Below are 72,089 nucleotides of genomic sequence, written 5' to 3'. Positions count from 1 at the left end.
TAGCCCCTCTCTCCCCTAAAACCCTAATTCGTTTTTGGTGAGTTTTGGGGGATTTTCGGAGAATTTTAGCAAGTTTCAACGAAGTGTAGCGAAGGGGATCATCCTCTCTCGGATTCAGTAGTTGTTCTAGCATACCAGAGGCGAGTAACATCTCGCCCAGTTCTTACCCACTGTTTGTATAGTTTTCTTCGAGTTTTATTTCATTTTCTTGAGCCTAAAACGTATTTTGTGCATAAATATAGATACTTTATATTATGAGCAGTAAGATCTACATTTTCAGTTTAATAAAAACTCACCAACAATTTTGTAAATTAGATCCAGATTTGGAATTTGTTTAAACTTGGGTTTCATATGATTTATTGATTTCAATGCGTTTTAAATATGGAAAAATATATTTAGGGTTTTTTGTAAGTAATCACATGCAAATTTTCGTTTTAGTTTGGTACATATATATGTAGGAATCATGTTTACAATTGCTGGAAATAATGAAGAGAAACTTTAGATTTAAATTTTTGTAGAAAAATTAACGAAAACATAAAACTGGGAAATTTCTGCTCAGTCGACCAATGAGTCCACTTATCAGCCGACTTATGAGTCGACTGATGGGAAATTTCCAGCCTTCTTTATTTTCTTCTATTCTGTCTGGTCGACCAATGAGTCGACCAATCCCAGTTGACTTATGAGTCGACTGACGAGGAATTTTTCCTGTTTTCCTTGAGTTGGATCTGTTTGGGTTGTTTCAGTTTAATTGAGATTGTTTATGCATGTTTATTGTAGTTGCGTACTTTAATATGAACGAGGAGTCACCTCGAATACCTGATATTCGATATTTAGGTTTATTTTGTATCGCTACACGTGAGATGATTTGCAGACACGAGTTTAGGGTTGCATACCGAGACACGTGAGGCATTAGGGTATATGCATCTTTCATATATTTCATCTAGTCCATGTGTTGGGCTATTATGATGTGCAGTCCATGTATTGGACATTTGTCACATTTAGTCCATGTGTTGGACAACTTTCATATGCAGTCCATGTGTTGGGTGTTCATTACATCTAGTTTTGGTCCATTTGTTGGACATCAGTTTAGACCTTAAAATTGACACCTATACTTGCAAAGGCTGGACATGACACTTATATGAGGTCTGACATGACCTTGTATTTAAGTACTGAGATGAGTTTGTCTTCTTTTATTATTATTCATGTATTAGATTTTGGGTTTGGTATTTAGGGATTTACAATTTGAGATACAAGGTATATACATGAGGGTTTCCTTGTTTGGATTATTTCGCTCGACGTACCTATGCTCGTGTTGTAATTTCCTAAATACTAAAATCCTCTTATACATAGGTATTTACAAATTTGAGCTACATGGTATATATATGAGGGTTTCCTTGTTTGGATTATTTCGCTCGATGTACTTATGCTCATGTTGTAATTACCTAAATAGGATCAGTGATTTTATATATACATTATAACTGTATTTTCTGTATACAACGAGCCCTTTCCCTTGGGGTTGGTTGTGATGTTGCTCGCTAGCGCTTTGACGCTTGTTGTCCCTCCCCCTTCAGGTAACGAGTCAGGAGCCCGGAGAGTCGCAGGTTGATGGCGACGCACTTTAGCTTCAGCCGTTTATTATAGTTATATTTTTCTTTTGAACTCCACTGTAGACTTTTGTTTGACATTTGAGAGTTTATTCTAGAAGTTGTAAAGGCTGTGTGCCTTATTTCCTTTTATTCACACATGTATTTGAGACTTGTTGAGAAGTTCCAGTTTATTCATTTCAAATATTGACTTGTACTTCAGTATGTTAGATGATGAAATATTAATTTGATCTCTATTATTTCATCAGTTGACTCTTGTATTATCGTTTACTTGCTTTTGTACCTATACCTGCTATTGACTCTACTAGAGAGATAGTAATTTTGATGGTGAAACATGTTATTACACGGTGTGGTGCATGACAGGTTTGACATTTCTGGTTTCACCTCGGACTGCAGCTTTGTGTGAACCCAGGGGCGTCACAGCAATACAATGGATGATAAATACAATAAATAGTTGTAGTAATAATCAATAATTTTTAAGAACATATAGCATTAAATAATTATCATACAAGGCACAATACTAAGTCTAGTATTAAGTAATAATATGGTAAATAAAATTATCATATATAATATCCATTAAAAATAAAAGCGCATACATAATAATAAGCATACAAAAGTCTGAATATTCATAGTATTAATCATGCTAACAAGATAAATTATGATGAAAACAGTCACAAAATATTATATGATAAAATAGGCATAAGGGCAAACAAGTGATTCAAAATAAACATATTATATAAAACATAATAAGAAGGACATAATTATATACATTCGAGAAACAATATGATAAATTAGAAATATTAGTAATATTCATAAGGTATAATAATAAATATAAATAAGATACAATAATAATAATTATTATTATATAATATTAATTCAGATGTAGCAATATATGGCATAGTAGTTAAAATCACATAAATACAATCAGTATAAATATACATAAATAAAGATGTATAATACATAAAACGTGAACTATGAAAGATAAAATAGATATATAAACAAATAAAAACATAAGAAGGGCATAAATTTGTATAATAAAAATACCGATATATTGTAGATAAACATACCATGAATGATTGATGAACATGTGAACATAAATACTGATAATACATGAAACAGAACACGATTAAACACAGTTGATACTAGAAATAATGAATGACTATAAATCAATAAAAAGTATACATCGTAAATATAATAATCTACGTGAATACACTATAATGAAAAAGAGAATAGTAAGTATAAAAGAATAAAAAAGTAAAACACAACACGAGTAAACGAAAATAATGAATAGAGAATGAACAACAGACAATGACATAATAAAAGTACATAAATTTTTTTAAAAACACCGTAAAATAATTACTGAAAAACAACATGTGTATATGATGTATATTGCCAATGTATTATTTTGTCATTTGTGGCAACATACATGTCGATAATGAAGCAAACAAATAACAAATATACAAATGCACTATAAATAACCCATGAGTAAATATCATGCATACCCACAAACGTTATTTAAAATTATCTTTTATTTTAGTTATAAAAGAATAATAACTAATGATACGGGATAATGTAACAAAAATATATATGATTAGTAACTCAACTCCAAACCTAACAATATGAATAAATGCTTGAATATCAAAATAGAAATACTTTGCTCTTAGAAATAACAAAACCAATGTGAACATACTAAAACAACCTAACAAGATAAAACTGACTGATAAGAAACTATGTACTAAAAATGTTGTGAGTTGAATAATTTAAAGAATAAGAATGTAATCCATGTATAGAATATTAAAATCATGAACTTATTAATGTATATCACTAAAAATATGAACAATATACAATAATCTAAAACATAAGTAAATAATAGATGGTATGATAAAAAAATCGTATACATACACAATTTAGATTTGTAAAAAAATATATTTAAACACAATAAAGTAATCTGAATATTAGATATGTTATGTGATGTATATGTGAAGTCTAGAGTAATGCGAAACACTTAATGAACATGATTTGGACAATTAAAAATATATAAGTAATAATTTTCATTAGACTATGTTACTTGTACATTTTTAATGAAAAATATGTAATATAACACTGTGTGTGATGCATAAAATAATATAATAAATAATACAAAAATCAATACAATTAAACGATACATGAGTCAAATCAAAGAAAACATAGTGTAAAAATAATAACACATAAAATAATGACCGGTACAAGGAAAGAAAAGTTATAGGAAAAGAGTGTGGTCAGGAAGTGACGAGACAAGAAATAGTTGGAAGTTTCAGAGTTAAAAAGTGATAAGATAGGGACTAAGACATAATTCGTCGAGATGATAGGATAAGGGCTAACTATAGTCTTACGGATGAAATGTGATATGCGTCTAAATTATCCATTATATTCTCATTGGTGGAAACTCGGGACCGTGACCTGCATGGGCCACCAAAAAAACCTATTACGTACCGCTTCCTAAAATACCAGGAAATCGGAACAGAACAAGCCCGTGACATATTAAACTGAGGAGAAATAAGTACTAGACCTACTCAATCTAATACGCTAAGCGTCAAGCAATATAAAGCAAAGGCACAGGTCCCCGATCATAGTAGCAAGAATATAATAAATGACTCTGAACAAAATGATATATATCATAACTGAAATATCATCCCAGACATAATATTCGGGTCAACATGCCCTTATACAAAACTATCCAACTGAATACTGGAGAGATATAAAAATACATCTATCAAACAGAAATAGAAAGGTGCTACAAAGATAAACAAGGACCGTCGAACAACTAAAGGAAATAACTAAGCTTCGGCTTCTTCTTCTGATCTGTTTGCAAAGCAATCCTACAGAGAATACTCTAGCTCCTACTAAACATATCCGTCCTCTAAATCTGACGTACAACCCAAGAGAACAGGGAGTACGTCAGCATGCATGATACACGGCAAGATCCCAAAAGGAAGAATAGAAACGGTCGAACGACCAATGCAATAACAATAAATAAATAGAAACATGCAGTTGGAATACTAACAAGCTAGGTGCAATCCACCACTATAGTATAACAATCAGAAGAATCCATAAACATCCGAGTAACAAGATCATACAACTAGATAAAGTTAATACTTAAAAATCTACAACACGAGACGTAGTACGTCGAACGAAATAATCCAAATAAGGAAACCCTCATGTATATACCATATGTCTCAAATTGTAGGTAATTACATATTAATCCTGATCTATGTATAAAAAGAAATATAACTAGTCCATATCTCACAAGAATTCATAATCATCTAAGGTGATAACCTATATAAGGTGATAATAAAGGAAATTTCTAATTGTAGATATCAAACAAAGCCTACCATAGGACACACAGCATATTATTGTTATTTATATGTTATTTGAATTGGAGAAGAATATTTTTATATATATAATCGGGTCCCCGTAAATCTGTCCGGGGGCCACGCCTTCAAGTCAAATATTGGCCCTTTGGCCCATGTATATATATAACTCGCGATATCAGGAAAGCGCATGTGCCCGTTTATATATATGTTATATTCCCCGTCCAATTCCCCTTTATAAACCCTATATTTGTCAGTTTAATTTAAGTGACCGTGTATAAAATACTATGCACTAGCTACGGAGTTACCGTGGAACGACTTCTATAAAACTATAAAAATAATCATGTCCTATAACACATCCGATCAAGAGTGCATTGTCTAGTCGATGCTATAATAGTAATAGTCAAGGAAACCTCATATCGGAATATTGATATCAAGGGGACTCGGAACTCCATACATCGGGATATCGATGTCGAGGTGAGTATAACCATACTTTGAAGCACGCTTATAAATCATATTTTTAACAGGATTCGTATTCATGTACAGTCTCTCCTATTAGATAACAACTAGGTGATAAAGTAACAATTTCTATACAGTCATTCATCAAACAAATCCCACGCATGTAATAACATATCACAGTCTAATCTATGCATGTAATTCATAACAGATCTAAAGTTCTAATAAATAACAATTAAAAATGTAAATTTGCTCGTACTTATTTCACGACAAATATAAGAATTTAATAAAAACTAATCGAGAATCGAAATCTTATGCATAATTAATTTACGATAGATCTAAAATTGTATTGAATGATAAATGAGAACAGGGATCTTGCCTCGTGTTTCTATCGAACATATCAACATTAACGTGTGAGACTACGGTGAGCGACGGTGTTGGGGCGCTGGCGTGGGCTGTCAGAGGCTGAGGGAGCGGCGACAAGCGGAGGAGGGACTGCTGGAGGGTTGTCGAGCTACGCTCGGGCATGGGGGAGGCTAGCTGTGGCTGGGGGTTGCGGGTAGGAGGAGGGTGAGTGGCTGAGGGGTTGAGGCAGTGATGAGGAAGCTTGCAGGGGATGGTGTGGTGATGAGCAGTTGTTGCAAGGGTCTAACAAGGGTGAGGCGTCGGTGACGGCGTTGGGACGGGGAGAGGAAGAGAGGGGTAGGTGGAGAGGCAGGTTTGTGGGGCAGAGGGTTAAGGTAGAATGCGGGGAGTTGTCGGCGGTAAGGAGGAAGGCCGCTGGCGGGAGGAGGCTATTGGAGCGGAGTGCGGCGGCCTGGGTAGCGCGTGAGCGGGAACAGACGGGGAAGAGGGGGTCAGGGTGAGAACTACAATGGGAGAGAGGAAGAGGCAGGAAAAGAGAGAGAATCAGAGGAAGAACGAGACGAGACAGAAGAAGAGAGAGAGAGAGAGAGAGAGGGAGAAGAGAGGGTATTTATAGGTTAGGGTTAGGGTTAGGGCTTATAATTAAGACATAATTAAGAAAAATAATTAAGGAAAAATATAATAATTAGTAAAAATATTTACAATTAATACAATACTTATAATAACATTAACAATAATATAAAAAAATATTAATTTAAAGTTTTCACCACGTATAAGTCAATTTATAATTGTCAAAATTATTTAAATAAATATAAAATCAAATTTTTAAATCATAGAAAATTCTAGAAAATCAAGAAAATACAAATACTCTTTTAAAAATAATTATTGAATATTTTAAAATACTAAAAAATTTATTTTAATTAGTATCAAAATTCATGGTTATTACACATCGACATGCTTTTCTGGTATTATTAATCTCTAAGATATGATTGCGGAATTTCGGAGACAAAATTCTTTTAAGGGGGGAGAATGTAAAACCCCGTGAATTTGAAAATATGTTGATAAATAATAATAAATATGTTCGAGTATGGTAGAAATTAATTTGAGATCAATTCAATGTATATATGTGAATATAGGAGTGAAATCATGCACTATATACACAAGCCTGAAATCAGGAAAAAATGACCAGTTAAGAAAATACGTGTTTTACACACTGATGCGGCTCGAATATGGAAAAACTCAAAAGACAAGAGTTGTAGGTATCTTCAACAAATTTCCAAAAAATATTAGATAACCTTATTCTGAGGTCGGATGTGAAAGTTATAGCCAAAATACTAAAGGTGGTTTTCCCAGTCAGACTAGGTTTCCTGGTTCAGGTCAAACGGGTTTGTTTCGGGGTTGCCTCTATAAATACCTATATTTTTCATAAAAGTTCTTCTCTTTGATGATATCTCTAAACCCTAGCAGCTATCCTGTCCCCTCAAAAACCCTAGATCAATTTCTTGTGAGTTTTTTGAGCTTTGTGAAGCAAAAAATACTAACATGAGGGCGAGATCATCGATGTGTGGCAAGGGAGAACGGATTGTTTGCACATTTGGATCACTTGCTATTCATTTCAGAGGCTTGAACATGAGATTAAGACAAGATCACCTCTGTTTAAACCTTTCCCTTGAATAAAAATCATGTTTTTAAGAGATTTATATGTTTAATTTTATGTTTAGGGTTTAAATCTAATGTTAAACATGTTACATGTGATGTTTATGATTAAATCTTATGTCAAGAACAGTAGAACGAACCTGAAACTGAGATATTGACATGATCATGGTCATTATGGTTTATTTTAAAAGAGTTAATTATAGTTTAATATAGTTTATATGCTTTAGATTGTCGAAATAAACAAGAATTAGGTTGATTTGCATGTTAAACCCTAGATCTATGTGTTCATGTGATTCATCTTATTTAAACAAACTCCGAGTTAAGTATACATGACAATGGAATCAAGTTTTATTCATATAATCTGATAAAAACCTGAGTTTTTGAAGAAAATACGAGAGAAGAACAAACTGTGCATTTTTGGCCTGTTCAGTCGACTGAAGTTGCCATCAGTCGACTGACAGGCTTGTGTTTGCCCTGTTGTTTTGTGAATAACCCTATCAGTTGACAAATGAGGTTGTCGGTTGACTGATCTGGTCGGTTTTTTGTGAGATTGAACATTTTGCTTGTGTGTTCGTTTAGTGATCATTTTTGTGCAAGACGTGAGCTGATATTCATGCATAGTTCGAGGAGTACATGTACGGGGATTGAGTACGCATGATTACATTGTTTGGGGTATCCAAATAGGTTACAATTGTTAAGAGTAATAGCTATTATTATATATATTATAATTATGATCGATTGGATGGGGTTAGTCAGGTTACACAATGAGACCGCGAATGGACTATACTCTGAGTTCTTTAGTCGGGTCCTACAATGAGACCACAGATAGAGTATACTTCTTTATTAGTCCGCATAGAGATGAGCAGAGGTTGGTATACCTATCTATCAGTCTGCATGGAGATGTGCAGAGGTTGATATACCTATCTATCGGTCCGCATGGAGATGCGTAAAGGTTGAAATACCTATTTATCAGTCCACACGAAGATACACAGAGGTTGATATACCTAACTATCAGTCTACATGGTTATGCGATGAGTTATTATACTTAGTTACCGGTTCACACGTGAGTGCGATGAATTGACATACCTAGTTATTGGTCCACACGGGGGTGCAATTAACAAACATATCTTTTTACCGGTCTGCACGGGGGTGCGATGAGTTGAAGTATTCCAGAGAAAGATGATTCGATAAATAACCTAAGTGTAGGTGAATATTGACATTATCGATATGATCCATTATGAAAGTATTTCACAACTTAGATACACGAGTGTGTCGATATCTGTTTTACCCACTAAGTGTAGTATGAGGAGTTGATATGACATTTTTGGAAATGTATGATGTTGTATTTCCTAATTGTCGAAATAAATAAAAATTAGGTTGATTTGCATGTTAAACCCTAGATCTATGTGTTCATGTGATTCATCTTGTTTAAACAAGTTAAACCCTAGATCTATGTGTTCATGTGATTCATCTTGTTTAAACAAACTCCTGGTTAAGTATACATGATAATGGAATCATGTTTTATTGTTCATGTGATTCATCTTGTTTAAACAAACTCCTGGTTAAGTATACATGATAATGGAATCATGTTTTATTTATATAATCTGATAAAAACCCGAGTTTTTGAAGAAAACACGAGAGAAGAACAAACTATGCATTTCCGGCCTGTTCAGTTGACTAAAGTTGTCATCAGTCGACTAACGAGAGGTCTGTAGGCGTATAAAATTGCTTATAGATCCCTTAACACAGCTCATCACAAACCGACGAACCAACGAGGCGACGAGGTTAACGAATCGCACGCAAACAACGGAATAAATCCACTCGCGTGCGGAATCAAACCAAGGGTTCGAAGAGTCAACGAGTCATCCAACCAAGGGCAGACTCGGACGAATCACGATCGAATCAAGATCAGTTTCGGACTCGAACTCAGAAGTGGATTTACTGCAAAATTAGGAATCGGATTTACTGCCAAATCGGATCAACAAATCAACCACGAGACCGGAAAAAATGGAAAACCCAAACACCAAAGGGGACTCGGCCAAAGCCGAGCCACCCATAGGTGGCTCGGTGGCTCGGCCAAGGCCGAGCCACCTATAGGTGGCTCGGCCCAGAGCCGGCCACCTATAGGTGGCCGGCCCAGATCTATGCACGGGCACAGTGAAGGTAGCCTATAAATAGGCCCCCCTTGGTTCATTTTCAATGGTTGGAAATTTTGGAGGAGAATCCCTGCTGGATTGAAGACTCAGATCTAAAAAGATCCAAGCTTTGGGACTTCGAGGACTTGTTCTTCCAGATCTGGTGCTCGGCAATCGTCAACGCCAAATAAGGCAGGAGTTCGAGAGGACCGGATCTCAGATCTACGCAGGCGTACTCCGGATCAAAGCTTGGTCTTTGATCCCGAGAATTAAAGGCTATTATTTCCTTGGCGAAATAGTACCCTCGGCTATTATTTCCTTGATGAAATAATACCCGTCATACTGCGTAGATCCGACCGGATCTAGATCTCGCGGTGGTCCACGGATAAACCCCGGCGCAGGCAAACAACTTACGCAAGCGAGCGACCACAAAACAGGAGCTCGCGATTTGTTCGACAAACAAGGAGAAAGTTGTAATCTTTTTCTATTTTCTTTGATTTTTATTGTAACCGGATCTTATAAAAAGACCGGATCTTTGTAACTCAAAAAACTGTTATTTAAGATGACGATGGAATCAATAATGAAGAAAGATACGATTTTCACCATGAACAATCTGGCGACCACAGTGGGAGCCGCCGATCTTGCTGTCGAGATCGGAGCGTCGCAGCCGCGGATCTCGATCCCGGTCGTGGAGGAGGTCGAATACGAGTTCGACCAGCAGAAGTTCGAAGAGTACTTGTCGTCCTCGTCCGGATCAACCTCCCCCCGCAAGTCCAAGAAACTCTCCTCCAGGAGAAAAACTCGTTGGTTTGAAGACGTTGAAAACACCAACGAAGATCTCACCCCGCTGGATGCCAAAGCCGCATCGGGTGAGATTCCTCCAATTCCCAACCAGGTCGGATCTGCTCTGGCCAACCCTTCTGCCGCAGAGGGCGTGGTGACTCTCTCGAAGAGAGCCCGCCAAAGGCAACGTCAACGCCTTGCGAAACAATTCGCAAAGGCCATGGAGTCTGTTGACGGGATCCGCTACAACGTGGATCTGAAGAACAGAGGAGGCAAACATCCTCAACAACTGAAGAATGGCAGCTCCTCCAAGCCGCCAACGAACGAATGGATCCGGGTCAAACGGAACCGTTCGACACTTGAAGAGCGGATTCACAAACGCCGCGCGTTACTCGCACAAGCAAAAATTCTTGTGTAGGAGGCCAAGAAGTTGGAGGAGGGAAGAGTGGCCAAAATGTCATCACCAACCCGCCAAGTATGGAGGCCGAAGCAACCTCCAACAAAAGTTCAACCACCGGCGAATCAACCCAAGTCGCCAATAATTCCATAGCTTCTCCGGGAGATCATGCAGAATCATCCTGAAAGAAGAAGCCAGTTTTGGAGCGCCTTGGTCCAATTCACGATGAAAGAGTCAAAGCTCCAGTCCAAGAACATTTGGGCCCGATGAAGAAGCCCCGGACGACTCAACACGTTGGGAGTCGCCGCAACCCTCAACATGACAAAGAAATCGTGGCACCCAAGCGCACTACTTTGCGCATCGAAGTTCAGGAGCCCGTCGAGAATTCACGCCCACAAAGGCGCGTTTCGAGACGCGTGACTCTCGAAAGTACGAAGAAGGTAATTCGCTCTCAGAAGGAAACATTATCGTCTGATGATGATTGCGTTATACCTGAGAAATCGTGCCAACACACGATAGGTTGCTCTGACTTTCAAACGAAAGAGCTATACTATCGTGCTGGGGGTACAAGCAAAGCCAGAAAGAGAAGTTCTCGAAGACTAGAAACTCAGTGCCCTTGTTCAAAGCTCATTCGGACGGTACTGTCTGAGTGCAACTGCATCAAGGCAGTCCCCGAGAGAATTTCAGTGTTCAAAAGGCTTAGTACCGAAACGCCAAAACCAAGGCATAGGCGTTTCCGGCAAAGAAGAACGGTGGTTAAAGATGGAGAATTTCCGAGGGTCACCGCCAATATGACCAACAGGGGAACATCAGCACGGGATAATCTTGAGTCGATCCTGAAAGCATCCCGGCCTAGAACCCGTCTGCAGTCCAGAACCATCAAGCGAGCAACTTATGGTAGAGTTCGGACAAGACTCCCTTCAGAAGATGAAGAATCTGATGTCGGTTCCGCGGTTGCATCAGATAATACGGTATCCAGCGAGGGACAACCCCGCGAGGCACTTATGATAAGTGCGGAACAGGTGGCCAAGATGCTTGAAGACGCCTTAGCTAAGCAACAGGAGACCTTCAGGTTTGAAATGCAGATGGCCATGCAGAATATGAGAGAGATGCATGACCAACAAATCCAAGCATTGACGAACCAGCAAGGCGAGCCAAGTCATCATAACCTGGTTAATCTGGAAGAGGAGCACACGGACACAAATGCAAATGAGACTCATAATGCAAATAATCCTCCCGTCAATGCAGGGGGTGGTAACGAGGATGCTAGTCGTAATGCCACACTTCCGCCTCAGAATCGTGCTAACGAAAACACAGGCGAAAGTCTGAAGATCAAGAACCTCGAGAGCAAAATCAACACATTGATCTCCGCTCAAGAGATGAAGAAAACAGACATTCCTTGTCCATACCCAAGAGAGTGGGAATCAATCCCATATCCGGCGAAGTTCAACCTAATTAACTTCACGCCGTTTAATGGGATGGGTTCGCCCACTCAACATTTGATTTACTTCAAATCACACTTGGGGGTAATCTCCGGCAATGAGCCTCTGATGGTGCGGTCATTCGTCGGCACTCTTCGTGGAGCCGCCTTCGATTGGTACCGCCGCCTCAAGCCAAGTAGCGTGAACAGCTGGGACGATATGGAGACTATGTTCCTCACCAATTTCTTCGACGACAACACCGAGATATCTATCGGATCATTGCTCGATGAGAAGCAGAAGGATGGGGAGTTAGTCGACACCTTCGTCAAAAGGTTCCGGAACAAGGCGATGAACTGCCGGGACCCGATCACCGAGGAATTCATTCTCCAGACCTGCCATAATAATCTTTCCTTGGACGTGTTGGAAGCAATGGGGACAGCACCGTCCAAGACATGGAAGGATCTGAAGGTCCGAGGGGAGCAGGCTGATCGATTCCTTAGGAGAAAGAAGGCGGAGAGAGGCCAACAGGCGACAAATGCTCCAGCACAGAATTTCAACCCAAGGGGGAAAGGGAAGGCACATGCTAATGTAGTTGATGCTAATCAAACTTTCCAATTGCAACCTCAGCAACAGCAGCAGCAAAGAGCGCCACAACAATCACAGCCGCAATGGCAACAACGGTCTCAGAAGCAAAGAGCGGAGCCAAGATTTCCTAAGGTGTACTCCTTCAAAGATGACGAGGTTCCCGGCATCTTCAAGTACCTGCTGGAGAACAACAAAATCCAGCTGCCGGCGATCGTGGATCAAGAGGGGGCTAGCAAAGTGACGGATCCGAAGTATTGCGCATACCATAGAGCGGTCCATCACCCTACCAAGTCGTGCTACCACCTCAGGGACAAGATCCAGGCGCTAATTGATGTAGGTGTCATAACCCCGAAGCCGTCCAAGAATGTGGGAGCAAATGCGGTGTCAATCAGCTTTGGATCAGTGCCCACAACATGGTTCGAGCCGAAACGGGTCACCAAAGTGGGAATGAAGACGGTGAATGATGACCCACATGGACAGCGCCAAAAAGGACTTGTGCCACACACAGCCCCGAACGGCGAAATCCTCTGGGTTCATCCGGATCTCATTAAAGATGAACAGTGGGCGACTTCCTCGAGAAGAAAGGGTAAAGGCAAGTCCTGCAATGCTACATCCGCAATTTTCGAGGAGGATGGCGAGGAAGCTCCTACCTTCCCGCTCTCTGAAGAAGAACAAGAAGTATTTGCCACTAGAACCGGAAATGAGTATCACTACAATTATCCACCACCTAGTGAGCAGGGGGTGAATAAACGGAGACCAGCCAAAACTCTCACGGAGATAGGGGTGATTACGAGTCCTACACCGGGCAAAGATGTTCGATGACAGCCAGCGGATAAACAAAAACCCCAGGAAGTACAGAATCCGAAGCAGTCTCGTTTCAGTCATCCGATTGGAAGGGATAAACCGGAGAGTTTGAAAACTCCGCGTGTTTTCGATATCATTGCTCAATTAGCCAATATTCCAGCGTGAATAACGTTATATGAGTTGCTGCGGTTATCTAAGGAGACTAGGGAAGCCTTATGAGAAGTTTTGGCTGATTCTGAAGCATTCCTCACTCGGGTCAAACCGGCACCTGAAGAGCTAGGACTACCAATTCAACACTGTAACATAGCGGCCAAGAACCTTCCCTGCATCACCTTCACGAAAGAGGATATGCAGACGAAGAATTCAAACCATGATCGGCCCCTATATTTCATCGGATACATCGGCTCCAGCGAAGTCAACCGGATCCAAGTGGATCCGGGTTCCGCTGTGAGCATTATGCCGCTTCACCTTATGCATAGCCTTGGTGTTCCAGTTAGCAAATTGGCGTCTACAGGCACAGTCATTTACGGATTCAACACCAGCGGGTCAAGGCCTTTGGGAAAGATTCGGATAAAGTGCCAAATGGGTGATCTGAAGACGGAGGTCACGTGTTATGTGATTGATGCTGAGACATCATATAACTTACTACTGGGTCGGCCTTGGATCCATAGTAATGTTATAGTTCCCTCCACCCTACATCAGTGTCTGAAATATGTCGACACCGATGGAAGGGTCAGGATGGTGGTTGCGGATAAACAACCATTTAAAGGGTTTGAGAATTATTTCACTGATTCTCTCCTTTATGGTAACGAATCCGATACGGAACCATCGGTCCAGGGCATGGACAGCGGGGAAGAAGCTGATTCCGAAGCCGGATTCGATTACAATGGTGGTTTTGTTTTAAATGACATTGTGCCCTTTGTAATCAATCTTGACGATGATCAATCGTCAGACGGCAGCTGTAACTGGCAACTTGCCAATAATGAAATAAATGACGATTTAGAGTACTCTCTGTCTCTTGATGATGTGATAAAAGAGTTGTATGATAATCCTGATTTGTATATGCCGCTTCGATCGTCCTATGTAACAAGGGAACGCCTCCAGCATTCTTTCGAAACAACCATGGTCATCCCGAACAAGATAGGAGGTGCAAAAGAAGTAATTTACGGTAAAGGAAAAAGCTCTCCGTTACCAGATCATTTCCTAAGTGAAGATGAAGATGATGATAAACCTGGTCGACATCTATCTAAGTATAGTCCGGAAGCGCGCAAACTTATGGAAAAACAGGGATATGATTTCACACTCGGAGAAGGCTTGTACTTTGATCGAGGTTCCCGTATCCCAGCTAAAGCAGCATATGTGCCAAAAGGGAAACCGGATGATTATTACCGTCACAAAAGAGGCTTAGGCTATGTTTCCTCGTCTGATGATGAATGTGGTTGGCAAATTATCGATCAAATTGCTAACAAAACTAAGAACAGATACTCTTCTGATTCTTCAGCTGGGGATTCTGACGCAAGTTTGGGGGAGATGTTCAAGAAACTGATGTCGCATATGACTACAGTCGATCCTGTGACGATAGAAGACGACGATCAAATACCAACGTGGGAAGATCCATGGGTTCATCACCTAAACATGTAGTACGGCGATAGGTTCGAACAAAAAGAACCGCCTACTGAAGATAAAATAGTCCAAGTTAACATGGGTGACGAGGCCAACCCAAAGCCCATATTCATCAGTGACAGCCTTCCCCCAAATGAGAAGGAGGAGTTAATTGCTCTCATCAGGGAGTACATTGACGTCTTCGCTTGGAACTATGAAGATATGCCAGTGCTCGACCCCAATGTGGCAATGCACCGCCTCGATATCAAACCGGATGCCAAACCTGTCAAACAACAGCAAAGATGGTTTCGTCCTCAGATCATGGAAGCCATTGAGGCAGAGGTTAAGAAATTGATCGAATCAGGATTTATCCGAGAGGAGCAACATCCAGATTGGCTAGCCAATATCGTTCCAGTCATGAAGAAGAACGGTAAAATCAGGATTTGCATCGACTTCAGAGATCTGAATACGGCATGTCCAAAAGACGACTTTCCTCTCCCAATCACGGATGTCATTATCGACAATACATGCGGATTTGAGAGAATGTCTTTTATGGATGGCTTTTCAGGATATAACCAAATCAAGATGCACCCAGATGACGAGAAGCATACAGCGTTCAGAACGCCCCTCGGTGTCTTTTGCTACACCGTGATGCCCTTCGGTCTAAAGAACGCAGGCGCCACATACCAACGAGCAATGACTAAGATTTTCCAAGAACATCTCAGGAAAACAGTTGAGTGCTACGTTGATGATTTGGTTGTAAAAAGCCGCAACAAAGAAGATCACATCAAGGACTTGAAGACGATGTTCGATCTCATGCGAAGTCATCAATTGAAGATGAACCCTACTAAATCCTTCCTTGGAATGTCTAGCGGAAAATTCCTTGGATTCGTCGTCACCACTAAAGGTATACATATCGATCCCGATAAGGTGAAGGCAATACATGAACTGCAACCTCCTAGAAATCTAAGAGAGCTCAGAGGATTGCAAGGGCGATTAGCTTACATCCGGCGGTTCATCTCAAATCTTTCTGGAAAGTGCCAACCATTCTCTAAGCTAAACAAGAAAGGGGTGTCATTCATCTGGGATGATGCCTGCCAAAAAGCATTCGAAGATATCAAAATGTATCTGGCGAATCCTCCTGTTCTCGTTGTACCGAAATCGGGTAAACCGTTCTTGATTTACATCAAGGCGATGAACCACCCGATAAGTGCTTTACTAGCACAAGACGACGATAACGGTCACGAACAGGCAGTTTATTACCTAAGTCGGACCTTGATAGGCGCCGAGTCTCGATATCCGATGATTGAGAAAGAATGCCTCGCATTGGTATTCGCAATGCAAAAGATGCGACATTACTTGGTTGGACAGACGATTTACGTCATTTCCAATGTTAATCCAGTAAGGGTGTTTATGACGCAACCGGCCTCTATGAATTGGCGGTTAGCGAAATGGGCCCTTCTCTTGTCCCAATATGATTTGCACTTCAAACAACAGAAGTCGATCAAAGGACAAGCGATTTGCGATCTTTTGGCGGCAAACCCGACCACAGATACGACAGAAGTATATGATGATTTGTCGGATGAAACCCACGAGGTTAACACTACGTCGCACCAACAAGTATGGCAGTTATATTTCGATGGTGCCTCAAGGTCAGTTAATAGGGTAATAACCCCGGGAGGTTCTACAGTTTCCTCCGGGGTTGGAGTTGTCTTAATCTCCCCGGGAAAGCATGTGATGCCTCGAGCTTATTCGTTGACTAGTCCGTGCTCCAATAACGTAGCCGAGTACAACGCGCTTCTCATTGGACTCAGTTTCGCCAAGGAGCTGGGGGTCGAATATCTCGAAGCTTTTGGGGATTCTCAATTGATAGTCAACCAAGTCCGTGGAGAGTATGAAGTCAGGAACCAAGACCTGATCCCGTACCACCAGGAGGCCATCAAAATGGCAGAATCTTTTGAAGAATTCTTCATTGAATATATCCCTCGTCTCCAGAACGCTTATGCGGATGCACTGGCAGCACTAGCGGTATCACTTGCGCAGCCTCCCGAAACTGAACTATTAGTCACAGTAAGGACACATCAACTCTGCAAACCCATATACGATATGGATATTGAAGAGGAAGACGATGGAAACATAAATGCCAAGGAGGTGAATTCAACTCAAATTGGGTCTGAGTCCCGAGATTGGCGCTTTCCCATCATTGACTACGTCCAGTATGGTATTTTGCCAGAGGATGTAAAAGAAAGAGAATCAATCCGCCGAAGAGCACCAAGATTCTTCTATAATACCGAGACCCATACGTTATACTGTAGAGGGTACGATGGTTTGTTACTCCGATGCCTTTCGAACAAAGAAGCAGAAGAAGTTCTTAAGGAAGCACACGAAGGAGAATGTGGTGCGCATCAGCCTGGTCCTAAACTGTATGATCGCATCAGGAGAATGGGATATTTTTGGCCAACAATGGTTCGTGACGCAATCGAATACGCTCGAGAGTGTCATGCTTGTCAAATACATGCAAATTATATGCATCAACCGCCAGAACAGTTGCACACGTCAACCACGTCTTGGCCGTTCGAGACATGGGGTATGGACATTGTTGGTCCTATTTTTCCCCCTTCAGTCAAAGGTGATCGATTCATTCTTGCAATCACGGATTACTTTTCAAAATGGGCTAAAGCAATTCTGCTTAGAGAAGTGAAGACGAACAATGTCATTAATTTTATCAAGCATCATGTCATATACCGACACGGCATGCCAAGACGGATCATTCATGACAACGGTCCACAGTTCATAAGCAACGCCTTCGTCAGGTTTTGTGACAAGTTCAAAATTGAAGATATTTCATCAACAGCTTACTATCCCGCTACGAATGGATTAGCTGAGGCGTTCAACAAGACGATCATTAAGATCCTGTCAAAGCTCGTGAAGACCAATAAACGAGACTGGAATGATAAACTCGGTAAAGCACTCTGGACTTATCGCACCACCATACGCACACCTACGGGAGCTACCCCATATTCGTTTGTATACGGATGTGAAGTTGTGCTACCATTGGAGATTCAAATCCCATCCCTTCGGATCACTCTCGCAACTGAGATGACGACAGAGGAACAACATCAAAAACGTCTCGAAGAACTCGAGAGGTTGGATGAAAAGCGCTTGGAGGCTCAACAACACATCGAGTTCTATCAAGCCAGAATATCTCGGGCTTTTAACAAAAGAGTCCGACAAAGAAGCTTCAAGGAAGGAGATCCGGTCCTTGCTGCACGTCGACCAATAATCCTCAACTCCAAGAAGAAAGGTAAATTTGAACCCAAATGGGAAGGACCGTTTGTGATAGACACAGTCTACTCAAACGGCGCATATCGCCTAATTACTCAAGAGGGCGACAGGCAATTAATGCCAATAAATGGGAAGTTCCTGAAAAAGTACTATCCCTAGTACATTCAGGATAACCCATTTACCGGGAAGTTCCTTGAAGAATATTGCACTTAATATTCTAGAGGATAACCCGGAATCATTTTTCACCACCAAAATCCCTCACTGATCAATTTCAATTGACAGTGGGTCCACCAAAAATGTCTTTCTCGCCCTCTTGACTCTCTCCATGAACAAGAGGTCCACTTTCATTTAGGAGTCCCCTTTCGATAAACGAAAGAACTCCCTTCTTCTTCTCTTTGGTTAAGCCCTTTCATGGCTATAACCGAAGTTGAAGTTTCACTTCGATAAACGAAGAACTCATTTTTCAGTTTAGATAACCAATCCTATAAAAGGCAAGTTTATCTAGATTTTCCAGATTCTCGGAGTGGAGATCCCACTTCTAGTTTCTTTTGCGCTGGAAATAGAATATAAAATTCTTCATTTCCAGAATCAGGGAATAGAATATAAAATTCTTCCTTCCTTGTTTTCCGGGTTCGCCTTCACCCTAAAAGAAGACCGGGAAATAGAATATAAAATTCTTCCTTTCCCGCAACGATCTTTTCCAAAATTTATCAATCTAGGATTCATCCTAGGAAGTTTATCCCGAATCCTAAGCAGGGATAAGTCTGCGCCTAACACGCGCTGCCGGTTTAGTCTTTTTCCGTAGAAAAAGACACCAGAGTTCGATTCTGGGGTATTTTATCCCGAAGCCTAAGTAGGGATAAGTCAGCGTCTAATACACGTTGCTGGGTAGCCTATTCCCATAACGATGGCGAAGTCTATGTATTCAAAGTCATAGCAACAAGTCTCAGAGGATTCAATCTCTGAGCGCAACGTCACATGCGGAACGGACTTAAAACAATCCGCATGTAAACCCGAGTCAAACGGTAATCGATAAGAGCACGTCAAATCCGTTGAAGGCTGGGGGTTAGCCAAAAACCCTAAAGTCAATGCCTAACACGCGTCGCCGGGTAGTCTATTCCCGTGAGAAAGATGAAGTCTACGTATTCAATATCGTAGCACTAAGAGCGTTAACTCTCTTAGCACAACGTTACATGCGAAACGGATTTATACAATTCGCATGCTAGCCCGACTCAAACGGTAGTCGGTAAAGGCTTATCAAAACCGTTGAGGGCTGAGGGTTTGCCAAAAATCCTTTAAGTATTACGACCGTTGGGATCACAATCAACAGAGAAACATAAAGATAAAAAGGGGAGTGCACTAAAGGAAAGACTTTGTTTTATTAATAAAATCAGACCAAGTTGAGATACAAGAAGACGTCTCAAATCAGATCTAACAAACTGAAGGAAGCAATTTTAGCCTTAACATTGGCAAGTTCCTCTGCGTGCTCCGCTCGAACCTTCTCCTCTTCTTCCTTCTGAAGCTTGGCATAAGCAAGAACGGCGGCAGCGTCGGCATTTACGTCTTCTCGGCGCAACGCGTGAAGAACCTCGAGCTCTCCTCTATAAACATTTTGAACTCTGATGCTCTCGAGCTCAAAATCTTTTAGAGTCCTCTCCCCTTGGACGGTCCTAATCCCTGTCCTATCAGCAATGCTGTTATAAGCATCTATCTTAGTCCTCAGACGATGTTGCCGTTCGTACAAGTTCGCAACGATGATTTCTTGATCTGATATGCGTCTCGCTCGGGCCTTACGCTCGTGCATCCTCTGAATCTGAGCATCGATCATGATCGGTGTGACCTCATCATGTGAGTTGAAGTGTACTAGCTCTTCCAAACGATACATGAGTTCCTCTAAGCAAGTCAACCTTAACTCACATCGTCCAGCTAGCCGGAGGCCACCTACACGCTGAATGTCTTTAAGACTATCTGTCATGAAAGGGAGCAAATCATAAAATCTTCCCCGTCCAGAAATAATGACGGTGGTCGTGTGTTGCATAACCTTCTCTACTTTTTGGAGGATGCCCTGCATGGATTCGGAGACCGGGAGGACAGATTCTTGGTCAGACATAATTGCAGCAATGGGATCCTCTTCCCCTTCATCGTCGGATATGAGGATGATTTCAGGTCTCACCATCCTCCTATCATCCCCACGACGTCCGCTCACCGCATGAGATGAAAATGCTCCGGAAGGATACTCAGCTGAAAACAAGCAATTAAACGTTTGTTAATTCCAGTTATAAAAGAAAAGTGAACTCATCTTACAAATGGGTAAGATAGAGTCATTGCCTTATAAAGGGTGAGACGATTTGGCCACGTTGTGCATTCATAAGATAGGGTATATCGACAATATATTCCTGCCTTATATAGGGTAAGATAGAGTCATTGCCTTATAAAACGTCCCCTTTATTTTGAGATATGGTTTTGACCAAGCAAAACATATCTTTAAAGCGTCGATCCTCACCAAGAAGAACAACGTGGGGTAAAAAGGACTAATTTACAAATTTCCAAGAAAAAATGGACTAATTTGTAAATTTCCAAAAAAAATTGCTCACCAGCATATGAGGGAGGCACGTCATCAGTCGACGCAAAAGGGGAGCGACCTCTCGGGACACGCGACATGATGATCTGCGAAATAAATTAGGGATCAGATCCAAAAAAGAAGTTTTTTTTTTATTTGTAATTAAATCCCTCAGAGCTCCAAATTTTACCCCCTGAAAGAGGAGCTCGAGGCGCCAAATCATAAACCCTAATTCTCACATGCGACCCCACAAATTCATAAATTGAATTAAGCATGAAATATGCTAAAATTGTGGAGGATTTACCTGAGGGAAAGGTCGAAGACTCGAAAAAAATCAAATCTTGAAAGAGGCTCAGTCCACGTGCTTGAGGGGCCTGAGAGGAATTTATGTATGAAGATTTTTGAGGGATTTTCCAGCCTAAGATCCAAAGGAAGGATGGATCTAGGGTATTTATGAAGAATTGAGGGGGGAGAACGGATGCAAGAGAGAAAAGAAAAATCCAAAAGAGGAGAAGGTATGGCCGGCCCTAGAGGAGGAAAAGAGGAGGAAAAAAGAACCCCTTTTATAATGTGAACCAGCCTTGAACCAGACCGGACCAGGTTGAACCAGACCAGACCAGTCCAAATCAGTTCAAAAGAGGCGGAACCAGGCCAAACCAGTCTGAACCAGGCCAAACCAGACTGAACCAGACCAGACCAGTCTGAACCAGTCCTGAACCAGCTTTGAACCAGGTTGAACCAGTCCTGAACCAGGTTGAACCAGTTTGAACCAGATTCGAACCAGAATTCAAATTGAAGCTGAATCGAGCATCGAAACAACTTCAAATCGACCGAGGGTTCAATCATTTGTTTATGCTTGCCTCTCCCACACATTCGGAAGGGTCAGAAGATTTTTTGAGCCGAATTACTACCTTTTTTGGCTCATTATCAGACCGGTTCAGCTCATTCGGGCACAGAAAATACTCCAATAAGGTATATGAGTATAAACTGTTCCCTATTTTTGGTTGAGAAGTTCCTGGAGAATATTTTTCTAAATATTCTTAAGGATAACTCAACAACACTACGCCGGACAACGCATCGCAAATAAAGACTCAACGTCAACATTCGAGATTCAGTTCTATGTTGAACCAACAAACATGAGCTAAAGATAATAAAATCAGGAGTCGACTTCAAATTCGAAATTCCGACAACGGTCAGACAATAAATGCAGCACCAAAAACCTTACAGACATTCGACAAAGCACCGAATAGCCTGAAGGATTGAAGGAATCAAGAACAGAAGCCATTCTGAAGTCCCGTTATACCGACTGAAGGTTAGGACAATCATATCCAAAGTATTCCAGACTCTTCTATAGATCAGTTTCGGACTCGAACTTAGAAGTGGATTTACTGCCAAATCAGGAATCGGATTTACTGCCAAATCGGATCAACAAATCAACCACGAGACCGAAAAAAACGGCAAAACCCAAACACCAAAGGGGACTCGGCCAAAACCGAGCATCCAAGCTTTGGGATTTCGAGGACTTGCTCATCCAGATTTGGTGCTCGGCGATCGTCAACGCCAAATAAGGCAAGAGTTCGAGAGGATCGGATCTCAGATCTACGCAGGCATACTCCGGATCAAAGCTTGGTCTTTGATCCCGAGAATTAAAGGCTACTATTTCCTTGGCGAAATAGTACCCTCGGCTATTATTTCCTTGGCGAAATAATACCCGTCGTACTACGTAGATCCGACCGGATCTAGATCTCGCGGTGGTCCACGGATAAACCCCGGCGCAGGCAAACAACCCACGCAAGCGAGCGACCGCAAAACAGGAGCTCGCGATTTGTTCGACAAACAAGGAGAAAGTTGTAATCTTTTTCTATTTTCTTTGATTTTCATTGTAACCGGATCTTATAAAAAGACCGGATCTTTGTAACTCAAAAAACTGTTATTTAAGATGACGATGGAATCAATAATGAAGAAAGACACGATTTTCACCGCGAACAAGGTCATCAGTCGACTGATGGCAAGCATCAGTCGACTGACGGGCTCGTGTTTGCCCTATTGTTTTGCGAACGACCCTATTAGTCGATCGATGAGGTTGTCAGTCAACTGATCAGGTCGGTTTTTGTGAGATTGAACCTTTTGCTTGTGTGATCGTTTAGTGAGCATTTTTGTGCAAGATGTGAGCTGATATTCACGCATAGTTCGAGAAGTACACTTATGGGGATTGAGTATGCATGATTACATTGTTTGGGGTATCCAACTAGGGTACAATCGTTAAGAGTAACGGCTATTATTATATATTATAATTATGATCGGTTGGGTGGGGTTAGTCAGGTCCCGCAATGAGATCGCAGATGGACTATACTCCGAGTGCTTTAGTCGGGTCCTGCAATGAGACCACAGATAGACTATACTTTTTTATCGGTCTGCATGGAGATGCGCAAAGGTTGATATACCTATCTATCGGTCGGTATGGAGATACGCATAGGTTGATATACCTATCTATCAATCCATATGGAGATGCGCAGAGGTTGATATACCTATCTATCAGTTTGCATGGAGATGCGCAGAGGTTAAAATACCTATCTATCGGTCCGTTCGAAGATTTGCAGAGGTTGATATACCTAACTATCGGTCCGCATGATTATGTGATGAGTTATATACTTAGTGGCGTCGGTTGATGAACCTAGAGAGAGGTTGTATCCAAGCACTTGAGGGAGACACGTCTAGTTCCGACACTTGAGAGGGTGTAGAGTGGGATTGCAAGAGTGTTGATTGTAGAATTTTTGGTAAATTAGAAAACCGTAGTGTGAGGTGTAAACGTTATTCGGGTGAACGTAGAACACCCGGTTGTGATAGTGGATTTCTCCCCGGGAGTGGGGAGCGGAGACGTAGGATGGAAGGTCCGAACTCTGTGATCATATTGTCTGTTTGCATTGTTTATTTGCACACTATCACTCTTGTTTTGTTTATTTCTCCCTTGTGTTAATTTGTATATCCTTGCATATATCTCATAGTATATCTCTTGCTAAGATATATCTCTTTGTTCATATTGCTTATCCTAGCTCATATATCTTGTTGTATTTCATACTTGCTAGGATAACTTGTTATTAGTTTTAATTGGCATAAAATCGGATTAGATTAGCATAAGACCCTAATCACCCCTCCCCCCCCCATCCCCCCCCCCCCCCTCTAGGGTCTAACAGGACTTTCAGTATAGTCACTGTTATTTTATTTATTAGTTACTTTTGCTCTACCGATGTTTAGTCTTGTATTTAGTGGATTATTAGATTTGTATTTCATTTTGAGAGTTGAGAGCCTATGTATTTTCATTTGGCTCAGTGTATTGAGACGTTTATCTTTTTGTATCAGATTGTTGAACAACTTTACTCAGTTGAGACTTGATCATTTATGAGACTTATCATTTACATCTATGCCTGAATTCCTATGTTCATCTCTTTTATATCTGCTTGTACCTAAACTGTTTTATTTGATTCCACTAGAGAGATATTTCTGTGATAGTGAAACATGTCGTTGCACAGTATGGGTGCATGGCAGGTTTGACATCATTGGATTCACCTTGGATTGTAGCCTTGTGTGAACCCAGAGACATCACAATCTTACATCCATAATCACAATCTTACCTCCATAACTATAACAAAAGACTTTTGAGCTATTGACAAACAAAAGACGTTTGAGCTCCTAAAGAAGAACCAAAATAAAACAAAAGAAGAAGCTCGAGATTGCAGCTCTATCATACAAAAACATTGTGGGGTCACCCAAAATAATAAGCAATCCAACCTGGGTATCATAGTCGTGATATACATGCACCTCTGCTGTAGAGATAAATCAAGCCCCTTATACCCTTTTCTAGCATAACTGAGTCCACCATCTAAATACCCAGCAGTAACTTCTCCCGAGAAAGCAAGCAAAAATTCCAACATTACGTCAGACTGTGTATGCTTCACTACTGCAGGAAAAAACTAAAACAAAACACCCAGCACCAAAAAATGTTCCAAAGATGCACCTGCACCTTTGTTGCCTATATGTACTAAAATCCATGTACCCACTGCTAGTACAAGCCGAGAAGAATTGAGCATGCACAATAGAAACAAGACCAAAAACCAGCCCATTAATGCCATGACAACCAACCAGCACACATCATCGGACTCTGCAGAAATGGTGGCCCATCTTATCGAGCCATAGGAGCTTTTGAATTGGAATATGTAGCTCTTTTGGTATAAAGAAATACTGAGTATGGGGGAGGGAGTGACTCAACTTAGAGAGGGCGTCCGCTACAACATTAGACTCTCTAACACAATGAAGAACAGCGATATCCCTAAGACGATGATTTATGGATTGCCATAGACGAGTGAGTTGCCAAAGTGGGCATTTTTTTCCTATGTTCATGGCTATTCAAAAAAGATTTCATTAATAATGAATGACACTTTGTACAAAATTATTGAAAATATCTTCTCAAGTACTCAACATTCTAGGGATGTTGTAGGATTCTCCCGTCCGGGGTGGTTAGTCTATAGGTGTCTACTCGCTGCTCTTCAAGGACTGTGTACGAGCCTTTCCAGTTAGGAGCTAGCTTGATTCTTCGGGTGTCTCTATCAAAAGAAGCTTTGTAGAGGACGAGGTCACCAGCGTTGAATCTCCTGGGTCGGATCTTGCTATTGTAGTACCAAGCGATTTATTGCTGATTGGTGACATGGGTTTGAAGCGTCTTCTCTTGAGTCTTATTTAGGAGATCGAGCCCTACCCGAAGTCCTATTAAATTCAAGTCCTCATCAAAGTTTTGTAGTCTGATGGTCAGCATGCCTACTTCGACTGGAGTAACTGCCTCAGCGCCATAAGCTAGCTTGAACGGAGTCTCCCCGGTTGAGTTCTTGTGAGTTATGTGGTATGACCAGAGGATACTAGGTAACTCTTCAACCCAGTTCCTTACCGTGGTGTCTGCCTTCTTCTTCAATGCTTTGAGGATGCATTTGTTGGCAACCTTCGCAAGTCCGTTGGATTGTGGTAGGTGACTGAGGAGAATTTAAGGTGAATGTTGTACTCCTCACAAGAGCTTCGGAAGCCTCTGCTGTCGAACTGGGTGTCGTTGTCAGTCACGAAGGACTGGGGCACACCAAAATGATAGACGATGGACTTCCATACAAAATATATGACATTACTTTTACCAATCTTTGCTTGTGGTTTGGTTTTAATCCATTTAGTGAAGTAGCCAATCGCCACAATGAGAAACTTCCTTTGTCCCAAAGCTAGGTAGAGGACCCAACAAATATAGCCCCCATTAAGCAAATGGTATAGGACTCAGGATGAAAGTTAGTTCGGTGTCTGCTGCTTGCAAAATGGTCGAGAAGAATTGGCACTTCTTGCACTGAGAGACGAGTCACTTTGACTCAGCCAATATGGTCAACTAGTAGTACCTTTGATGGATGAATTTTTATACGAGGGTTCGGGCCCTAAGGTGGTTCCCACATGTGCCCTCATGAATTTCTCTGAGAACATAGTTGGCCTCTGGTGGCCGAAGGCACCGGAGATAGGGTCCTACACGGCTGCTTGAGTATGACATCCGATAGCGCTATCCATCAATAATGAGATAACGATAGGAATTTCTCTGAATACGCCTGGCTTCAGTAGAATCTTCAGGTAATGTGTCCAGTGTTAGGTAAAGGGCAATGGGATCTAGCTAGCAGAGCACCACAGGCACTTTCGTCTGCATAACGTTCTCCGACGACTTAGAAATGCTAGGTCGCTCGAGAGTGTCAGTATAAACAGGCCCTGAGCTGATCTTTGATCTTGTCGACCCGAGCTTGAAGAGGGCATCTGCCTCGGCGTCGAGAGTGAGGAGCACTTGGGCTATCTTGAAGTCTGTAAAGCCGGCCAATAGCTCCTTAGCAACTTTGAGGTATAAGGCCAGCCTCGGGTTTTTAGCCGCATATCGCCTATTCACTTGATGGACGACCAACTATGAGTCGGCCAATATGTAAAGGCGTTCTGCCTTCAGCGCTTGTGCCACTTGAAAGCTAGCAAGAAAAGCCTCATATTCGGCTTCATTGTTTGAATATTTTGATTTTAAATTAGGAAAATTATTTAAAAATAATAAAAATATCTAGATAATTTAAGAAATTTTTAGAAAATATTTTTATTATTTATTAAAGATTTTGGATATTTTTTTATGTGGGGGCCACTAGATTTCATAATAAAGTTATTTTTGGGATTTTTATAAAAATAGTTTTTAAACTTTGGGAGTCTAGAAAATTTATTTTAATCACAAGAAAATCTAATTTATAAAATCCTAATAAGATCTCGAAGATTTTGATAGGTTGCTATTCTAGTGGGAGTGCTTGGGGCATCATACCAATTTCACAAGAATGAAATACACTAATAAAATTAACAAGATTAGAATCGGGTAGTTGAATAAAATTTGTGAAAATTTTCATTTGTGTTTGTCATGCCCCATGTTCAAACCTATACTGATACATAAACAAATCATTTGTGAAAATTTTCATTTATGCTTGTTATGCCATTAATTTTCAAACCTATAATTTAACTACCTAGTCTAGTCTATCTATAAGAAATCTAATATTTTAGTTTAAAAAATTTATAATGATTTTTAAAATTATATCTTTAAACTCTGTGGTAGGGGCCTTAGGCCTTTTTCTCTCTGTTTAGAAAGTAATTTTATTATGGGTGTAAAAAACTTGATGAGATAGAATGTTCTTCTGGAATGAATGCTACTCCATGTAAATGTCGACAATCTTAATATGTCCGTAAATTAAGTATCATAGTACTTCTTTTATAGGGGTTCCATTACAGTTTGGGACTAATGAGTCTGTTGGTGGGTAAAATGGTTCTCCAAAGATTTGTATTGATAAGAATGGATTATAACAAATCAAGAATCAAATTACAACAGAAGCGAAGAGAATGCTCTTCTTGTTTATTCTGGATTCTTCATTAGCGATAGGATGCCTCCCTCGAATACTTGCGTCGAGTTTGCTTCCCTTGGACGATCCGAACGAAGTTACGGTTGAGCTTCAGTGCACAGTAGAAGCTCGATGGGATGAGCTTCCTCGCGTGGTAGAAGCTCTTGGTTGAGTTTGATCAACCGAGGCCAAACAAAGGCTTGTGCTTGTAGGCCGAAAATGTCAAGCTCTCTAGGTTCGATCTTCTTCTCCTGAGGAGTCAAACGAGACCACCAATGAGCTTCATCACGTGGTAGAAGCTTGATCGGAGTTGAGTACCTGAGCCAAGAATCAATGACCAACTGCCCAAGAAGTGCTTGGGTTTGGTTCTCTTGAATCTCCCTCAAGATTTACAAAAATGTCAAGATGGAGGGGTAGAAAATGTCTAGCCAAAGTCAGGTTGCCCCTGGTGTTATCTCTTCTTCGTGCAGGACCAAAGAAGAGCCTCTAGTAGCCATACCAAGAGAGAGCCAGCCACAAGAGATTGAATATGTTAAACTCTTCTCAAAAGAAGAAGGCTGGCTTCTGGTCCAAAAAGACCTCTCTCATGTAGCCCAAAGTGGCTTATAAATAGCCCAGGAGAGTCATGGACACTCCCTTCAATCATAGGGGAGTGGGTGTACCCATCCATTAAATTGTGGGAAGTGACTATTCTCATGCTGGGTATGGTCATGAGGATAACCAATCCCTTAAATCAAGGAAAGCGACCATTCTCATACTGGGTAATGGTCATGAGTAGAATCATAGCCATTCCCTTAAATCGTGGGAAGTGACCTCTCACATGCCTCAAGTGGCTGGGTTTGGCAAGCTTGCAGGCGAGCTTGCCTTGTGCAAGCGAGATTCAAGCATGCAAGTGAGCTTCAAGCGTGCAGGCGAGCTTGGGTCATGCTAGCAAGCTTCCAGCTGTCAGGCGAGCTTAACCTTTAGGCGAGCCTGGATCATGCAGGCGAGATTCAAGCTGTCGGGCGAGCTTGGCCTTCAGGCGAGCTTGTCTTGTGTAGGCGAGCTTGGCCTTCAGGCAAGCTTAGCTCATGCTGGCGAGCTTCATGCTGTCAAGCAAGCTTGGCTTATGCAGGTGAGATTCCAGTTGTCAGGCGAACTTGGCCTTCAGGTGAGCTTGGTAGACAAGGCTGTGCAGGCGAGCTAGCCTCATTCAGGCAAGCTTAAAGCTTCAAGCCGTCAAGCGAGCTTGCTCTTCAGGTAAGCTAAACTCCTTTGTAGGCGAGCTTGCTCTTCAGGCGAGCTTCAGAATATGCTTTGAAGAACAGGTCATAACTTTCAAACCGTAAGTCAAAATTAGACGAATTATATATAAAAATCGACTATCTCGACAAGACAGAACCGACCAAACCAACTAAAGTTTGGTTCACCATTATCCTTTTTGCTAAATTCCCTCCATTTTGAGAGATGTTAGCGTTTTTGTCTGTTTTTTGAAGTCGCATTCAGGTGAACTTGACGTTCAGGTGGGTCTGACTTCGCTCAGGTGGGCCTGACTTCACTTAGATGGACCGTTCAGCTCTTTTGCTTGTTCCAAGTTATTGTGTAGGGATAAAGGTAATTTTTATTACCTACAATGAGTTATAGATATTGTTGTCAAAAGATCTAATTTCTCATGAGAGCAGAAGATTTTAATAAGTATTGAGGCTGTGATGTCCGAGCAAGAACAGGGATCATGAGATAGCTGGAATTGTGTTGTGGTAGGAGAGATAGGTCTTAGTGATCATCAGGCTTTACAAAACTCTAGAAAAAACATTTACTATTTTCTATTGCACATCATAGATGGGAAAACATCCGGGGATGTGCAAATGAAAGTAAAGTTAGAGACCAAACACTAGGTGTTTTAACCGCTAACATGTCTACTTTGCCTTTGGTAGCTGCATACCTGATGCGCAAGGATAGGACCCTAGTTGTAGAGGTATGCCGTGATGTTTTTAGAATGAGTTCTAAACTAAAAGAAGCTAGGGGAAAAGGTGAAGAAACCAACAAATAAGAATAAGGTTGATTATTTTGATTGCAAACAACTCGATCATTTCGTGCATGAGGGCATCCAACCAAGAAAATTTAGCACTTGTTAACTACATCTGCAAGGCATAGACTAGTGTGTAGAGTTTCAAAAGATTTCGTACGAGAGTAGAAAGATCTACATGGAGACTATGTAATGATGCTGGGCACTGATTCTACAAGAGTAGAAAGATCTAGATGGAGAATATGTAATGATGTTGGGCACTGATTCATATGGGTTTTCTCCGACTTCATGGAACAAATAGAGATTGTACTACTCCCACTATAGTTAAGAAATCTCTTGGTAGTTAGGCTTGTGAGATTCACGTTAGTTTCTCATATGTGGGTGACTTTATAGATTTACTTCCTAGGCTCTCTGCTTTGCATAGTTTGCAAAGCTGATCTCTTAGTTGATTTTAGAATGTGACCGATTATAAGATAATTGGGTTCATATTCTTCTTTGTGTTGTATCGTGAATTATGATTGGATCTAATTTATAGTAAGACTAGGTCACATAAGAGGATACATGCAAGCTTGCCAGGAGTGATCTCATCGGTGGATGTATCTATCCACCTATAAGTATAGTCTCATAGATAAAATCACTAGGAAAACTTTTGGCAAAGCTAATAACAAATCCGTTATAATTGGTACATTGTTATACATGTGAACTGTTATTTATGAATGTATAAAGTGTAGCACTTTATTTCCTCACCTTAATATGCTATTACTCTATATACGGTAATGTGTATTTAATTTTGCACCAAGTTGAATGAATTGGTATCAAGCACTAAATCAGCAAGGTGGATAATTAATTAAGCAAAAAATATTAGAGCTTTGCACACTAGTTGCGAGACAAAGTAGCTAGCTGGCCAGTTTAGAGAATTGTGTCAAGAAAAAGAAAAAAATCAAATAACTAAGAAATAACCTATATCCTGTAATAAAATTATATTGTGGAAGTGAGGAATACAACTATGCTAGACGTGGTTTGGGTATCTACCCATTTGGTCTTGGGGAGCTGCGCTATTAATAGCGGCATATATTTTGAACTATATACCTTCTAGATCAGTATAGTCTACACCCTATGAGTTTGAATAGTCAAGGCCAGTGTTGGATCACTACATCCATGTAGATGCATTGCTCACATACATATTGTTTCTTGTTGATATGAGAAGTTGGATCTCAGAGGGAAGATGTGTATGTCTATACATTTTGGATGCTATATGGAATGTGCTTACATGTGAGAACTACCATGAGACTCTGACTGAGAGAGTTGTAGGATATTAAGTTCCTCTGGAGGGACTTTTCACATAAAAAAATTAAAATTTGGGTTCATACAAAATTGAGGAGATTATTACAAAGCTAGCAATGGAAGAAGATGGTTTCTCTACCAGCTAGGGACAGTGGAAGCAAGATACCTTTAGATGACTTGGAGCCATATCAGGAATTTCAATAGCTTTGTTGATCGTCCAGTGGACTAGTACCCATATGATATTTTGATGTTGATGGAAAATATTCTTGACATTTTGTTATTATAAAACCCAAATCATATGAGGATGTTATTTGTTTGTCTGCAACGTAAGAGTAGAAAACAGCAACAGAAGGATAGCTTGAGTTCACGAGGAAGAATCAAATCAAGGACTTGGTGAATCTTCTAACTGAATGCGAGACCATTGAGAATAAATAATTTTTCAAGGTCAAGCAAGATGGGACAATCAAGCAATGCAAGGAAAGCTTGATGGTGAAGGGATACACCTGAACTACCACAGTGGACTATGAGGATACATTCCTTCTGAGAGAGAATTGACGTTCGCCAAAAATTGACTCTAATAGCAAACTGATCTTGAGCTAGTCCAATGGACTTACAGAAAACTTTTCTCTAGGAGAATTAGAATCAGATATCTATATAGATCGATGTATATGTTTCAAAGTCAAGGGACTTGAACATAAGGTGCCAAAGTTAAAGAGATCTACCGATAGCTTGAAACAGTGTTCCAGTGTGTTATATTAGATAATACTCGGTTATGATTTTATGATGATTGATGAGGACAATTGTGTCTATCAACACAAGAAGATAAGAGTTTGAGATCTATATTGCTGGCTAGGCACAACATTGAGATCATGGGGACTCAAATTGCTAAGAGTCATACTCCTAAGTTTGGAGCAATGTACCAACACTAAATCGAGAAGTGAAAATTGATTATCCCTTATAGAATATAGTTGATAGTCATGTATTTGCACAAGAACGAATACATCCTTTGTAGTAGGATTGATTAGAGGGCATCGCTCCCATCTTGATGACTCATTGGGATGAGTCAAGAGGACCCTCACATATTTAATTAAAACTACATTTATTCATTGTGCTTTGGCAGAATTGACCCTCGTCTATAGTATATACAGATGTCAACTAGGCCGATAATCTGGATGAGTGAGCATCGTGTTCTGGTCATATTTTCTTATTAAACAGTGGGGTCATTCCATGGAGTTGTAAGAAGCAGTAATATATAGCCTATTTTCACTAGGAATGGAATAAGAAGTGATATACACAATAGCATTGGAGGTAGCCTCGTCGAGAAGATTCTCGGAGAATCATGATGTAGCTTGACACGTAGAGAATGTTGTAGTTCTCTATTGTGATAGCATGTCAACTATTGGTTATTTGATATGCTAAAATTAGTTTGAGAAAATTGAATAAAATTCACATCAGGTACCATTTCATTGAGAACTAAAAGAAGGAATAAGTCATGTTGTGTGTATCTTTGCGAGTCAGATGATCGGGGATCTACTGATAAAGAGATTAGCTAAAGAGTGGCTAGATGAACACATTTGAGCCCTATAGGCTACGTCTTTAATGATGATTTTTGGTTGAGACCTCAAACACTTAGAACATTACGGATGATGGCTTTATAAGATATTATATTTAATTTGATTTTTATTTTTTCTTCTATATGCTTATCTTGAATTGTTAATTTCTTACTATTGCTTGATTATTTTGGTATGAGGTATATTCGTATATGATGTCTACGCGGAACACAAAGGGCACTGTATGTACCTTTAAAAGGTTACATTAGTAGGTAGGAGCTCTTATCATATAAGACATCCGATTAGGAGTTGTGGTAGTTGTTGAAGCTGAGATCACGCGTTGGATGTCATTTGGCTTAGAGTAATGACAACACTGTTATATTAGTGAGTATGACAACAATAGGAGCACTGTATTGGTTGCCCTAATTGGGTGAGGATGAGGTTGTTTTGTACTTATACGCTAAAGTGACCTAAGTGGAAAACTCATGTCCACTTTACTTGTTTACTATCAACCAAACTAGTGATCTGACTTGGCGCACGAGGTGTGGGTTTGTCAGGAGATCCCAGACATATCATGAGGTAGTATGGCAGGACATGTTTATCACAAGGTGATGAAACTTGGGTATGTACAATATTCATTTAATAATGTATGCTCTCAAGGAAAGAGAAGTAAACTGTAACACATAGCCATACGTTGTGTGCTTGGATTAGATATAAGGAGCTTGAGGGATGATCCCTGCTCCCTCACTATGTGAGCCTTTATCAATGACCACGTGTAATGGAGGGTAGTCACTGTACCCTTAGAGATACTGAGCTATCTGGAAAGGCTGTTATGAGCATTCACTACTTTGGCTACTACTTCCTATTATGAGAAAATAATACTGCACAAATGGGGCAATGTCAGGAAAGCAGGTGATTAACACCTCAACTATTTAGGGCCAGAGTAAGATCGATGGACATGTCTCCTTATTTATGCTGCCGGCAAGATTTAAGAGAACGATGAATCGAAGGTAAACCATATTGTTCATGTATGCTTCTTCAGGAGATCGAAGATACTTGAGTTGACATAGTTGATCAGATCTAGGATGTGAGATATCACATATTTACACTATTTGTTGTGTTTTTAGGAAGATTCTTGTGTCGGTCCTAATGCATCTGGCTGTAAGGCTACTTGCATGTAAGTTCTCAATGGTCTATGCTGCAACAATAATGTATGGACATAGATTTAAAAAGTAAAGTGATTCTCAAGGATACTTTGACTCAGGGAGTTAATGACTCAGATAGTCGGCCTAGGAAGCAATGGATGGCATCCCCTCATTTGTGTGAGTGGGAGTATATTGATTATGGTTATGAGATAGACATCCAATTAAGTGGGTGGATAATATATTATCTTAGAAATAAAATATTCATAATCCTAATGAGTGCAGAATTCTATCTCTAAGCCCTTATATAGATATAGAGTTTTTCATGATGGATGAGAGAGAAGAAAAATACACCATAAACCTTCTCATAACTGTCATCTCCTTTTCCGTCCGAATTTATGCTTTTTGTGGTAGTCATGGGATAATATGTCGAGGCTTCTAGCCAATTGCACACTAAGGTTGCCCTCTGGCTGTTGACCAAGAAAGGTGTGGCTATCCTACAAACCGATCTATTTGGTAAACCCTAACTTATTGTTCGTATTTACTAGAAAGCATGCTTAGGGTTCTTATTTTTCACTCTGCATAATCTAGTTGAAGATTATCTCTATTACATGCATGTAGTTATCCGAATCTTACATTTAGCAAGAATTTTATCTTGGTCAGCATGTCTAGGTAGTCTATAATGAGATAACAAAATTTATTTAAAAAAAGGTTAGATGATGAAATGTTTCGCATAATTTGCTTGTATTTGTATCCCCTTCTTCATCATTTACCGTCCTGAACTTTTATTCATTAGCCAATTGGAATCTAACCATTGGTATAGACTTAATTCGATATTTCCATGGCATGTATGTCTTAACGTTTCTTTCGTTTATGTGTTTTCAATCTTCTGTGCAGAGAATCATTGTCTTCCAAGTTATATTGTTCTATTAGTTCCTTCAGTATTTTAGATTTTACTTTAGTGTCTGCGTTCATACATCTCAATACTACTGTGGAGAATTCTTTCTGTTTGATAATCATCCTCCAGAATATTTTTCCCCATTAGAATGTCTAAACAACAATGGAATGCGAACCTTGTTGAGATAGTTGCACAATCAGCTTCTTAAAAGCTCCTCCAACTTAAGTTAAACAGAGTGTTTTGCTTTTCCCCATGAGCATTACACGACTCTCTCAATTTGAAACTTAAAGCTTTAGGTTATAGATGTATTCTTCAATAAATATATGTAAAAACGCAAATGTGTCACGTTACCAAGGAATGCATACATGCGCATTGGGAAACGTCCTAAAGGGGGCTGAAAATCATATGAAAATCATACACGTCGAAGGAGAATATGACGTGTTTCATTACTAGTTTCAATACTAGATATCAATGCAATTAAAGTATTGTATGAGTCAATGTTTTAGACAGAGGCCGCCTAGCCTGTCTAGCATTTGCTTAGATCTAGTTCTTACCTAGGCTGCTCGCCTAGGTCTTGAAGCACAAAGGGAAGCGTTGGTTGCTTACGGGGACTGCATTGTTTAGGCTTTAATCATGATTTACTTTGCTACAGTCTACACGTCTTCTAACCTCCTCTAAATTACTACGGGCTCCTCTAATAAACATGAATGCGTTCTCTACCTCCTCTGACTTTCGGAAAACCTCCATTACCACTTAAATAAAGAAAGAAATCCGCCTAAGTGCTAGGCACCTGTCCGGCACTTAGTAATGCCTAGCACTTTCAATAACATTAACATCTATTATTGTAACTAAAAAATAAAACAAAAAATTATAGGCCCCCACCTCACCGTGTATGTCGCCTATCACTTCCTGTAATATTGATACAAGTTGATAAAATTTATATGAGTGCAAGCAAAATATTGTATCAATGTAATCATCAACTTTACAAGCATGTTAGAACATGTACGTACTCTACTTCCTTCTTGGTTTCAGTCTGGGGTGGGCGATGATGGGGTATTCCCTTAGGAATCTTATTCCTACAAAAATTGACATGGCTTTAGTGCAGATGGTCAGAGCTTTTGTCATGATCCTTGAATTTGCCTAAATTTTTTTGACATGGCTTTAATTTACCTAAATTTTTTTGAGGTGGATGATGAATTAAGCTGGAAGGACACACTTATTTGGGCACTGGATTTTAAATTTAGGGTAATTTAAATCTAACTCTGGTGTTTGGCTCTAATTTAAGCTAGGAGTTTAGATTAAGCCATTTTAGAAAGAGAGATTTGAAAGCCCAAAATTGTGTATTTCAAATTCTCAACAGTTGGTATTTGTCAAATCACGACTTGTCTTTTATTCACTTTCTCGTTTCAAGTATTGACTTCGTCTTGATATCTCTCTATCTCAGGTAATTTCCTCCTCATTGTCACCCCCCACACCCCACCCTCTCGCTCTCTTCTCTCTCACCCTCTATTAGAGACCGTAGATCTGAGCTAGGGTTTAGGTCTTGATCTTCGTGGCTAAAACCCAAGATTGGAGCTATTATTTTTTATGTGACCTCCATTGATGGTGGTTTATCTTATCAAAATATTATTTTACCAATTATTACTTTTTTGATGATTTTATTATGAATATGCAATAGGGTTTGGTGATTTTGATGGTTTCTTAATTAATTCAAGCAAGGAGAACTTCTTTCATCTCTAAGGTATAACTTTTTTTATTATGATTTTACTTAATTTTTGGACTATGGTAGCCAAACCCATTGTTAATTTGCATTTCAATTAGGTAGTTAATAATTGTATTAAAAAAAAGAGATAATTAAGATGGAGATATATAAATTTTTTATGTGTAAAAGAGCTTTAATTTACTTGCAATAGACCTTAATTACCTATAACTTTTTTCAATAGACCTTACCTATAAATTTTTTTCTTATATATGCATATAGGTATGCACAATTACTGTGTGCAGATTTTTGTGTTAATGGAGTGTTAGCTTATCCCTGGTAACAAGGGGTTTACGGATAATTTGGGGAAGGATTGAAGGGGTAAGTGATAAAAGATAGTGTCTTCTTTTTCCTTTTTGGTTTTTTTGACGTTTTTATTTTTGTTTGGATGATGAAATACAATTAGTAATAGTAATGTAATTGGAATTATCAAGTTTCATCGTACTTTCTAAAAAAATAGAACTATTTAGTGTTTTATTTCTTTTATTCATTAGTAATCATCATGTAATTGCCATTATCAGGTTCACCTTCAATTCTTCTAACAATGTGTATTATAGTTAGCATTTCAGTGGCCCACTCCATTCCCTTTGTGGGATACAAGCTGCTGCATTGCAAACACTAGTTTTTTTTAAGATACATCAACGTTACATGTTTTTTTGTTGATTGAACTTAATATGTTTGGATATGGTTTCCTTTTAGTCTAGATTTTCACTTTTTTTAATGTGATAGGTCAAAAATGATAAATGATGGACGAGATTCAAGGATTCAACATAAACGCACAAGGGAAGAATTTGAGAGGAGAGAGGAAGAGGATATTAAGTTAGCAATCAGTTTTATAGTGGCTGTCATTGGTGCTTTGTAATATACAAAGTTCTTGTTAAAGGAGTGTTAAAGAACATACAAAGAAGAGGATGGAAGTGTATACCTTAGAAGGTCTTGGACTCGAACTCGCATTTGCAATGCAAATAACTGTATTGAACAACTAAGATTAAATTCTTAAACTTTGAAGAGGTTCTGTAATATCCTATATAATAGAGAGGGGCCAGTAGCATCAAGAAATGTGATGATTGAGGAAATTATCGCAATGTTTTTGCATATTTTAGCTCATAATGTAAAAAATAGGACAAGCAAAATAGATTTTTATTGTTCAAATGAAACAATTTATTAGCATAGCCACAAAGTACGTCAAGTAGTTACGAAGATAGAAAGACTTTACATTAAACAAGAATATACAAATCCTAATGAGAGAGACACAGAGAAGTGAAAATGGTTTAAGGTAATTATGATTTTTATTTTTATTTTTTCCTAAGTTTTCATGTTTAATACTTTGATTTTATAGAATTATTTGTAAGGTTGTGCAATTTTAGAGTACTATTGAGGCACTTGATAGGACTCTTGTCTAATTAACTGTTCCTCCGAAAGATCAAAGTAGATAACAAATTAGAAATGGAAAGACCAGCACAAATGTATTTGGTGTTTGTGATGTAAATTTGAGTTTTTTTATATGTGCTATCTACTTGGGAGGGGTCCGCATCATATTCTCATATTTTACGTGATGTTTTTCATCGGTCCAATGGCTTAAACCTTCCCTAAAGTAGGAATACAACTGTTTTTAATAATTATATACACATTAATTCTTATCTTTTATATTTTGGTGAAAATTTTATTTTTGTAGTACAATACTTTCTCATGGATGTCGGGTATACAAATGGGCTAGGTTTTTTGGCTCCTTACAGAGGGACTCGTTACCATATAAAGTATTGGAGGAAAAATGGTCCAAGAAACTACAAGAGTTATTTAACCAACATCATTCCACTATTAGGTACATAATTGAGATGACATTCGGATTGCTTGAAAAGTGATGGGCTATATATTATGGACAATTAGCTTTTATAATGTTAAGACTCACATTACAATCATTAATGCATATTGTGTTCTTTGTAATTTTTTATGTGAAGAGATGGATGGAAATAACTTGTTGAATGATACAGATCGAGAGTTAGAAGATGCTTTTATTTCAGAAATTGAGAATGTAGACGTAGAATGCATCACCACCATGAGAGTAATTGATGAATGGAGCAACTTTAGAGATGATTTAGATATGCAAATGTGGAATAAATACCAACTTTGAGATACTTTAACTAGAAGATGGAAATAAGGGTGATGAGTATAAATATGCTAATGATTGGTTGTGTTCTATTTGACTTGTCTACTGTCTTCATATTGCTTAGGCGGTCTCATGTTGTTACTTCTGTTCAGTTTGCTGAAGGTTTCAGGCTTGACAATACGTTGAACATTGTTATATTTGTGCTCAAATTATAGTGTTTTCATTGTTCTTGAAAGGCCCTAGAAGGGGGTGAATAGGGCTTATGGACCAATAATATGCAATTAAAACATTTTTTAATAAACCACACACAAATATGAAATACAATGACAATAAAAGAGAGTAGAGATAGAGATAGTTAGCCAATTGATGACACGTCGTATGTTCACGGTGTTCGGTCCGCTGACCTACGTCACCGCTCCCCACTCTCGAGGAGAAATCCACTACACACCCCGGGTTTGGAAGCCAGAACTTCTTCTACACAATGATCTCCACTGAGATCTTATAACCACACAGTCGATTTCCACGAGATCAAGCTCACAACAGTAGCAAATGAAAGAAAAACCCTTTCTTTACAGTAACCCTATGGCAAGAAGAGAGATTGCACTGAAGCTTGGGATGTGAACTTTGTACTAAAACTAGCTACTGAGCTCTATCATGTTGTTTTCTGGTTCTAAAATCCAATATACCTTAGTTTTCATCCTTGTATTGTAGGAATTTAAGTACTCTCTTAAGGTACTTCATGTCAACTATTATGGAGTGAAACAAACAGATGTAGCTTTAGTTAATGAACAAGTTAGTTTCTTGGTTGTAAGATTTGCTTCGAATTGGTTACACTTAATACATAGATGTGAGCCTCAACTTGTTGCACTCAGAAGCTTTATTAAAATAGTAAATAAACATGAGTTGAAGTAATCACAAACCAAATCATATTGAAACATTCTTCATGGTATCTTATCTAATTACTCAAATCTTTATTACTCATTTTGTATCTTTCACTTTGGTATGTATTAGGATGACAAAGAAAGGAAAACAAATTGTATCTCAGTCGAGATCATATATTGTTTGGAATTGTGATATGGACTCAGCTTTAGCTATTTTATTATACGGTCAAATGAACTAAGGATTAAAAGTCAACGATAACTGGAGGCCTCAAGTGTATCAAGCTACGGTTGATGCACAAAAATTATTTGATAGCAATTTGAACAAAGATGATGTGAAGAATTGACTCAAAAATTTGAAAAACACACTATGGCGTTATCTCTGATACTATAAGTTAAAGTGGTCTAATGTGGTGGGATGATAAGAAGAAAATAGTGGTTGTACTCACTAGTGGGAAAAAAGTACGGAGTGATTATGTTACGGTAATGTTGCACATTATAATTGTTTAATTTAAAAATTTTATTTTTTTGCATATATCTGAAAATATTTATGAATGTTCTTATATTGCAGGCTAATCCAGATGCACAAGGCTGCTAGAATCAATTGATCGAAAATTGGGATGATATTGTGTTGTATGCAAAAAATAGAACCAATGGTGAAGGTGCAGCAACCTTTGAAGAGGCTGCTAACACAATGCAACATCAAGAATCCAAGGTACAATCTGGAAAAAAACGAAGGTGGAAGCTCTTTGAGGAAACACCTCCCTAGAACATCAACTAGTTGTGAGGCAGGTTCAAAGAAACAAAAGAGGGCCGGGGGAGGATGGTTGATCCAGTTGTAATTATGGTAGCTTTTGTGAGTGAGTATTTCAGTGTGAGAAAGACAAAACTAGTAAGAAAACTACCAACCAGATAGGAGATTCATCAAGTGGTTTGGAAAATACCCAATTTAAGATGCATTCAAGTGTTTAATGCGGTTGAGAAGATAACGGATAGCAGCCCGAAAAAGTTTTATTGTTGAAGTCACTTCCTAATGATAAAAAAGAGAATATATTCTCTTCATTCTTAAGTAATTGTTTCCAGTTTGACGACGAGACCATCTCACCAACTTTTTGAATCCATTTTGGTAAGTTCTCTTTTGGATTTCTTCTTTTTTTAAGTCTTTCTGAAAGAGAGAGTTTGCTGAGGAGTTCTAGTCATTTTTAGTTTTCCTCTGAAATTGCATTTTTATATTTGTACTTTAACTATTACTCTGTTTACTATTTAATTTCAGTCTAAATTGCTAAATTAATGAACTTCTAAGTTTAGTTCTAACATGTAGTATATTATTGATTTGATTCATAGTAGAAGCATCCATTTTATTTTAGTTCGTGTATCCAAATTGATTTTGCTCTCTATCATTTATTATCTATGTAAGTTGACTAGCTTTTTATATTGGCTAAGAAACCTTTAGCTAATTATCTAAATTTCCGGTTAAATAAATGTGTATGGCTGTCAAATTCTACTAATTTTGGGATGGCCAACTAGATAGGTTGTTTCCTAGTTTTTGTAAAGTTCCCAAATAGGTTTGCATTACTTTAAACTACTGTTTGCATTACTTTAAACAACTACAGATGAATTCGATAATATGTAGGCAATTTCGTAAAGTTTCATATCGGCTTATATAATGAGTAGTGTGAGCCTGAGTTAGAATTTTAAGTTATAATAAATTTTGTTAGTATCTAATTCTTCAGTTAAGATGATGGTTTTAGTGACAGGAGGGAAGTTGCCAATTGACTCCACCTCTAAAGTAGATATTATTTTTATTTTAGAGAGAATTTTGTGTCATGAACTAATTGATCCCAAGTTGTATAACATAGGACCCAATAAGTTTTCCAATACATGAATCGGCGGCTTGGGAGAGAAAGGAGGAGAAGACATTTGGAGGATAAATAGAGGATTCTAGATATGGTTTCTTTTAGTAGTTTATGTTGTGGTAATTCTACTTGTTGTAGCAAATCATGGATTCATGGTTATCTACTACGTATATCATGTTGTATTTTAAATGAAGGCTTATTGTGTAGTCTAGAGCTTCTTATGTGGATTGTTTGCTAAACTCTTTTGTGTTGTCAAATCTTCTATTATGGCTAGTTATTAGAGTAGTGCTCTTATTCTTTTGGAGATTGAAGGTCAATGTGGTACTGATGAGAACAAGAATTGGAAATCTTCCATATTAGCTTAGTTTTTAATTTTTGAAATTTGAATTTTAACTTCCATATTAGCTTAGTTTTTAATTTTTGAAATTTGAATTTTAAATTTTGAATTGTTGTTTAATTTAGTAGTTAATAAGTGAGAGATTTGAGGGATTCTGTGTGAGATTTCAAATTTTGTAATTGCTCTATAAAAGCATGGTTGTAATCAGAATGAAAATTTATTGAAGAAAAATGAATGAAAATTATTTGCTTAATTGAGGTGTGAAACCCTAGCAATTATTTTCGTTTCTTCTACAGCGCCTAAAAAAAAAGTCTATTGTTCATCTCCTTCAACCTTCGATCCCCCCCTCTGTTCACAAATCGCAACCCACTCCTCTTCCTCCACCCGCGCACAGTCCCAACCCCGTCGCCCCCCTCTTCCGCCGAAAGCGCCACCTGACCGAGCGCCTCCTCCTTGCTCAAGCAACCACGCCACCTCCACAACCGCCGGCCAACCGATCGAACCCAAATCCCCCTCCACCGCACCCGGTTCCACCTCCGATCCCTCTCCTCCTGTTTGCCGCCACAAGGCCTGAATCCACCTCAACAAGCCGCGCTCCTTCCCGGTTCAGCGCGGTCCCGGACCACCCGCGCCTTCCCGATCATCAACTCCAGATTCGCAGCCTTGGGCTCCCATACCTCCAACAGATCCGCCGCCTCCTCCCTGCTCCTCAACCGTGAGATCGAAGCCACACCGAACGGCCGTCGGCTTCTTTTGTTTCTTGAGATCGAAGAAGACAGAGGTCAGAATATATTGATGGGTTTCTTGTTAAATTGGACTGTGGGCTCCACTGTAGTTAATGGGCCTTTAGATTCGATTAATTCCGGAAGCAAATAATCAATACAGCAAGCGGATAATCTTAGTGATCGAAAGAAGGTTTCGTTTTTCTCTCACTCAATAATTTTCTGTTAATTTTAATTTATTAGTTAATTGCATGAGGAGTATATCTCTAAATTCTTATCATATATTCGCTGCTTATATTATATCTGTGAGTTGAGAGAACTGAATCTGTGACTATTGAAAATTTGATATTGATATTAGAACTTGCGAAAATGATAATTGATATTGCGAATAAATTATTCGAGATTGGGCTTGTTTATGGTTATCATTGCAAATCTTGTTAAACCCATCGGTCGTATTAACTATTTTATTTAATTTCCTACCAAATATCATGAATTTTAGCGAAACGATGTGTTGTTCGATTTAGATCGCTGATTTCAGATAGACCCCCTCCCCCGTTTCACATCAGGTACGGGATGAAACCATGGAAAATACTACAATAATGAATATCTTAGACATCATCATTATTATCTTTTATTCTCTCGTATCGCTTAATGAAGGATGAGATGGTTGCATGGGTATTTATAATCGCTACCGAAGTGACCAATCTTGGTTTCGAATCACTTCTCAAAGTTTACTTTAAATATAACATGTTTTTTTCCTTTGGAAAAGGCTTTAGCTAAATGATAGGGTACCCAATTGTGTCAACTATATGTATATATCATAAATTATTTTGAGAACAATTCAGAGATTTGTCTCATAGTCTTCTTTCTCTTGTTTTATAAACTTTTAAATAGATCATAGTCAGCATGTTCTCCAGTAGGCAATTTACCATTTGTAAATTTAAAACCCTCACTCTTATGGGCAATATAATAAGAAAAGGGCAAAAATTATTTACAATTTTTTATGTTCAATCACTTCTGAGAGGTGCTTATAACAGTTTACTGAAATTTTTAAGTAAATTTCACAAAAACCCTAAGAAATATGGTCCATTTGGGGAAAACTAAGAAATATGGTCCATTTGGGGAAAACCCTATAAAAATTGAAAATATCACTTAATCTTCAAAATTATTCAAATAACCACTCAAATATTGGGTATTATTACCAAATAGATTCAGAAATATGCAATAATTTTGGGGGTTGAGTGACATTTCCAAACCTTTCCGGGTTTATCTCAAATAGGCCAAACTTCTGATGGGGTCTTGTCAAATTTATCCTAACTTCTACCTCAACATAAACCATAATATCTGGATTTGGTTTAAAGATTTAAGGGTTAACAGATCTTAAGATACCAATTCTGAATCCAAATTCATGTATCATAAAGTGTATCCAAACACTAGATTTCAAATCTTTGATTTTAAATCCTTACATTTAGTAAAGACATCCAAACAAAAGATTTTACCAAATCATAGATTTCAAATTATGGATTTGAAATCCCTTTCTTTTAAACACACCATCCAAATCCAAATCTCACTTCCCAAACTTAACTGTATGGAATTCTAGTGAGATATTTGAATGCAATAATTGGGCATTAGTGGTGGATGCTTGATTGCATGTAGTCGTCTTATAGATTGAGGGGTCCCTTTTTAAAAAGGGCTACTTCATTATACTTGTTTTTTTAGGTAACACTTAAATAAGATGGTTTTTTATTGTTTCCATGGAGATTTTATCCAATATAAAACACAATGCGTTTGGAAATCATTTTTTTTAACTAAAATCTCCTCAAACCAAAACGCAACACTTACTTCAAAATACCTTTCAGATGTTTTGAGTTTAGTGTTTTGATTTTTATTTTGAGGCTACATTAATAAAATATATACCATTATATATCATATATAACTAATATAACTTATTATCAATATGCTTACTATATTGTATCATATTATATTATATTATGTTATGTTATGTTACAGTTAACCTTATATATTTGTGATATTTAGTAAATAAAATAAAATGTATTATTAATTAAAATAAATTATATATTAATATAATAATATATTAAGTATTTATGTTTAATATGGTAAATGTTTTATATTATAATGTATTTAAAATAATTTAATAATAAATAAAAATAAAAATATAATATAATAAAAACACTATATAATATATTATCAATAATTAATAATTATATTATACAATAAAAGTATATTATAGTATAAAATTATTGTGATATTTTTAATATTTTCATAAATAATAAATACTCTACTAATAATTATAAAATCAAATATAGGATTAATATATTACAATTAAATAATAATATAATATGTTATATAGGTTTTATTATATAATAAATGTAATATAGTAAATGATATAATATATTATACATTAAAGTAATTTATTTACAGTACAATAATATAATGGTACCAAATGTTTGTATCATAATAAGTTATTCATAATATAATAATATTGTAGACGGTAAAAAATACCTCTGTGGGCTTGCAAGAAATTCACCTGAATGATCAACTCGCCTGCACGAGCCAGAATCAACTGGGAATAGCGGAATTTCGCCTTTTACACAACTCGCCTGCCCGAGTCCAAAGTCGAATCCGCCCGCAAACCTCAAGGCTGTCAGTACAGCTGGGTATCCGCTACCCCACGTGTCGGGGCAGACTTTCCCATCCCTTTGGACCTGAGAGGGGAGAGAGCACAGTACTCCAGGATCGTCGAGTAGCCGTTCACAGTACGAGTGATCGGACAGGTGCCAGATCCACCTGAACATTCATAAATGCGGTTCACCTCACCCTCCAGGTCGAGAACTGGATCTGCCGGCACTCGGCAAGTTGGCCAGACCCACTCGAGTATTGTACACCTACTTCACCGCCTCTCCTGACCGGAAAGGAGAAGGCACCATGCTCCAAGCACGCCGAACGGCCACACACAGTACGAATGATCGGACAAACGCCAAATCAATCTACTAACTCATAAATGCGGTTCATCAATGCTGGTCAAATCCACTCGAATAGTGGGCGGCCGTTGCCTCACATACAAGGATGAGCCTTCCCATTCTATGTGACACGACATAAAGCACAATCCCTCGAATGACCATTCATAGTACCGAGAGGCGGCAAGATGTCTCTCAACAGGATATGGTCACATCCCATGATTCAAGGAGCGACCACACCGTCTCTTCGCTATTTAGGAACTTCTTCCAGCCACGAAGAGGAGGTTCAGCTTTTCTTCCAAGTCAAGGAAAAGAGATTCAGCTGTTTAGCCGTGCAAGCGATTCGCTCATAGTTGAACCAGCTAATTGAACCATTAGCTCTCAATCCCCAATAGGATCGAGACCAAGCTCTTTGCATAATATTTCCATTGCAGCACCGCTTCCTAGTTCCGAGCCCCGATCGCCGGCGAACTAGAAGATCCGAACTCTATCGACTCGAGCTTCTACTACGTACTGAAGCTCCCCAGCAACCTCAGTCAAACGGTCCAAGGGAAGCAGACTCGACACGAGCATCGAGCGAAGCATCCTATAGCCACCAAAAGTCCCCACACTAAACAAAGAGGGAATTCCCTCTGCTTCTGTTATAATTTCGATATATTAGTTTGTAATAAGCCTTCTTATCAATACAAACGAAATTCCCTGTTTTCGGGAGATCAAAATTTACACATACAGAAGATGGCGACCACAGTGGGAGGAGCTATTTCTTCGAACGAAATGGTGGTGGCTCAATTTGATGAAGTTACTGTTGGGACGACCGTGGAGTCCCTAGAGATTGAGTTCGACCAGGCCAAGTACGAAGAGTACTTGTCTTCTTCCTCCTCTGGTGGCGATGCTTCCCGCAAATGCCACAGAGTCGTGCGCCGAGGCCGACCTCAAACGGTCAAAGCCTCTGCACCTGAGGGTTCCACCCGAGTCTCATCAGGGGAACCCGCTCCCTCACAATCGATCAAGGCCAAGCCAGAGATCTCCAAATCAGGAGCGCCAACCGAAGAAGACAGGGCTGCCTACTCAGGAGGACTTCGCTGCTCAGGTCACATCCCTTATGCGAATAAACCACACCGAGCGAGCGAGCCTACCCGAATGCGAATACTTAACTCTCGTGTACTCACCCAAGCGACCCTTCTGAGGCTGGGGGTTATCACCAACCACCCACAGAAGACCTCCCAGAATACTTAACTCGCAAACGCACTATATATGAGGCGAATCCATAGTGCCACTGCGAGAGGCTCATCCACACGGTCCTCGCCGACTGCCAATGCGTTGGAATGGCGAAACCTTCGGTATTTGAGAGACTTTCTCAACAGTCCTCTCGACCAAGGCCCTCCCGTCGAAGGCGTCGTCACCAAAAAGGACGCGCTGCCGACGACTTAGAGCTCCCGTCCACCACAGTTAACATGACGGACAAGGGCAAGACGGTACTCTCCGACTCGCCAGACTCGGACTCCGTCCTGAGACCTAACCCTCGGTTCGCTCAACACCGAGAAGAGGGTATATACCAGCGCACCCGTAGTCGCAGAGGGGTAAGCATCGGGTTCGATTACTCCACCTTAGCCCCCCTCCTGCGGCGAAGACGAGGTTCACTCTCAGGACGCGATGGCAAGGGTGCACATGACTGAACTCACCCATGACCAGACGATCGCCCAGAAGCTCGAAGAGCAACAGGCGACCATTGATTCCCTAAGGGAGATGATGGAACAACTTCTGAATAAGAAGAAGAAGAAGAAGAAAACCCAGCGCACCTTACCCCGGCGAGCAGGAGATAAGGAGTGGGTAGCTCCTCACCGTCCAGTGACTGAGACGGAAGATAATAGTAATCCGCATTCCGATTACTCTTCCAAAACATCGCTAGGAACGTCGCATACTGGGGGTAGCACCCGCGACAAGAGGCTCGACGAGTTCCAAAACCAACTCAACGCACTCAAGCTTCAACAGAACATGAACAAGCTGGGGGTGGTCCGACCCTACCCTGTCGAATGGGATACGGTCCCCTACCCGGCGAAGTTCAAACCAATTAGTTTGGTGCAGTTTGACGGCAAGGGATCGCCCTCGCAACATATTTACTACTTCATGGCGTAGACCGTATTCCTCACGGGGAACGACGCCATTCTCACTCGACTATTCATAGGCACCCTCAAGGGGGTGGCCTTTGAATGGTTCCGCAAACTAGAACCCGGCTCTATCAAGTCATGGGCCGATCTTGAAAGGCTCTTCCTCGCCCGCTTCTTCGACGATGACACGGAGGTGTCAATGGCCACCCTCCTCGCCAAAAAGCAACGAAAGTTGGAGTCAGTCAACGACTTTGTGAAGAGGTTCTGCAACCAATCTGTCCATTGTCGGGACCAAGTTTCTGAATCCACGTTAATCGAGATGTGCCGTAATAATCTCTCGATCCACATCCTATCCAAAGTGGGCGCGGTGGAGACCCGGACGTGGAAGGAACTTGTTCGCCAGGGCGAGCAAGTAGAAAACATGATCAAAAGGCTAGAAGCCGAAGAGCCGCAGCCCAAGAAGGGAGCTGCAGAACCAGCCATGCCAAAGAATCCCCCTCGGTCCAGAGGAAAAGAGATCATGACCGTTGACTCTGCCCCGGCGCCGAAGGCTGCTCAAAGGCCGAAGCCCAGACAATTTGAACAACGCCCCCCGCGGCAGTACGACTTCAAAGAGGACCAAGTGGTGGCGACATTCGACACTCTGCTCAAGAGTGGCCGAATTAAATTGCCAGAAGCCGCGAAACCTGAGGAGGTGGATAAAACCAATGACCCGAGTTATTGCGCCTACCATAGATTTCTGGGCCATCACACGACCAAGTGTTACGTCCTCAAGGATAAGCTTCAAGCCCTCTACGATGCGGGGGTCCTAAAGAAGGAGAAGGTTCAGAAGCAGGTGACCACAAACATGATCACCTTGAGCTTTGGAACAAATCTCCCAGAAGTCCAAGCCCCGGCGGGGATAGTTCCTATTCCCAAGGCAGTCTTGAAAATCACCAACGATGACCCCCACAATCAGCGAGAGAAAGGCTTAGCTTCGCAGGTTCTGCCGTCAGGTCAGGTGATGTGGGTCCATCCGAACCTCATCAACGACGAACAATGGACTACAAAGCCCTCGAAAGGGGCTAAGGGAAAACATTGTAATGTCATCTCCTCCATTCTAGATAGAGAAAAGATAGCAATGGCCACCTTGACCGACTCCGAAGAGGAAGCCACTGTCCTCGCCACGAGAGCAGGGAAGGAATTCGCGAAGGAATATCCCGCGAGGGTGGAGAACCCGGCAGGACCTCCCGCGAGGCCAGCCGCAGCAACCCCTCCCAATCCGGACAGACCAGGCTCAAGCCGCCAACCTTTCCGGTTCAATGTGCTCTCGCAGCTGAAAAGCATCCCTGCGCGAATCACTATGTACGATCTCCTATGACTATCCAGGCCTACCCGGGAGGCTCTGCAAGAGGCACTGGCCGACTCGGAGGTCATCTCCACCCACTTCTTGAGGGAGGAGGATGCTGAACAGGAATATGCAACGTGTTGCCAAACGTTCGAGAGACGGGTCCCGTGCATCACCTTCACTCCAGAGGACATGCTCATCAAGAGCACATCTCATGACCGACCGTTGTACTTCACGGGGTACGTCGGTTCGTCGAAGGTGGATCGAATTCAGGTCGACCCAGGGTCTGCGTTGAGTATCGTACCTTTGAAATTGATCAAACACTTGGGGATACCGCCCAAGCGCCTAGCCTCAACCACGACTACCATCTTCAGCTTTAACGCCACGGGAACTCGGTCGCTCGGCAAAATCTGCCTGAAATGTCGGATAGGCGACATGAAGACGGAGGTGACCTGCTACGTCATCGACGCCGAACCTTCCTACAACATACTCTTGGGATGTCCGTGGATTCATGGCAACCGAATAGTTCCGTCCACACTACACCAGTGCTTGAAGTATGTGGACGACTACGAGCGAGTAAAGACGGTAGTGGCCGACAAGCAACCCTTTAAAGGCGTCGAAAACTACTTCACGGATTCTCTACTGTATCAGGACCCCGACGAGCCACCAGCAGAAGAACTGGAGAGTGGCAACAAGGCAGACAGCGAGCCTGAGTACGGCGACAGCTTAATCCTGAACGACTTCGAGTCAATTGTAATCGGTTACGAGAGTCACCATGTAACCAACGCTGTTCAGGCGGAAGAAATTATCATGAATGAGAAATCCAACTTTGCTTATTTGTCGTCTTGCTCCACATCCGAGGATGATGCACCCAATGACCTATGGTCGAAAATCTATAGTGATCCTTCCCTGCACTTGCCAGTGTGCTCGTCATACGTCGCCAAGGCACAGCCGATCAGGTCATCGCAAGCTGTGTTCGTCGTGCCAGCCCGGAATAATTATCGAAAAGATATTATTTTCGGTCGAATCGATCATCCCCTACGCACGCTATGGGATGAATCGGAGGATGAGGACCCAGCGCCCCAGTTTTCGCAATACAGTTGAGTTACGAAACGCATGATGAGCGACATGGGGTATGACCTCACTCGTTTAGAGGGCCTGAATTACGGCCGAGGGTGCAAGACGGTCATCCGACCCGCTTACGTACCCAAAGAGAAACCCTCAAATTACTTCAACAGGACTAGGAGAGGCGTAGGCTACTCCTCCTCCTCGTCGGATTTGTGTTTTTACGTCAACGAGGATTCCGACTATGCTTGCTCGGGGGATCAATCGTCAGCAACCTCGGCATGGGACTCGGATGTCAGCGTAAGGGATCTGTTCGATAACCTCACAGTCAACATGGTTGCAATAGATCCCACTGAAATGGCGGAGGATGGACAACTCCCACTCTATGATGAAACATGGGATCGCCATGTTAATGCCCAGTGGAACAGTTGCTTTGAGCAACGAACCGCCAAAACCGAAGACGAAATCCTCCAGGTGAACATGGGTAGTGAGGTGAATCCCAAACCCATATTCATCAGCGACAGTTTGTCTCCCCAAGAAAAAGAGGACCTCATTGCCCTCATACGGGAATACATTGACGTCTTCGCATGGAATTACGAGGACATGCCTGGCCTAGATCCGCGGGTTACCACGCATCGCCTCAACATCAGCCCAGACGCCAAACCAGTCAAACAACAGCAGAGGTGGTTTCACCCTCAAATCATGGAGGCGATCGAAGCTGAAGTAAAGAAGCTGATCGAATCCGGTTTCATCAGAGAGGAGCAACACCCCGACAGGGTGGCAAATATTGTTCCGGTCTTGAAGAAAAACGGTAAGATCCGCATCTGCATCGACTTTAGGAACCTCAACGCTGCGTGCCCTAAAGACGAATTTCCCCTGCCCATCACGGATGTCATCATTGACAACACGTACGGATTTGAGAGGATGTCCTTCATGGATGGTTTCTCGGGGTACAATCAAATCAAAATGCACCCCGAGGACGAGAAGCACACTTCATTCAAAACCCCTATGGGGGTGTATTGCTACACCGTTATGCCCTTCGGACTCAAAAATGCTGGCGCAACCTACCAGCGCGCCATGAGTATGATCTTCCGAGATCATCTGCAGAAGACGGTCGAATGCTACGTGGATGATCTGGTCGTGAAGAGTCATCGTAAGGAGGACCACCTCCAAGACCTGAGGGGAATGTTTGAACTTATGAGGAATCATCAGCTCAAGATGAATCCTACTAAGTCATTCTTAGGGATGTCTAGCGGCAAATTCCTCGATTTCGTTGTCACGACGAGAGGAATCCGGATCGACCCAGACAAGGTGCGGGCTATTCAAGAGCTCCAACCGCCCCGAAATCTTAAAGAGCTAAGAGGCCTTCAAGGACGATTGGCTTACATCTGAAGATTCATCTCAAATCTTTCGGGCAAGTGTCAACCCTTCGCCAAGCTAATGAAGAAAGGTACTTCCTTCGTGTGGGACGAACCATGCCAAAAGGCCTTTGAAGAGATCAAGGCTTATCTCTCAACCCGCCTGTCCTTGCGGCGCCACTCTCAGGGAGGCCATTCCTCATATATATACGGGCCATGGATCATTCTCTAGGCGCCCTCTTGGTACAAAATGACGATGTGGGCCACGAGCAAGGCATCTACTACCTGAGCAGAACCCTGCAAGGCGACAAACAGCGATACCCAATGATTGAAAAGGAATGCCTGGCCTTGGTGTTCGCCATCCAAAAAATGCGACACTACCTGGTTGGCCAGACAATTCACGTCATTTCCCAGATGAACCCCATCTGAGTGCTCATGACACAACCGGCAGCGTTGAATTGGCAATTGGCCAGATGGGCACTCCTCCTATCTTAGTATGACATCCATTTCATGCCACAAAAGTCGGTCAAGGGACAGGCCATATGTGATCTCATGGCTAGTCACCCGCTGGGGGTGAAGACCGACCTATTTGAAGATCTGCCAGATGAACCCCCCGAAGCCAATGTGACTTCATCAGCAGAGGGGTGGCAGATGTTCTTCGACGGCGCGTCTCATGCAGGCGCGAGTGGCTCTATCGCTACAGGAGTGGGGGTGGTCCTCACCTCTCTGCATGGCCACGTGTTACCCCGGGCCTTTTCTTTAACAAAACCTTGCACCAACAATGTGGCTGAGTACAACGCGTTACTCATAGGGCTTGAATTGGCCAGAGAGTTAGGGATAAAGCATCTGGAGGCTTACGGTGACTCCCAACTCATCGTTAAGCAAATGACCGGCGAGTATGAAGTCAGGAACGACGATCTCATCCCACTCCACAAAGCGGCTGTCAGACTCGTGGAGTTATTCGAGAGTTTCCGCATTGAGCACGTGCTTCGTTCCAAGAACACACATGTGGACGATCTCGCATCCTTGGCAGCTAACTTGGCCCAGCCTTTGGGAACGACCCAACGGGTCACGGTGGCCAGCCAAAAACTCTTTCGACTAAAAGACGTCCCGGAGGCGAACACCACCCATCAAGCCCCCGATCAGCCCGATCAAGAGGATTGGCGTCTCCCTATCATCGATTACATTTTATACGGCATATTACCCAAAGACGCGAAAGAACGAGAGTCTATCCGACGACGTGCCTCGAGGTTCTACTATGATTCAACCACTAAGATGCTATATCGAAGATCGTACGACGGCTTGTTGCTTCGATGTCTTTCAAAGGAAGAGGCGCAATAGGCCCTACGCGAAGCCTATGACGGCGCATGCGGGGCTCATCAGCCTGGACCCAAGCTTTGGGATCGCCTGCAGAGGATAGGCTACTTTTGGCCTAGGATGGTTATCGACGCAGTCGCTTATGCGAAGCGCTGCTACGAATGCCAAATCCACGCCAACTACATGCACCAACCTCCTGAAGATCTGCATCCGACGAGGGCATCTTGGCCCTTCGAAGCATGGGGGATGGACATAGTCGGGCTAATGTCACCGCCATCGGCAAGAGGTCATCGCTTCATTCTCGCGATCACCGACTACTTCTCTAAATGGGCCGAAATCGGCAAGAGGTCATCGCTTCATTCTCGCGATCACCGACTACTTCTCTAAATGGGCCGAAGCCGTCCCTTTAAGAGAAGTCAAGACTAATAACGTGATCAAATTCATCAAACACCATGTCATATACCGATACGGCGTGCCCCGGCGTATTATTCATGACAACGGCACGCAGTTCGTCAGCCATGCGTTCACCAGGTTTTGTGACAAATTCCGAATACAAAATTTGTCATCCACGGCCTATAACCCTTCGGCGAATGGTTTGGCCGAGGCCTTCAACAAAACAATTATCAAGATCTTGACCAAGATGACTTCCACTAGCAAACGCGATTGGAATGAAAAGCTAGGCGAGAGCCTGTGGGCATATCACACAACGGTTCGCACACCGACTGGCAACACGCCCTACTCACTGGTGTACGGCTGTGAAGCCGTATTGCCATTAGAGATTCAAATTCCATCCCTTCGCGTCGCCCTAGCAACAGGGATGACGGCCGAGGAAAATCACCAACTGTGACTTGCAGAGAGGAATGACGATTGAGGATAATCACCAATGACGACTCGCGGAGCTCGAAGCGTTGGACGACAAACGACTAGAAGCTCAACAACACATTAAGTTCTACCAAGCCCGAATGGCCAAGAATTTTGACAAAAAAGTCAGACGCCGAGCCTTCAAGGAAGGAGAGCTGGTACTAGCCGTTTGCCGACCAATGATCCTCACTTCCAAGAAGAAGGGGAAATTTTAACCCAAATGGGAAGGACCGTTCATAGTAGAGACAGTCTACTCGAACGGCGCCTATCGCCTCGTCAAGCCAAATGGCGATAAGATCATGATGCCCATCAACGGCAAGTATCTGAAGAAGTACTACCCCTAGTTCTTCTTCACCAACTCCCACGAGTGCATGAGTTTAAACTGGCCCTCACACCCTCCAACTGGTATAAGAGGTAATACTGTTCCTACACTTCTATTTCTTGAGCCAGGTTACCAGTACAGGCGAACCGCTCAGATCAGGCGAACCGCTCAGATCAGGCGAATCGCTCAGATCAGGCGAATCGCTCATATCAAGCAAGCCTATCAGTCTAGGCGAAATCCACTTCTTGAGCTAAGCTCCCTGTCTTGGCGAACTTCTCAAAACAGGCGAGACTAGCATCTCAGGCAGGCGACATCAAACACCCACTTGGTCAAACCTTCAGATAGTTAGGACCAGAGCCACAGTCCCCCGCCAATCCTCTTCCAAAGGATGGTGGGTCCTCAAAGTCGTTCTAATCACGACAGCCCCGGTCACGTTAACATTAAACCTCTGACAAAATCAACTTACCAATCCTCTTCAGAAGAATGGTAGGTCCCCACAGTTGCTCCAATCGCGACAAAACTCCATCAGGTTAATGATCACCTCTGATGATTGGCGTTGTTATTCCTACGAGTAATACAGCCTAAGTAATAGCCTACCACGTGACGTGTTATTACTTCTGTCAATAGTCACACTCCTACGTCCCTGAACTACTTGACCTATTCCAGATATTCTAACATTCCCTTAGGGTAACTGATGGGTAGTAGTCTACCACGCGACGGCTCTTACAACAATCAATTGTCACATTCCTACATCCCTGAACGATTCGGTTATCACCTGTGTCGTCACCTACCTAGACGACGACGACCTGTTTGCCGGTTCCCCAAGCAACAACTCGCCGAGTGGCGAGTCACAGTTGGGTTCTTCAGTTGGCCGCATGAGCGAACGATTGTTCTTTGCTGCAAGCCAAGTGTTGCTCTCTCGATCCCGTTTGAGCTTCAACGTGAAAATCGGAGTTAACCCGATCCCACGCTGTGAGCAACTGAGGGCAGAATAAGAGCCTAAAACGACTAAGTCCAAAACAAAATAGTCAGAGGCTCGCCAAATTCAACTCAAATGCCAAACAGCGCAGACAAAGAAAAAGGAAAACTGTGCATGCGAAGCAAAGATAAGCAAAAGCTAAAGGCCATTACGGGCCAAAGTTTACATGCATAAGTTTTCAAGTTATGATGCGCGCGGCATCAACTAAGTTAAAAAAAAAGGAGGCAAGCTTCAGAAGAACTTCAGCAGGCAGAAGCCGGCGATCTTAGCCTTGACTTCCGCAAGAGCCGCTGCACGTTGGGCTTTCGCCTCCTCCTTTCGCTTCTGCCGAAGCTAGGCGAAGGTAACCTCGCTGTCCTCTTCCTCCTGGCGGAGGAACTGAAGCGCTCGATCCACCTCCTCAGCAGCACGGCAGATTGCCCTGTGAGAGGCGGTGGCACGTTAGAAGTGTCGTCGTGTACCAGCTCCTCGAGGCGATACATCAACCCCTCCACGCGACCAAGCTCCTGCTCGCACCGCCGTGCGAGCGAGATACCGCCCTCGCGGCAGACCACCCTTAGACCCGCCTCCACGAGGGGAAGCGCGTCATAGTACCTCTCGGCACCCTCGCCGACGGAGAGGGCGATTCCGTGCACTAAACCCTCCAACCGCTGGAGGGCCCCGAATGCGGGGTGAGACGTGGGGTCTGGTGCAGAAGACCCCTGAGCTGAGTTCGCGGGTGAAGCCGGCGGCGTATCGATGTCGATGACGGTGGCAGAAGAACCAACGCCTTCGGAAGCATTGTGGTCAGAAGCGGAGGCCATGAGGCAGAGAAGGTTCCTGCAGCGGTCTTCTTCTAGCGGATTTTTCTCGAAGAAGTAAGAACTCTGCTGAAGGGGGGCAAGTATGGATATATATTCGAAGACCCCAATGGTCGAGATTTGTCGTCCCCAAACAATCAAGCGGCCCAGGTGTCCTACGACGCTTCGAGCTCAGTGATAATAATGAACGATCACTTTTCTCGGGACCCCAAACCGACCGATTAGATTGAGCGTGAGAGGCGAAGCGTTCTGTCGCCTCGCCATTAATGAGCATTAATGCGCCCGCAGAGCCTTAGCTGGCAAGCACTTGGGTCTGCAGACAGACGCGTGGCACAAGTTTCGCCCACGACTGGATCTCTAACTGTGGGACAGATTCGACATATCCAAGTTTCGCTTGTCCTGTAACCTCGCCATCATACGGGTTTCGCTTGCAGCGTAAATTCGCCATCAATCGAGTTTGGCTTTCAACTTAAACTCGCCATCATACGGGTTTTGCTTGCAGCGTAAATTCTCATCAATCGAGTTTGGCTTTCAACTCAAACTCGTCATCATACGGGTTCACCTGTAGCGTAGATTCGCCGTCAGTCAAGTTTGGCCCTCTACTCAAACTCGCCGGCAGTTGAGTTTAGCCTCTGAGTAAAACTCACTGCGATCGAGTCTCGCCTACAGACGAACTCGCCAATCAATTGAGTTTCGACAGTAATGGGAACTCATCATGAGTCGAGTTTTGTCATCCAAGCGAACCCGCCGTCGCCCTAACTTCACCGACGGTGTAAACTCGTCGGAATAGAGTTTGGCCTTTGAAATAAACTCGTCGTCACGCGGGGAACTTCGCTTGCGACACGAGATTGTCGGCCATTACAGGGCAAAACATTGAAAGGCGACATATAAAAAAAATATGCACACAATGAGCAGACACAAACCTCATTAGGTGCTTCTAAACAGTACATTTGAACAAAGTTATGACTTTACAACAAAAGAGTCATAACATTCAAAGAAGAGAGCAAATGAGACAAAATGTCTTGACACACTTTCAGAAACGGGGGGGGGAGCTAATCCAACAGACTAAAGGACGCAAGATCTGCCTTGGCCGTGGCTATCTTTCCTACATGGTCCTCCCTGGCCTTGTCCTCAGCCTCTTGTCGCACTCGGCCCTCGAAGCTTGACCTAGCGACCGTATCCTCCTCGCGTAGCATGAAAAGGTTCCGAGTTTTCTCTTCAATGATCTTGTCGACCTTTGCCCTCTCGGATTGAAGCTTCCTCAGAGACGACTCGGCCTCCCCCAACTCGGTCTTCAGGCGGGCTACAGTGGAAGTAGCGTCGCCTATCCTTTCTCCCAGTATGTGTTGTTGATCCACCCAGGAGGCGAGGTTAGACTCCAGATCTGCCATTTCCTTAGAGCGAACTTCCTGATCCCAGGTCGCTCGACGCCTAACACGAACCAGGAAAGATTCCATATCAACTTCCGGGCCTTCTCGTAACAACGTCTCTAGCCTCATCATGCGTGACTCCAAAAGACGGAGCTTCTGCATGCAACGCGTGGCAATCCGATTTTCACCCGATCACCGAAGGTCGACCACGCGGTCCAGGAGAGATTGCCTAAAGCCGTCGAAACTGCCCATGCCAAGACTGACGAGGGAAATCACTTGCTTCACCGCATTCTCGAACTCTTCAAGGCGGGCCTGTAAAGACGAGGAATCGGAAGAAATAGGCTCTTGACCCGGAGCGAGCGCCACGATGGGTGGAATCTCGAGGCAGGGTTCGGGGCAGCAACAGCCTCAGCGGCATCCGAAGAAGACGTCTCCTTCCTCTTCTTCGAGGTAACCTTTTTCACATTCGGAGCCATTTTGAGCGCAACGAGAGGGAAACTGGAACTTCACCTGAAAAAAAAGAGAGAAACTGCAATCTCTCTTAACGAGGGGGAGAGGCTTTAAATGCTCCAACCCGAGGCAGTTATCCACAGCTTGATTGGACCCTTCAAGGCTAAACAGTCGAAAGTAAGGCCGAACGATTCGGAGTTTGTGTGAACGGCCAAGATCTGGTAGTTTTTGCACACGATCTTCGACTAACGGCCCAAGTCGTACGTGAAAAAAAACAAAGAGGCCCACTACGCCGTATTTAATGCGAAACGACTAGCCCACATCTCCTTAACCGACGTGCGCGTGGGTTGACACGTGGCCCGCTAAAAGCGGAGCCCACTCAGAACCAGATTCACCGTTTAGACTCCTGCAAATCCGCCCGTGGGCAAAATTCGCCTGCAGATGAAATAAACTTGCAATAGAGAATCGCTAAACACCCACATGCGAAGTGACAATGGCCAAAAAAACAAAAGGATAATTTCATTCATAGAGAGAAATCCTAGTACAACTGGGAATCAAAAACAAAAGGGGCAAATTACAAGGCTTTCAGTCGCAGTTCCGCCTCACGAATCTCCCCAGCATGACGAAGCTCTAGCCTCCTCAGGATCTCTCGGCGAAGATCTTCCTCAGTGCGCGAGACTAAGTCTTGGACGGTCTCTTTGATCTCCCTGAGGGCTCGATCCTTTTCCTCAACGGAATCAGCCGCCAACTACCGGCGGGATCCAATGCCCTCCAATTCCTTGACTGTCTGTTCATGAGCCTTCTCTTGGATGGCCAATGAGGCTTGCGCTTTAGCTATAACTTGCTTCAGATTCTCTACCTCCGAAGACAAGCGAGAAACGCGGTTATCGGCCTACTGTTGCTCGAGGGCCACTCGTTCACCCTCAGCCTTGGCCTGCTCCAACTCTGCTGACAACCTTGTCTCTAGTGTCGTGGTCTCGTTCAGACGGCGATCACGTTCTTCCACTGTTGCTCGGACTTCGTTGGAGGCAAGATCAACTGATGCGACATAAACATGTACCAAAAAGGTTGCAAGTGCACAACCGTGTCAAGTTATAGTATTTAAGATATCGATCCCACGAGGAAGGTGTTTTGTAGGAGAAAATATAAAATCGGTTCTTATGTTGTGTGCGTGACAAGTAGGAGTGATAAGTGAATGTGATTGTGAAGAGATTGAGAGAGTGAAAATGGTGTGTGAATAGGTGCAAAGTGTAAGTGAGAGTGGATTTGAAAAAGAATGAGTATGATCAATAAGGTGAGAAGGAAAAATGAATAAAATCAAGAAACAAATAAAAAATTCAAGAATGAAGAACAAAATTCTAGAATAAAAGAAAATGCAAGAAATTAAAGATGGTGGATTCAATTATAGATATGGGTAATCTACAATTGAACCCACTTCTTAGAAAAGGGTGATTCCCTAGAGGGTTCTAGCCTAAAGGCGAATCAAACAAAATAAAAATAAACAAAAAGAAAAACTAAACCCAAGAGGGTTCTAGCCTCAAGGTGAATAGTATAAGAAATTAAAATCTAACTACAAAATAAATTGTAAAATCTAAACTACAAAATAAAATTGCCAGAATTAAATGTAAGAAAATAAATCTACTCTATAAGCATGAAATAAATCTAAGGCAAGAGGGTTCTAGCCTCTTGGCTATTTAACAAGAAAATAAAATCTAACTACAAGCATAGAAATAAATCTAAACTAATAAGCAATAAAAGAGAAAAAGAAAAGAAATGCAAACCTTCAAATAATTCTCCATCTTCATCTTCATCTTCATCATCCAACAAAGAGAAGAAGAGAAAAATTTAAAGTGGTGAAAAAATTATTATTATTAATTGCAACAAAAAGTTACAATTTTGGAAGGCCTTCTCAATTAAGAGTAGCCCTCCTCTCCAAAAGGAGTTACAAAAATTTTCACACCTCTAACCCCTCACTCTCTACCCCTATTTATAGTAAACATCAGTAAATGAGAGCCATTGGATCAAACTTGAGCCCCAAGACAAGCAAAATCATCCATTGACGCGCGCTACAGTAATCTGGTATCGTTGCAGGCATCGATGCAGGTATCGATGCCAGCATCGATGCCCACATCGATTCCGACATCTATGCCTACTATTTCCAAATTCTGATTTCACGGATAGCTTCGTCTCGTCGAGATAGGCGATTTTCATATATTATATGTTAAATTCCGCCTTCCGGATTAGGAGATATCGTCGTTTCTTTGTGGCCAACCATTTTGAATATGATTTCTTTTCATATTGGATTTTTGATTTTCTCCGGCTTCTACAGGCTACACGACTTCATTCTAGGCTTTTGGATAATTTGGAAATTAATTTTCCAATGTGCTTCTTTTCTTTATTTCTTCATTTAATCAATGTGTTTTTGTTGAGAGATGAGAGTTTGAGATTTATTCTTCATTAACCTGCAATTAAAAGATAAAAATAATTATTAGTGGTATATTTATTCATATAAAATAGATAATGAGGGTATAAAATTATAATAAAATATGATTATCAAATACCCCCACACCTAAACTTTTGCTAGTCCTCTAGCAAAGAAAATAAAAAGAAAATCCTAACTCACTTTCGCAGGAATCGCGGTTGTATTTAGCGCATACAACAAGCCTTTAAACCCCTAGGTTACCCTAGTGGACGAGTTGTAGTCTCGTGAGGGTTTGCAGTGAATATACCCATAAAATTCGGTCAACTTGCCAAATTAAAGAAGTCAGTAAATAACTAAATTCACTTGATAACTTTTAGATAATCTAATTGGAGCCAGTTATCACTCAAGAAAACATTTTTATATATAACTCTAAGGTATATTTTTAAGAAAATCTTCTCATTGTAGCAATACAAAACCAAGCCAAACTTAGAAATTTAATTTAAAAGTTTTGAAAAGAACATGCTAACTCTTTGTTTTAAATAATTTTCAAGTTGCTTGATTTAAAATATTTTCCAAGACCATATATACAACTATAAAACATTTATTAGTTTTTTATTTATTTATTATTATTTTTTATTTTTTTTAACTCTTTCTTTCTTGGTGATTTTTTTCTACTTTAACGGGCTTTCTAAGTGACCATTTAACGAGTTTTGGGCCAATGGATCCCAACCCAAATGGGCTTAGGTCATTAAGTATGGAAATACTCCTTGGGCTTAATTACTCGGTCAGCTTAGGCTTAATAAGATAGAATCACCTTGAATTAAAGAGTTTTTTTTTCTTTTTGGTGCCCATTTTTTCCCAACCCAATTGGGCTTAGGTCATTAAGTATGGAAATACTCCTTAGGCTTAATTACTCGGTCAGCTTAGGTTTTATAAGATAGAATCACCTAGAATTCAAGAGTATTATTTTTTTTCTTTTTGGTGCCCATTTTTCACACTCTTCTTTTGCAATTTTTTTTGTATATGTATATATATTTTGAAAATATGTAAATCAAGACACTTTGAAAAAATTATTTTTAACTCTAAGTTAAGCATGCAAAAATTTTATTATTTTAAATAAAAGTCCAAGTTAAGGCTTAAATAAAGTATACTACTTTGAAAATCATTTCTTAAGAAATTTATTTAGAGTTATCATAAAAGGTGATCTTAAGTAAATAACCAACTAAGGATTAGAAAATTTCAAATTTATCAAATAAATCAATTATTACATAACTCTATCAATTTGGCAAGTGACGATATTTTTATAAATTTTTTTTAAAGATTTTAAGAGAAAAAACAAAAATGTAACTAAAAATGTAAAATAAAGAGAAAAAATAACTAATTCTCACCCCCACACCTAAATTTTGCATTGTCCTCAATGCAAATCCTATGATGCATAAAGTAAAGCAGATAAGAAGTGAAGCACTTACATTTGGTCGGCTGATAAAAATCTGCAATTACCTTTGGTCTGAGGAGGATGAAAACAAAAATTTATTCTTTTTTCTTTTTTTTCTCTTTTTTTTCTTTTTTTTCTTTTCTTTTTTTTTTCTTTTTCCCCCTTTTTTTTGAAAACTGAACAAGAAACTCTCACATGAGAGAAGAATAAATTCTTTTTATTATTCTGAAATAAACAAAATAAACAATGTAGAATGAAATATTCAACATGAAGAGTTCCTGTTCTACATTGACTCCTACCTTACTGTTGAAAATTCTTCCCCGGATTTTAAACAAATTCAGAATGATATAATTAATAATGTGAATTTCCAAGTATTTCAGGGTGTTCAGTAATTCATGCAACAAGGTAAGGTAGGTATTATTGGTGTCATGCATTTTATATTTCTTAATGAACTTAGACTCTTGTACTGTGAAGTTTTGTTTTCCAACAACCAATTCTTATGTGAAGTTCTGAAAATTTGGTTGTTGATTATTCTCTAAGAATCTAAGTTCATCAAGAAAGAGTTCATTAAATTTTAATTCAAAGCAGAAATGTTTAACACAGTTTTATTATTCTCAAGGACCTGATCTGCTTCTTCTAAAAACTCTAACTCTTCATCAAAAATTTCCTCAAAACTTAAATCACACTCTTCTTCTTCTTCTTCTTCTGATCTTTCCTGAATGTAGTTTATTTCTAGAGGCTGATTATTTGGTTGGTCCCCTGGATTAAAAATGTTAAGATCAGCAGTCAAATTCCCAAAGGACAGTTTCATTTGACCAGTTCTATAGTTAATGAGAGCATTAGAAGTGGCTAAGAACGGTCGTCCTAAGATGACAGGTGTTTGTCCTTTGGGATTGGAAACATGCTGTGTTTTCAAGACTACAAAATCTACTGGAAAAATAAAATCTCCAACCTTAATCAGAACATCCTCTAACTCACCCATGGGGACCTTAACAGATCTATCAGCTAACTGTAAGGTGCATTTGGTTGGGTTCAGTACATCTAGACCCAATTGCTGATAGACTGAATATGGAAGCAAATTGACATTGGCCCCTAAGTCTAAAAGCACCTTATCAATGTGAGTATTACCAATGATACATGAAATGATGGGGGAACCTGGATCTTTACGTTTCAAAGGTATAGGATTTGACAGCATTTCACTGATATTGGCGGCTAAAAAGACTTTCTTTGGAACATTTATTCTCCTCTTCTTAGTGCACAATTCTTTTAAAAATTTAGCATAAGATGGAATTTGTTCAATTACATCTAAGAGAGGAATGTTGACCTTAACCTGCTTGAATGTCTCTAGGATTTTCTCCTCCTGAGGAGAGTGTTTCCTAGACCTGAGTCTATCTGGAAAGGGAGCAACCGGTCTAAATCTATCAAAAGCAGGCTCAGGTTCGGGTTCAGGTTCTTGGTCATCTGAGGGGAGTGATTGTTGAATAGATTCATCAGAAGGAGAAGGAGAAGGAATTTGTACAGGATCAAGAGTTTGACTTGGAGGAGTTCTCACTTGATTATCGACCTGTCTACCTGACCGAAGTGAATGGATTGCATTCACTTGAGCTTCATAGGATGAACTGCATCCTGTGTTATTAGGGTTAACCACGGGTTGACTTGGAAATTTTCCTTTCTCTCTTTCACTCACGGCACTAGCTAGTTGACCAAGTTGGGATTCTAATCTAGCTATAGCTTGAGTGTTGGAGTTGAGCATTTGTCTGGTTGATTGCATGAAGGAATTCAGCGTGCTAGACGTTTGAGTCAACATATTCGTGGTTTGAGTAGAGGCCTTAATTATGGTTTCTAAACCCCTTTCCAAGACATTGAGACGTTTATCCTGATCTGGATTGTGAGGAGTCTGAATTACAGCTTGATGAAGAGGAGACTGATTTTGATACGGCAGATTGGGTTGTTGAAATTGTGAATGAGAATTGAATGGAACTGTGTTTCCCCTAGGAAAATGTTGGGTCGAAGCGGGAGTGAAATTTTGAGTTCCGGGAGAATTTCCTAGATTCCATGCAAAGTTGGGATGATTTCTCCAACCTGGATTGTAGGTTGGAGAAAATGGATCATTTCTAGGGTGCTGGAATGCAGCGTTCATCTGTTCTAATGAATGATTGTTTCCTAAGAGAGGGCATTCCTCTGAAACGTGGGTAGGAGACTGACAATTATGACATCCTGGGAAAGAAACATGATTGAGTTGAGCTGGAGCTCGTTCCTTAATTTCTAAGGCTTCTAACCTCCGCAGAATTGTCGCCATCTTCGCTTCAGAAGCAATGTTTGACTCCAAGGAAAGACCACTAGACTTAGAATGGGGAACTGATGAAACCCTGTCATCGCACTGTTCCCATTGCATTGTTTTTTCAGAAAGACTCTCCAAAAACTCCCAAGCTTCATCAGCATTTTTCCTCATAAAATCCCCGTGGCACATTGATTCTAAGGAAGTTTTTGCAGAATAATCTAATCCCTCATAAATTATTTGGCACAATCGCCATTTCTCTAAACCGTGATGAGGACATTGGATGAGAAGATCTTTAAATCGGTCAAAATACTTCCAAAAAGGTTCTCCCGGGATAATTTTAAAGTTTTGAATGCTGTTCCTAAGCTTTACCGTTTTATGAATAGGAAAAAATTTCTTAAGAAAAACGGTGACAAATTCATCCCAAGTTGAGATGGAATTTGTTGGTAAGCTGTACAGCCATTTTTTAGCTTTATCCTTAAGAGCAAATGGAATAAATCTAAGCTTAACCGCATCTTCATTTAATTCTCTCATTTTAATCATAATACACACTTCCTCAAATTCCGAAATAAAAATATATGCGTCTTCTGTTTCATTACCAAGGAATTTGGGAAGCATGTTTATGTATTGCGGTCTAAGCTCAAAACTTATTCCATTTGTTTCGGGGAGCCTAATGCATGAGGGGATTGCATTCCTAATGGGATAGCACATATCATGAAGAACGGGTGGATTAGGATGCTCCATTTCTATGATTGGTTCAAAGCGAATTAATCGATGTGTATTATCCCTAATCCACTGTTGCATACACCAAAATATTTCTTTTTATTATTTTTTTTATTTTTTATTTTTTTTCAAAAAAAGAAAGAAAATTAGTTTTTTTTTAGAAGATAAAGAAAAAGAAAAATCCTAACTGAAACAAATCAAAACAATCACTTTTCAATCAACTCTAATTCTAGGGTTTAGCCTAACTCAACTAGACCAGCTCCTAACCAAAAACTCCTACAGTGAAAAGATCAAAGTTTTACCCAGGTAGTTAGCCAGGTAAGGATAGTACTAGAGGGTGATCAAAGATCAATTAAGTACCTCTTTCCTTGCGGAGCGCTTTACGCAACCCCTAAACCTTGCCTTAGACACCAACTAATCTGAGAAAACTTAAACCGGTTCACTTAAGGATTTCTTGTTCCTTATTGAGCTCGAATCCTTAGGGGCCAACGTCTAATGAGTTTTATTAGGCTTGGGTGGTGTAGTGAGGAATTAGTGATTTTTGGGCTAAGGAAAGGGTGATGAAATCCCTCACCTTATCTTGATTATGGGGTTTTGCCCTTAAAAATATTTTTAAGTGTGTGTCAAATCAAGATGCTCTTTTTTTTAGTCCTAATTGTCTCTAATTGTGAAGAAGTAGCTAAAGGGTGGAATTTAAAAACTAGAAAGAGGACTTACCCGAAAGCAAATCTTCAAATCCTAGCTCTCCAATCCGCGATCTTCAAGCTCCAAGCGTTTCCTTCACAAAAAACACACAAGTTAAAGAACCAAAATAATTAAAACCTACTTAAGCACCTTCCCCGGCAACGGCGCCAAAAACTTGATGCGGCATAAACATGTACCAAAAAGGTTGCAAGTGCACAACCGTGTCAAGTTATAGTATTTAAGATATCGATCCCACGAGGAAGGTGTTTTGTAGGAGAAAATATAAAATTGGTTCTTATGTTGTGTGCGTGACAAATAGGAGTGATGAGTGAATGTGATTGTGGAGAGATAGAGAGAGTGGAAGTGATAGTGTGTAAATCGGCACGAGATATAAGTGAGAGTGGATGTGACAAAGAATGAATATGATCAATAAGGCAAGAAGGAAAAGGAAAATAAAAATCAAGAATAAAGAAAATAAAATTCAAGAATAAAAGAAAATGCAAGAAATTAAAGATGGTGGATTCAATTATAGATATGGGTAATCTACAATTGAACCCACTTCTTAGAAAAGGGTGATTCCCTAGAGGGTTCTAGCCTAAAGGCGAATCAAACAAAATAAAAATAAACAAAAAGAAAAACTAAACCCAAGAGGGTTCTAGCCTCAAGGTGAATAGTATAAGAAATTAAAATCTAACTACAAAATAAATTGCAAAATTTAAACTACAAAATAAAATTGCAAGAATTAAATACAAGAAAATAAATCTACTCTATAAGCATGAAATAAATCTAAGGCAAGAGGGTTCTAGCCTCTTGGCTATTTAACAAGAAAATAAAATCTAACTACAAGCATAGAAATAAATCTAAACTAATAAGCAATAAAAGAGAAAAAGAAAAGAAATGCAAACCTTCAAATAATTCTCCATCTTCATCTTCATCTTCATCATCCAACAAAGAGAAGAAGAGAAAAATTTAAAGAGGAAAAAATTATTTTTATTAATTGCAACTAAAGTTATAATTTTTGGAAGGCCTTCTCAATTAAGAGTAGCCCTCCTCTCCAAAAGGAGTTACAAAAATTTTCACACCTCTAACCCCTCACTCTCTACCCCTATTTATAGTAAACATCAGTGAATGAGAGCCATTGGATCAAACTTGAGCCCCAAGACAAGCAAAATCAGCCATTGACGCGCGCTACAGTAATCTGGTATCGATGCAGGTATCGATGCCAGCATCGATGCCCACATCGATGCCGACATCGATGCCCACTATTTCCAAATTCTGATTTCACGGATAGCTTCGTCTCATCGAGATAGGCGATTTTCATATATTATATGTTAAATTTCGCCTTTCGGATTAGGAGATATCGTCATTTCTTTGTGGCCAACCATTTTGAATATGATTTCTGTTCATATTGGATTTTTGATTTTCTCCGGCTTCTACAGGCTACACGACTTCATTCTAGGCTTTTGGATAATTTGGAAATTAATTTTCCAATGTGCTTCTTTGCTTCATTTCTTCATTTAATCAATGGGTTTTTGTTGAGAGATGAGAGTTTGAGATTTATTCTTCATTAACCTGCAATTAAAAGATAAAAATAATTATTAGTGGTATATTTATTCATATAAAATAGATAATGAGGGTATAAAATTGTAATAAAATATGATTATCATCAACAAGTGTGGAACTCTTCGCACGAAGGGCAAGTAACTGTTGAACAGCTTCCTCCACTTCCTCCATACGCTGAAAGTAAGGCTTCGCCGCAGTGTGGCCAAGCCTCTTGATTAGGAAGAACACGATATAGTTGAGATCCTCCTTAAAATTATCGAAGGGACAACTCTCCTCCAAAGCGAGCTTGACGCAGTCGGCTAGAGTGTCTTGGAAATCAGCCAGAGCTCATACCGCACTCCTTTCCCGCGAGCGCTCCAAGGGAGAGAGAGTAGCCTCCTCTGCTGAGGATGAAATTACGGTTGAAGTACCAGTGGTCGTAACCGCAGAAGTAGTAATTGGCGCCGCCAAGGCCTGTGTGACCACCGACGCCTTCGGAGTAGTGGCCATGGCATCAATAGCCACCACCGATGAGGAAGTGGTCACTAGCCGAGTAGAAGCCTCCCTCTGAAGCGGAGACTCTCGCGCTGATAGACAATCCCCGACCGACGCTTCCTCAGGAGCGGGAGATCCCCCTATTTGGTTGGGCGCATCTTCACGAGCCCGAACCTCTTCCTCACTTGATATCGCCTCATGAACCGAGACGTCGTCATCCTCCTCAGATTCGCCCGTCTCCCCAAGCGAGCGACCCGTCCAAGAGGGAGGATCCTCTTTGCCAACAACTTCATGGGCAGGATCAGCTACGAATGCACGAAGAGGGTTAACAGAGGCCCCTCGAAAGAGACCCTATTGACAGTTGGGTAAGGAAGAATGAATAATGCTAAGGCCTACGCTTACCTAAGCCTGTGAACCCCTCTTCATCTCCAGCCCCCTCCTCTTCGTCGAAAGGAATGGAGATCACTTTCTCAACCGCACCTGCATAGGTCCAATACAAATGTCAAGGGTGTGAGGTCAACATTGTGATCAAGGGTACTGTGGCAAATATTACCTCCTGAGGCGGATGCAGAAGCCGCTGGAACCCCCGTCTGTGGCCTCACGCCAGATTGCGGAGAAGCGTCCTAGAGGCGGGCAGCACAGCTCTAGACCCAGACGTAGACACTCCGGGGAAGCTTACCAGAGAAACATCGTCCTGACCTTCCGTTGCTCGAGAGGTCTCGACTGTCTCATCATGACGGGTCTTCTTGGCCGCCTCCGCTCGGGAACTTTCGGCCACTACCTCCCGCTAACGTTTAGAGAGAAGTGAGCTACTCGGGGATAGAAGAGGCACCCCCATCTATCCAACTGTCGGACTCCAGACCTGGCTTGGGCGCCCAGATTCTCTTGGTTCACCAGGGGCATCCAACGAAGGACCAGGAGAAGAAACTCGAACCTCGGGAACCTCAGATTCGTCTAGGCCAGCGTCAAAGCTCTCGGTATCCTCAGCTGGATCCTCTGAGAACCACTCCTTAGCAGTTTGATGGCCTCTTCGCCTCGAAGAACGGAGAGGCCCTCTGAGAGGACGATCGCGTTCCGTCAGACATGAGCTCTGGAACCAGAAACCCACGGGATTAGCGCTGGCGCCCCGATACCACCGGCAGTATAGGAGCGTGTGGTGCAAGTCACGATCCTTCGCAGGTAATTCAAAACGGGCCTGGGTGCCACCAGCATGGGTCTAGAACCATCCCCGAGCTCCGTCCACCAGCCCTCCTTCGAAGTATAGGTGGGGATTGACGTTGCCCACATACAGTTGGTCATACCCGAACTGGTGGGCAAACCTGCAAGGGATATACGGCTCAAGGTAACACACAGAACCTGTGCGTAGGATGTGATACCCCGGCCGAATGTTTACCAACCATCGGAAAGTGCCACAAGGGAGAGCTGTGTGATGGTCCGTCGTTGGCACATCCCTAAGAGACTCGCCGTATCTTCCTCCGCTGAAGTAGGGGAAGAAGCGACGAAAATTGTAGTGGACAAAGTGGGAGAGCGTCTTTCGCGCATCGGGAATGTCTCTACACTTCCAAGAGCACCTCTCCAAGCACTCAAGGAACGGAACAAACCTGTCTCCTTGAAGAGTCGCCGGGGCGCTCATCAAACATTCACAGTGGTAAACAAACCACGCCATCAAGTAGGTATACGGCAGTCCCACTCTAGGATTAGAGGTTCTGATGACTTCCCCTTCCCCTTCGTCGACAGTCGACACATGGCAGAACTGGGCCGTCAACGTACGGAGTCCCCGGTGGATGCATGCTATCGTCACCGACACCAAAGAATAGGACTTCCCGTGGGCTAAGAAAACCGCCAGATACACGACCTCCACCGGAAGCGCCTCGAAGGAATGGGTGGGAACTACGCACCTCTTCAGCCACAACATGAGGTACCCCGCGAACAAAGCCTTCTCAGAGATAGGGGACTTAGCCTGGTGGTGAAATGAATGGAAGACCGTTCCAGACTTGAACCCACCCTCGTCATGATCGAGAGCTATAGTGGCTTCCCCTCCGACCATCCTCCTCTCCACTTCGGCCTGATCGCATACGCGAAACGGCAGAGCAGGCCTCCCTTTGACATCGCTCTCCGGGAATAGGTACTCAGCCCAGTTCTTGTGACTGATTCCCGAATCTCTTTTCTTCTTACCCTTGTGGTCCACCGCCCCTAAGGTGTTGAGGCAGATGTGGTAGTGGCAGAGCAATTCCCATAGAGTCTTAACCACCAGTGGGGAGCGAACCGAGAGCTGGTCGATCTCATCTTGACTGGGAACATACTACTCATACGGAAAGTCTCCCAGAGGCAGTCCTGATACATCGTACATCTCGTGAAGGGTTATGCCGAGCTCACCATTGGGGGTGTAAAACGTGCCACTGTCCGCACAATATAGCTCTAAGATGCTATGGAACTGGGGAGCATTGATCTTTAGACCATGACGAGTGGCCTGAATGGCCGCATACAGCTCTGTATTTGCGAGATCAGAATTCTCGGCCAGAATGTAATCGGTAATCTTGGACCACCAGGTCTTACTGCCAGGCGCGGAATAGATCCACCCCGGAGCTCTGAAATCCTTCGGAGGGAATCTCCCGCCGGCTTGGAAGAAACGGTGACGGAAGGTCTCCGCGACCACTATCGTGTCTCCCGTGGACGTCTCATTGAACGGAGAGCTCTCTACTCCGTACCCTGCCGTAGAGCCTGTAAAGACGCCGCAAGTCACCTCGTCTTGAGTTGGGGTCAAATCCCAATTCATCGTCCTTGGAACTGCAAGGGAGCGCAGCTCAACAATTGAGAAACCCCTCGGCATGATTGGAAGGTAGTAGTGGACCCCGTCTATTACGCGGAACCACCTGCTCTCTTTGATCAACAGAGCGGAAGGATCAGTTGCAGCATCACCAAACAAAAACTAAGGCTTCGGCAGCTCCGCCCTGTCCTCGTCTGTCAACGCCGCGTCGGTGGTCAACTCACGTAGTGTTAGGTGGTGCCCATCGGTGACTCTCTTTATCGAGCCTTCCGGTTTATCAGCGGAAAACACGGGCACCGGACCTAAGGAAGGAAACCGAGGGGCACTGTATGACCTGAACCTCCGGCAAGACCGATGGCCACGCCCTTCGGGAGGGCTTTGTCGGAAAAGGTCGCTGCAAAACAAAGTCAAGAAAAATCAGGAGGCAGATACAGATCCGCCTGTCATGGAGCGAAATTCGCCCGACATAACGAGATCCGCCTGATTAGGTCGCATTTGCCTTTACCAGAGTAAAGTCGAACTCGCTTGTCAAGAAACGAATTCGCCTTCACCTAATAAAGACCAATTTTGCCTGTAAAGACTAAAATCATCCGCTGCGAGTGAATGTAAAATCCGCCTGAAAAGGGGCAGTTTACCAAGATCACAGGGACTGCCAAAAGACGACATGATCCACCAAGGAAAAATGAGCAATGCTCATCTTCCTGGCCCGACATCGGTAACCAACACAAGGGCGTAAAGCAAACTTTTTCAACTTACCCAAGCACGTCTCAGGCACATTGGCAGTCGCGCCGGCGGTCAGGCGGTCGGGGTAGCGTCCAGGACCACCTCCTTTTGTAACGCGTCTCTTGGACTTCGGTGCCATGTCTAGGAAGCAGAAACGAAGCAGGAGTTCTTTCTCTTTGGGAGGTTTTTCACGCACAGTAACTTTCAAAAAGAGGAGAAGGACGAAACCTATTTAAGGGCGAAGGGACTTGCGTGGCCACAATGGCACTCGCAAGGCAAGACACTCGCATTCAAGAGATGTGGCCACGATCGAAATCGACAGCTCAGATTGTCCTTCGCAATTCGTTCTACAGTTGTGAAAGAGCCGTCGAAAAAGGGAACAGGCCGGTCAAAGCCCGAGACCCGAACCGAAGCCCACGACTTGATCTAACGGCTAGGTTCGAAAACCACGGCTACGATGAGTCGTGAGGCGAAATGTACGAAGCTGACGTCACACCGTCAAGTCACGATCACCACGACCTGACAGGACAGCGTCGTTTTAGCTGGAAAACACGAGGCCCTATCGGCAGACGCGTGGTTCATCTCCTATCGGATCCGGTTCCACCCGAAAAGGAGGGGTCTCGCCTGCGAAAACTTGGCTTGACCCCACGAGTCATGCGAAATTTGGCCCTCAAAGACGAATTTCGCCTTGACGACTCATTCGCCTTTAAAGGTAAAATTATGAACAAAGCCAAGAGAATGACCTCGCGTGAACGGTTAAGCCCACGCCTCAGACGGCTAAGGGTTAGATCAGAAATCTTAGCGACAAGCCTAAAAGAAACTGCTCAACAACTCATTGTAGACGGTAAAAAAATACCTCTATAGGCTTACGGGAAATTCGCCTACGAGGAGAGCTCGCACGCTCAACTCTCTGGCACGGGCCTAAGTCGCGTAGACGTCAGATATGCTCGATTCTAGGTTCGCCTAACGGTCGGCTCGCCAGCACGAGTGGAGATCGATCAGGATGGCGGAAGTTCGCCCTCTGGGTCCGCCGGCACTCGGCAAGCTGGCTAGACTCACTCGAGTACTGTACACCTACTTCACCGCCTCTCCTGACCGGAAAGGAGAAAGCGTCGTGCTCAAAGCACGCCGGGCGGTCACGCACAGTACGAGTGATCGGACAGACACTTCATCGATCTGCGAACTCATAAATGCGGTTCATTAATGCTGGTCAAATCCACTCGGATAGTAGTCGTTTGTTGCCTCATATACAAGAATGGGCCTTCCCATCGTAGGTGACAGGACATAAAGCACAATCCCTGGAATGACCATTCATGGTATCGAGGAGCAGCTAGACGTCTCTGAAGAAGATGTGGTCACATCCCACAATTCAAGGAGGAGTCAAGCTGTCCTTCTTCCATTTAAAAGGGCCTTCCAGCACACTGGAGGAAGGGTCGAAAACTTAAAAAAGAAAAGAGTTGAGACCAAGCTGTTCGCAGATCCTTGCATTACAGCACCACCGCCTAGTTCTGAGCTCCGATCGCCGACGAACTAAGCAGACCCGAGACTCGACATGAGCATCGAGCGAAGCATCCTGTAGCCACCTAAAGTCCCCACACAAAACAAAGAGGGCTTTCCCTC

This window comes from Asparagus officinalis, unplaced genomic scaffold (assembly GCF_001876935.1).
Source record: "Asparagus officinalis unplaced genomic scaffold, Aspof.V1 AsparagusV1_Un437, whole genome shotgun sequence".
Lineage (NCBI taxonomy): Eukaryota > Viridiplantae > Streptophyta > Magnoliopsida > Asparagales > Asparagaceae > Asparagus > Asparagus officinalis.
Note: the sequence above shows the minus strand (reverse complement) of the source record.